The following is a 67,633-nucleotide window of genomic DNA, read 5'->3' as shown; positions in this document are numbered from 1 at the left end:
GAAGAGAAGAGAAAATAAATGAATTTCTCTTTATTTCTCTTGTTTGGATTGTTAATTGGGGGGAGAGAAAAAAAAAATTGATTTTTTTTTCTCTCAAAAATTACAGAGAAAAAGAGAGAAATCCTTTTAAAATATTTTATAAGACTTGCTAAAGCATACGGCCACCTAGGCAATCACCTAAATCCCCATGATTTGAGTAGGCCCCACACAAAAAATCTTTAATGTTTATCAAATTTAAAAAAATAAAAAAATATTATATATATATATATATATATATATGGAAATGTTCAGCACCCTAAGCTTTACCCTACACTTTAACAAATGTGTTTTGTCCTACATGGGTTAGAAGTTTTGGAATGGGCTGATTTTTGGTGAGGATGATCTCCATGATTAGAAGATCATCCTCATAAAAAATCAGCCAATTTCGAAATTTTTAACCCCATGTTTACACATTGAAAAACCGTGAACCGTCCATTTTTGATGGGGTTAGAAGTTTTGGAATGAGCTGATTTTTGGTGAGGATGATCTCCTCACCATAGAGATCATCCTCACTAAAAATCAGCCCATTCCAAAACTTCTAACACATGTAGGACAAAACATATTTGTTAAAGTGTAGGGTAAAGCTTAGGGTGGGGAATGGGACCCATATATATAGGGAGGCGTTCGGATGCCTCTGTTTTAACAGTCGTTTTAACAAAAGAAATCCGACCGTTGGATATATAACGATTGGATGGTCGAGATTGCACGGTGCGTTTAAGTTATGATTTATGGTTTTTTACAGCGCCATCCCTCTTTTTTATGATTATTAGTGCCACCTCCCTGGCATAATTACAACGACAGAGAGAGTTCTCGTCGCCTCTCTCTCTCTCTCTCTGAAACCCTCGAACTCTCTCTCTCGCTCGCTCCGCTGAAACCCTCTCTCTCTCCGCTGAAACCCTCGAGCACGAACGACTGCTCTATCGTTCACACTCTCTCGCTGCAACTCCATCGACGAAGCACGGACACGAACGGCTCCTACTAAGTTACACTCTCTCTCGTTCTCGCTGCAACTTCATCTCACGAACACGAATGAACTCTCGATAGAACTGTAAGTTTATTTTTATTTATTTATTTTTAATTTTGAAATCTCAAACACTGTGGTAAAATTACTCCTACTAAGGTTTGATTTTGATCTTCACTTTGATGAGCAAGCGAGCGAAAGAGAGAGAGAGAGAGAGTTCGAGGGTTTCAGAGAGAGAGAGAGAGGAGACAAGAACTCTCTTTGTCGTTGTAATTGTGCCAGGGAGGTGGCACTAATAATCATAAAAAAGAGGGATGGCGCTGTAAAAAATCATAAATTATAACTTAAATGCACCGTGCAATCTCGACCATCCAATCGTTATATATCCAACGGTCGGGTTTCTTTTGTTAAAACAACTGTTAAAACAGAGGCATCCGAACGCCTCCCATATATATATATATTATATATATATATATATATATATATATATATATATATATATATATATATATATATATATATTTATACACCCCTTTATACGTTAGAATTGAGATGGTTTTTCAAAAATTAAAAAAACAATTATTACATGCTTACATGTTGGAATTTGGATAGTTTTCCTATATAAAAATCTAACTAAAAGGTAGATAATAACATCTCGATCTCTTGCCATAATGTTAGTTTCCCAAAACACACAAACTCTTTCATCACGATCTCTTTTTCACGTTTTAAACTCTTCCATTTTAAAGTTGGAAAGAAAATAATAAATAAATAAACAAACATACAAACTTAAAAATCCACATATAGTGACAAAAATTTGTGATTAAATCATGATTTTATATGTTTTTGATTAAATCCCGAATTTTTCTAAAAGTCTGAAAGTTTTTTTAAAAAGAAGTTTGATTTTTATAAAAACACATTATTAACTGTAATTTAATCAACGATTTGAAAAAAAAAACAGATTATTTTTATTTTTAGTAATTTTAAGTGTTATTTTATAATCTAGTATATTGGAAATACATATATTTATTTTTACATTTTTTATATTTAAAAATTATTTATATTTTTAATTTATCTTAAGTTTTCCCAACTTTATCGATCTTTTTTCCTACTTTTTCTAAAGCTTTCCATTGCCAAATTATTCCCTTACCGACTTGAGGTTTCCCCTTAAAAAATGTTATTTTTCAATAAAATTTAAGACAACCCTTTCTTGAAATTAAAAAAATAAAAAAATAAATCATGTCAAAATTTTCAAAATATTAATAATAATAACTATTACAAAAGCTTAATTAATAATTTTTCATCACAGAAGGTAAGAAAAGTAAATTTTAAATATTTTTATTAAAATATTAAATATTAAAAATGCCTCATTTTGAAATTTCGCCTTAGGCCTCATCTTGTATAAAGTTGGCCGTTTCCGGTTCTTAAGATAGGGATACCAATGGATCGAAGTCAGATCTGGGACCAAACCAATAAGAATAGGATCGGATTATCCATTAGATATTGGGTTGGTTCTTTATCCAATTCTTATTAGGTTATAGTATTTGGATCTGATTGGATCGGAAGAAACTGGCATCTATATATAAATATAGGTTTAAGTTGTATATAATTAAATAAAATTAATAATATAATTTATGTAGATTGGAAAATGATTGATCCCAAATCTATCTATAGATTATCAAAATCGGATTAGGTCATTGTCAAAATGCTTCCATCCGGATCTAAATTTATCAGATTAGATAGAATCAGATTTTGGATCCATTGACAGCCCTAATATTCTCGTATGAAATTCCAATAATGTCCTTCACTTACTGCTAATTAAAAGAAGAGTTGCAATAAACTAATGTGCCAAAACTGACGCAGTTGACATGGCAGTCCACAGAATCATAGATCGTTTTCTTCGGGATACACAAGGAAAAAGATGTGGTTCTATGCAGCACATAGACGTCAACTACATCATCACCACGTCAGTTTTAGCGAGACAGTTTAAGTAATGATTTTTAATCATCTTTTTAAAACAACAATCCAAATATAAAATAATAAAAATATCGAAAATAATAATATTATCATGAGATGATGGCACATGGACTATTTTTTACGAAATGGCATGAGGCCTCGTAGTCAAGTGAATCGGGTGATATATTGCTTTTATGAATGATCATCCGGCCTAAAACACATCCATCATCCTATGGAAAAGTCGATGAGACGAAAAACAAAATGGTCTCACAGGCACAGATTGTGATAAAGAGACTTTGATCTACACAATAAAGATGATTAAAATGATTTGTACATCGTGGAAAAAGATGAAATATTCAAATTAAGAGGTTATAACAAAGTGAAAGGAAGCCCAAAAGAATGTGGATGAAGATAGTGGAAGTAGACATGAACACAGTTTTGATAACAGAAGAGACGGCTCCGAATATAGTTGTATGAAGGAACAAGATTGGTTTAACAGACCCCAAATCTTTGAGATAAGGCTTGATCATAATGATGAATGAGACTGAGAGATATGTTTCATAACAAAAACGTTGAAAATTCATTCAATCAGGGTACACATAAGATTATACTCTAATCATAATATTCTATCCTAATGTACCGGGTGTGTGCACACGTGCCAATTCATGTCAACCTGGAATTTACACGTGCACAGTTATGACACAAAAATTATAATACAACATATGATAATACGTGAGCACTTAAGTGACTCGGGAAGTCTGACATAAGGCATACAGACAATTGATAGATGAACCCTACTTGTGAAGACATCCTCAAATCCATGGAAAGAATGTAACTGTCTCCCAGTGAGGAGAGGGAACAAATGAGAACTCTTACTTGGAAGCTTTCTTATTCTGACAATTGAGCCTTGAACACCTTTGGGTAGATGAAGCCTTTATATTCTGTCTGATCGAGGTTCTTATTATCCTAGCCCAAAAGGTGAGGATATAAGTCTTTCATACGCTCCCTCAAGCTGAAGCATAGTATCTGAAGACCATTTTTGAGGGACAAATCTTTCAAACTAGTCGTCATTACAGGCCCACATATAAAGAGGACCACATTCACCAGTCTCCAAGAAAAGAGTCTTTCCCCACTTCAATTCAGTACAATTCGAAGAGTCTCCTTTCAATACTAGAGGTCCCAGGAAAGCAGCCATGATGGGTGACAACACATGTCAAACAGCTCTAGTAGGTATCCTAGAAATTTCATGCCACTAGACAATGAAGAAAATGACGATTAATAAGTTTTTCCTTGTTGCAACATATACCACAGCTAACATCTTGAGATGGGTACTACTATGAAAATTAGGATGATGCAGAGATAAGGAAAATTACTTATATATATAGATCAATCATACCATTTTAAGCTAAACACACTAAACTTAGAAAAATGATCTTTGTTTTCACGAAGAAACTCGTTATCCTACCATTTGGAGTGGTATGCTGTACAACCATGAGTGCATGCTAGATGTGGCATTTTTAATGGGTTTTTTTTCTTTCTTTCTTGGGATGCACATAGTGAAGACAGGTTTCCAAACAAAGGTCTCTGGTATCAACAATATAATGCCTTATCTCAAAGATTTGGAGTCTCCGACACCCACAAGTTCATGTTGTTATGTATGATCTATGAGACTAACTCCTAGATATTTCCATTTGTGTCAGCATATAAATACCGAGGATCAACATGATATGGTGTACCCATACTACTAAAGGACACTTCATGAATGCTCCTAGGATAAATAATGCTGTTTGCTATTATTCACGAATACCCGTATACATATCTTGTATCTTAGAAGAGGGAATGGATTCTATCCATAGATAGTGGAGAGAAAAGTTTCAACGGGCAGAGTTTTCCTTCACCTGGCAGCCCAGACGCTATCCATGTATTTGTGCCTTTCATTGGTTTAATAAAAGCTTCAACAATGCATCGATAACACATAAACATGCATGATATTAAAGTCAACTAGCATACACAGCTCAACAAGGTCTATTGGGCTAGTTACATGATGGGCATATAATGACAGTCAGATGCATTTCCATTGAAATCATTAAGGAGGCCACAGAGGAGAAAGATTTAATCAGAAAACAACTATAATTACAAGAAAAAAGTATAACATATCAAATATTTGTAATTAACTTACATCGGGACCAAAGCTCGTGTAGATTCCAATCACATTTCAACTCTAACCCAAAATCCCAAGAAGCAAATCAAGTTATCTTTCCCAACCAATACTAAGCAAATCTGGAGGAAGTGAAGCTGGATCAAGCTCCCAACAATCTTTTGGAAGATTTGAGGTCTCCAAGTCCGACACCTTCTTTGCTGGAATCTGATGAGAAAACAACCGAACATCATCTTTCTCAAGCCATCTAATTGCATGACACCCAATCTCTCGTCTCTTAAAGATCGTCTTGAACCCTTCAACCTTCTCAAGGTACGCCATGCTTAACCCATGCATCTCACTGTAACTTGTAAGAAATACAACTATATCATAACATCTCTTATTCCTAAATGACGGGTTCCCCTCTTCTCCACCCAATTCTCCCCTTTCGCTATAAAGCGCCCAAATCGAACCCTTTTTGGGATAAATCATATAAACCTCTCGAGCCACTCTTTCACAATCTGCGAGATGAGAAAAGATATTCACCGAATCAATGGAAGTCCTCCTAGTGACCTTAAATCGGCCACATGAAATGTGAAACCCTGATTTCTCCCAACATATTAACGTCTCGTCCCCATTGTTCTGTAGATCCAACCAGCTCATCTTCACCTCAAACGGATTCACTGAGACAACTTCATCAATCAAACCATAATGCCGAGGCATACCATCATCGTCATCGTAAACAGCCCAAATTTGACATCTTTTAAAACTACGCTCTGTCCTATCCTTATCAAAATCATAGAAATCCGAATCCACAACTGCCATAATTTCCTGATCACTAATCTTCTTCGAAGCCACTGCCACATGTTTCTCCTTCTCCTTCTCCTTCACTTTCTTATTTTTCTCCTCCATATGTTTCTCCTTCACCTTCTCCACCTTTTCTTTCATCTTCATCTTTTCTTGTTGGGCTTTTCGCTTTGCTTCCAATTGAATCTCCGCCAATGTCAATTCATTCCTACTTTTTGTTTCGACTTTCCTCGATTGAGATCTCAATCTCAAACTCGATCTCGACCTCTCCCTCTCCCTCTCAGGCGAATCCCTAACACTAATTTTCCGCTTTATACTTCCAATTACTGATTCTTTCTCCTTTATCTCATCCGACGAATCACTAAAGCTAACCCTAACCCTAGTCCTACCTCGAGTTCTCATCTTACCTCCATCATCCGATTCTTCGTTAGCTGGTACTTCTACAGCTAAAAAACTCTTCTTACAACTAGGGCACCTAAGATTATGCCCTAAATACTGCTTTTCGAATTGGTGAAACAATCGACAAGTTGAGCACGCAGTCCAGAACGTCTCGATCGCGATCGCTGAAGCCGTAGCTTGCGATTGCAATGCGATTCGGAGCTTAAGATCATACTCTTTTCTCCGAATCTTATCAGATAGAACTCGAAATGCTTCTCCAACACGTTTGAATGCTTCTTCAGAACCTAAACAACTGTTCTTGTCTGGATGTAAAATTAGGGCAAGTTTCTTGTACTGTTTTTTAATGGAGTTTATGTGAGAGAAAGGTTCAACTTGGAGGATTTCGTACCAGTCGGGAGGACCACCGTTGGATGAAGATTTGGAGGATACGTGGAGGATTTTGAATGCGGTGATCATGTCTGAGATTCCCTCGAGATCTGGACAAAGGCGTTGTGCTCTCTTGGCGTATTTTAGCGCGGATTTCAGTTTGGAGAGTTTGAATTTCTCCTCTGCTATGGTTTTCAGACTTAGGGCTTCTTCTTCTCCTCCTCTTCTTCCTTCCTTTTCCGCCATTTTTACCAGAGAGAGAGAAGCTGAAGCTGTGAATAGCTGAAAAGGGGAAGAAGATGGAAAGAGTGGTTTTAAGAAGCGGTGATTGGAATCGGATCGTGCTGCCCGAGTCACGTTTATCTCGGTCGAAATTTCTGACTCGGGTGAGTTGTCGGACCAACTCGTTCGATAGATTTTAGTTATTAGGGTAAATTACACTTTGACCCCCCTTTAATTTAGCATAATTCCATTTTGACCCCTAATATTTTAATAATTGCACTTACCTTCCTTTTCACTAATGGAGTTACCATTCAAATGTTATTTTACTATTATACCCTTTTATTTTATATTATTTTTATTAAAAAAATAAATTTAAAAATAATAATTAAAATGCCTCATCCAAGCATTCATTTAACTCATTATACCCTTTTATAAAAAAGAATAACATTTTTAAAAGGGTAAAATGGTATTTATAAAAAGAATTTAATTGTTAGGTTGACAACAATTTGATGAAGGAGGTAAGTGATCCCCTTATGCTCTGTTTAGAAAAGTTATATGTAAGGTTACTGATACTGAATTAAGTTGCTGAAACTGAGAGAAAATTGTTATTGTTGTTACTGAAGTAACTTGCTTAATTGAATATATTATTTGATAACATGCTGTCTAATTGTGTTGTTAAGCTGTTAAATTGTTTGGTAACCTACTGCTTAGAAATTATTGGATGAAATTAAAGATAATATTAAAAAAAAGATATTATTTATCTGATATAAGTACTAATATGTTAACAATAAGTATAAACATAGGATTTAATATTTAAAAAAAAAATGTTCATATAAAATTTTAAACCTAAAATAAATGAATCTAAGGAAAAAAAAAATGAAAATTTCTATTGACACCCCAACTTTTACTTATTTTCAACCATTAATCTATTTTCTTTATTTATTACCAAAGTTTGCCTCTAACTACAATCTCAACAGAATAAAATATTATAGTATTCATTCAAACAATTTCAATAGTTTTTTACAATTGAAAAAAAAAGGTTCATATAAAATCTTAAGCCTAAATAAATGAATCTAAGGAAAAAAATGAGAGTTTCGATTGGCACCCCAACTTTTACTTATTCTCAACCATTCACCTATTTTCCTTATTTATTACTAAAGTTTGTCTCTAATTACAATTTCAATAAAATAAAAATATTATAGCAATCATTCAAACAATTTCAATAGTTTTTTACAATTAAAAAAAAAAGTTCATATAAAATCTTAAACCTAAACAAATGAATTTAAGAAAAAAAAAATGAGAGTTTCGATTGGCACCCCAAATTTTACTTATTCTCAGCCATTCACATATTTTCTTTATTTATTACTAAGGTTTGCCTCTAATTACAATTTCAACTAAATAAAATATTATAGCAATCATTCAAACAATTTCAATAGTTTTTTACAATTAAAAAAAAAGATTCATATAAAATCTTAAACCTAGAATAAAAGAATCTAAAAATAAATAAATTAATTAAGATAATAAAAACACGAGTCTTGTTAACGTGTGATGTTAGTAAAAGTTGTCGAGGCTGTAGAGTCTCTTTAAAAATAAAATTATTATTAGTCTTAAATGTGCTTTGATAATGTTCATTAAACAAATGGTTGAGATGGATGAATAGTCCCAAGGATTTTCAAAAAATTGTAGATCTAAACTAATTCATAAAAAATAAGAATTCATCTTTGGAAAATTTTAATCTCTGCACTTATCTCAACCACCCTTTAATGGAGATCTTAGGCCTGACAATGAATCAAATTTTTTTTTAATACCCAATTTGATCCGATAAATATCAAAATCATCGTGTTAGATCCTTCTCAATCCAACGGTTTTGATGTCAAGTGAAAAAAATCCATCAATCAAACATTTACTAATTGCACACCAATTCATATATAAATCACTAAAGAATTGCTACAGTTGGTGTAGCGTTAACAAAAGTTGGTGTCTTAATAGTAACTCTCTTTTTTACTTTGTTTCTAACCACATGGTTTTGTGGCTATTGTTGTGGTGTACAATGGAGTCCAGTCTCCTCTTCCAACTTCAAATTCTCTAAAACAAAAAGCCCCCAAAACCTGTCCTCCACCATGTTTGATCTCCATCACCGCCACCACCAATATCGACCAAATCGTCTTTAACCATGTAGCTGTGGCTGTGGCTGTGGCGTACAAATACAATTGAGTCCAGTCTCCTCTTCCAACTTCAAATTCTCTAAAACAAAAAGCCCCCAAAACCAGTCCTCCACCATGTTTGATCTCCTTCACCATCACCACCAACATCGATCAAACCGTCTCTAACCATATGGTTGTGGCTGTGGCTATGGCTGTGGCGTACAATGGAGTCCAGTCTCCTCTTCCAACTTCAAATTCTCTAAAACAAAAAAGCCCCCAAAACCAGTCCTCCACCATGTTTGATCTCTTTCACCATCACCACCAACATCGATCAAACCGTCTCTAACCATATGGTTGTGGCTGTGGCTGTGGCGTACAATGGAGTCCAGTCTCCTCTTCCAACTTCAAATTCTCTAAAACAAAAAAGCTCCCAAAACCAGTCCTCCACCATGTTTGATCTCCATCACCGTCACCACTAACATGGATCAAACCGTCTCTAACCATATGACTGTGGCTGTGGTGTACAATGGAGTCCAGTCTCCTCTTCCAACTTCAAATTTTCTAAAACAAAAAGCCCCCAAAACCAGTCCTCCACCATGTTTGATCTCCATCACCGCCACCACCAACATTGGCCAAACCGTCTCTAAGAGAGAGAGAGAGAGAAAGATAGATGGTTTTTTTTTTTTTTACAAAACCGTGTGATTTGCGGAGCCTCGTTGAAGTATTAATAGTCGAGACAATCGATTGCTTTTTCTAATTGAATCGGCAACTAAAAAGAGTTTTATTCGACCTCAAACACTAAAGTTTGAAAAACGGACTGAGTTCGACATGATTTTAGCCGTGGGAAAGCTTTTCCAAACAGACTGTTAGATAATTATAAGGTAGATAAGTGTAATTATCAAAACATTAAGAGGTCAAAATGAAATTATAACAAATTATAATTTACCCTTAAAATTAATATTTGATCGATGCTATTGGATCTTGGAATACTCATTAATAATGACAATTATAATGGATATGTCACTTACATGCCTTTGAATCGAAATGCGAGAGAAAGCAAGATACAACGCACATGCATTAAAAGGGTTTATTTGTAATTTGAAATGTTGATTGAAGGGTAAAAAAGATAAATTTATAATTTTGAGAACTAAACAAGCTGATGTTGTAATTTTTCTTGGATTTTTATATCTTAAAAAACATCTATAGTTTTGACACACATCCACGTTAGAAATGTCTCTCCCAATGTACATTTTAATGTTACTTCAACATTATCCTATATTAAATTTAAGAATACTGCTGAAGTGACTTCAAGATTGTACCTTATATCAAACATCATGATGTAAAAGTGTGTAGAAATCATAAATGCTTTCAGCGAGATACAAGTCAAAAAGTATTCATGGTTCATACACACTTCTACGTTAGGGTGTGTGATATGAAGTACAACATTGAGTCACTCCTGTACGACTCCAAATTTAAATATAAAAGTGAAGGCATTTATGACTATTCAAATTTTGGTGTTGAATGACTTATAGTTCGCCTTCTCTCATTATAATATCAAATATATGGATCACCAAACCACTAAAGACCTCAGTCCTTTACATGGTTCATCAATCCATGCAACATTTTTCTCATGTATATATTATTTAAATACAAGATAATAAGAGCTTTTCAGGAGATTGTTTTTTTTAATATTAAGAAAATGAGGTTGTAGAGGTTGCCAATGTCTTTATGATCGAGTGTGCACACGACTTTAAAAACTTGATACATATATATATTTCCATCATCGGTCTTCCCATTTAAACTTTAATAGTTTGTCGGCCATCCATCTTCGCAAGCTGGCTTTTGGCTAGGCAAATAATATATATTTTTTCTTTTCTTAGATTTTTGAAATTCTTTAAAACCCATGGATGGTCCATAGGGGGTTCACATTTAAGAGGGGTACACATCATCCCCTTGGATGCCATGTCAATGTTTGGTACCACATTAGGTCTTTGATTACATGGCATCCAAAGGGCGGGTCCACCCGAGAAAGAGGGGGGGGGGGTGTTCAAGTATGTGATATGGAACAAATGATTCCTAATTGTGAAGGACACTTAAAAGGATCCACCTAAAGAGGATTGGGAGAAGAGGAGTCAAGTATGTGGTGTGGGAGCCAATAATTGAGGGGAAACCAAATCAATCAATAACTCCTTGTCCGTATGAGACAAAGACACTTTTTCTCTCATAAGAAAATTGAAACCAAACTTAGAGGAACAACTCAAAGATACCATGTTAGGACCTTGTCTAGTTTTTGCCAAGTAGACCTCTCAACAAGAGTATGAAACATAAGATACGAGGATGTTGAGTCCTAATTGGAAAGGTCAACTTTTATAGTATCTCAATGTATATATAGTCGCATTGGACACATAATAGGGGATCAAGCCTTGAGAGAAGTAAGGTAAAGAAGAATAAGACCAAAGTAACTCTAATCTATTTTAGTGCCACAATTGCTTAACAAATGAGGATCTCAATCTAGGTTCTATATGTTTATATTTTTATTTTTTGGGAATCATGGTTTTAAAACTCGTTTTGATGCCTCATCTCATTCGTGAACGAGATCGAGTCGTCTCAGACAAGATATTCGATACATTTGAGATGTTTCGTTCAACAATATAAAAATGAATGTGGGTTTTAAATTTCTACTGATACATTGTCTTGTTTATCCGTCTCGTTGCTGGGCGATACCAAGATGCCTTGGGTGATACGTCTTGGTCTCGAATGAGTTTTGAAACCATGTTGAGAACTGAGGTGTCCAACTTTTTAAAGCATTGACTAATCCTTAGGGCACATGTAATCCCTTCCCTCACACATACCAAGTAATTTATAGAATAAATCCTTGGGGGTGGCTCCTAAGGAGAGATTTGACCTCAAGACCTCCACTTCTTGAGGTGTGGTCTTACTCTTGCTTAAGCACCCCCAAATATTATAGTACAATCATGAAAATACACCCCCCTAAAAAAAAAGAAAGAAAAAAAAGAAGAAGAAGAAGAAGAGAGAGAGATCTGTTGTTAGCACCCTAACTTCTACTTATTACACTCAAATTTCTAAAATTATTTATCACACTCCAATTAAAGATTACAACACACTATTCAAACTTTACAAAGGTTTGGCTCAAATTATTGTCTTGACAGTACAACACTTGTTCAAACAATTTCGGTAATTGTTTACAATTATTATTAGGCTCATGTAAATTCCTAAACTCAAAAAATAGAAATCTAGTGAATTTTTGTGTGTGGAGAAAACTTCTATTGGCACCCAACTTTTACTCACTATCAACCAATTATTTATTTTAATTGGGATGTAATAACTAATAGTTAGGGTGCCAATAGCAGCTCTAAAAAATATATATATACCCAAAGTGGAAACAAGGGAGGACGAACTCCTCACCGAAAAGCTGTAATAATACAGTATATTATCCGTATAAATTTATATATGTATACTTATACGAGTATAAGTAGGTCTGACTGCAGGTAGAGGGGATAGAGAGTATGGGGGACGAAGAAGTTAAAACAGGACAGAAACAAAGAAAGAGAAATAAGGGTTTTTTTTAGTTTCTCTCTTCTCGCTCTCTGTCCGCAACTGAAATAATCCTCGCGAAGATGACTGAATCCGCTCTTTGAAACCCTAATCCTTTGTGTTATTCGCTTTCTTCGATTTTGTGGGGGCGGATCAATTGTTTTCTCGAATTTGCCCTAATTTAGTAGCTGCTTTGACTCTGATTTTGTTTCTTCTTATCTTTTCGGTTATAGGGCAACAAAACCTAATTTCTTGAATGTAAGTTTCATCCTCCTCATTCGATTTGTAATGATTACGGATTATAAACGAAGTAATGTGAAATTTTATCCTAAAAATTTCCATTTTTGTGGTTATTTTTGTTCTTATCTTAGGGTTTTGGATTGTTTGGATTTGAATTGTGATCGTGTATCTGACTTTCGAAGAAAATTCATGATTTTCAGGTTGGATTGAGAGGATTTATAGGAGGAGGTGGTCTTGAATCATGGGCAGTGGAGAGACGGATACACCTGCGAAAGTTTCAAAGGCACCTGCGACGCCTGTAAGCTTTTATGTTATTGTAATATTAGTAGTTTTTGCTGGTTTTGACTTCAATTGAATTTCTTCAACTTATTGTTATTTGCATGCTTTGTTATTCAGGAGCAGCCTCCAAGCACAACCACTGGTGCAGTATATCCGGATTGGTCCGGATTTCAGGTGCTTCAAGCTATAATCCTTTGTTATTTATTTATTTGTCTAGATTTCAAGTTGAAGATCATGTTTGCATAGCCAATTTTACCCTAATTTTATACTTACTATGATCCAAGAAGCCCTTATTTTTTTTGTGTAGTTTTATTATTCACTCTTCAGTATTTTTTAATCCGGGTTTTGTCTTTGTAACAGGCATATTCGCCAATTCCTCCGCATGGCTTCTTTCATTCTCCGGTGGCGTCGAGTCCCCAAGCTCATCCTTACATGTGGGGAGCTCAGGTATCCATTTATCATAACTTATGTTCTATTCTACGAGTGAGATTGGGTGGTTTGATTTCTCTTACCTGATCTTTCCCGAATTCCTGGATAGCTACGAGTTGGAGATAAATACCTATCAAACCGGTTAAACTCGTTCATGTGTTAATTATTCAGATTTCCATCAATGCTTGATGTTTTATAGAAAGGTTAATGTGTTTTTTGGGGGGTTACACGGGAGTGACACGGTTTTCTTTACATCCAGTAGCTTGGGTGGACAGTCTTGAGGGGTCCTTTCATTTTTTTTCCTTCCCATATGGCAAATTTCAGCGCAAGAGATTGCCCACGGTGTTAAAAATAGGGTTTTTAACATATATATGTTAAAAAACAGTTTATGATGACTACAATTCATAGGAGAAATGTGCAATCCATGATAGGCTGTATGATGGCACTATTCATGTGGCTAATCCCAAGGGTTATCTGTGGATGATTGGTCTGAATTGGCCATACCATTCCCTCCACAAGACAATAACAATTCTGCCACTCTAGTGAAGAGGTCTCTAGAGTATCATATAGGAAGTATTCTGTATAAAATGTTGATTAGTTTCAAGATTATGTGATTTGGACTTCAAAAGGGCTTATTTGCAATTTAAAATATTGGTTAAGGATTATTGAAGATTACATACAAAAAATTATGTTTTTCTAATTTTGAAAACTAAACATCATGATTATAGTGTAGTGGGTTGCAATTTTGGGGTTTCGACCAAAATGACCATCATTATAGTAAGTTTAAATGCAAGGGTGGGAGCATTTGAAAGATCCAGATTTTGGTGTCGTATCACTTCTACTCCACCTTCTCTCATTACAATGGTAAAGAAAAAGAGAAAGTGGAATAAACCTTAGTAGAAGATTTGTGGAATTGTTCAGTTGACTGTTAATTTGTTATCCATATTTTTATTTGTGCATCCATGTGGTTTATGCTCGTGAAAGTTGTTGTTCGTGTTAGTATTTAGTAATATGTGCAATGCAAATTGAATTTACTTCAGTCTTTTTCACTATTTGTATGATGGTGGTGGTTCTGATATTGTTTTTCGTTGCAGCACATTATGCCTCCATATGGGACCCCGCCACCTCCATATGTTGCAATGTATCCCCATGGAGGGATATATGCTCACCCATCTATGCCTCCAGTATTTTCCTTATCCATCATGTTTTCTAGTTATCTTTGTCAGCTTTTTCACGCTGTGAACATGCACTTCAGTCTCCTTACTGTTTTACTTCTTTGTCACTTAATCTTTAACAGGGATCGCATCCATTCAGTCCGTATGCCATGCCTTCTCCAAATGGCCATGCTGAAGCTTCTGTGAGTAAAACTGAACCACAGAGTTGTTTGGTATACCACAGAACACACACATCTGTGTCCATATAGATGAGTTTGGAGTGTAAAATTTAATTTTGTTTTTAGGGAACTGTGCATGGTGGCGTGGAAGCAGATGGTAAGTCATCAGATGGTAAGGAGAGGAGTCCCCTTAAGAGATCAAAGGGAAGTTTAGGCAGTTTGAATATGGTTACGGGCAAGAACAATAATGAGCTGGTTAAAACATCTGGAGCATCTGCCAATGGAGTCTTTTCCCAAAGGTACAATTGATATAGTTGATTAATTTCCTACCCCAATGAACCTTTAGCTACGACTTCATGCTCACTCTGACTAGTCTACATTGTACTTGAAATTCTAACTGATCTGCAGTGCTGAGAGTGCAAGCGAAGGTTCAAGTGAAGGGAGTGATGCCAATTCTCAGAATGTAAGTACCATTGAAGCTCACTACTTCCATTCTATTGAACTGCTTCAGATGTGTGAAGAGGGTGGAGAGAGAGAGAGAGAGAGAGAGAGAGAGAGAGAGAGAGAGAGAGGGGGGGGGGGGAGTAGTGAGTTGGAGCAAAGCTTGCTCAGGAAGGTAGCAGAAATCTATATTCAGTACACACGGGCCACCGAGATATTTTTTAACCACTTTGTAAAGTTCCAGACGCATGCATCGATTACTCATGTGAAATTATTAGGCACACATACCAACTAAACCCCACTTATTTGCTTGCCTACTGGGACTCGTTAATTTGAGTGATGTTTTTATTTATCTTTTTATATTGTTGGTCTTGGACACGTGTATGTGATGTCCATGTGTATCTACGGTGCTTGAGTACTGCTGCTGTATCGGTATTAGGTGCCTGCTATAACATGTGAAGGATCTAGAACTGGGTATCCTCATAACCCCAAATAATTAGGATAGGAATACAAAGAGGATACTGGGTATAGTGGTGCCCATCAATCCTATCTTTCTTCCATACCAGAAAACCTTTTTATAATTTGGATTTCTCCTTCTGACCAAAGAAACTTTTAATAGGGAGTTCGGATGCAGTAAGATCCTATATCTCTGAGGCACAAGTAGTTCATGTCAGCTTGGATGATTTAGTTTTTAGGAACATTCGTGTAGGATTATATTTTAGACATGCTTTTGGAGGAGCCTCATATATCTGCTTACTAATATCTTAGCCATGTTGAAATTACATATTAAACTCTTAGTTGGCATGTCATGCATGGTTGCTGCTCTCAAAGGCCATTTTTTCTCTGTAAAAGATTATATTTCATTGAGAAGAAAAGAGTGAAACAGACAGCATGAGTATACAAGCTCTCAAAGTTCAAATTGGTGGTCTATCACAACCGTGTGGTCGAGCAAAAGTGAGCAAAAGGATGTCTAAAAGGGATGGCCTGACATGCTAAAGAATACAACTAAAATGGACATTTGAGAATCATAATATATTTTTCCTATTTTGTTGACTTTCGAGTTATCACTTAATTGGTGGCCCACTACTGGATGGTCAAAATCGAGTCACTCATCCCTATATATAGATTTCTTTCTTTTGTTCCCAGACATACCATATCCATAATATTACTCATTTTGTTGCAGGATTCCCAGCAGAAGGCATCCCAAAGACAAGATACTTTACATGGTACACGCTATTACAGTATGTTTTATCCATTATTACCCATTATGTTGACAATCATAACCGATACTAATGAGTTAGTTATTTAATGTATTAATTACAGCTGAAGCATCTCAAAATGGCAATGCTGCTTGTGGTCCTCAGAATGGAGTGCCTCGTACTGCACAACATGCCATGGTGAATCAAACAATGGCTATCATGCCAATGCCAGTAGGTGGTGCTCCTGGAGGTGTGGCTGGTCCGACTACAAATTTGAACATTGGGATGGACTATTGGGGTACTCCAACCTCAGCGGCTATACCTGCAACACGTGGCAAGGTAGCTTCTACACCAGCTACCGGAGCAGTGGTCCCTACTGCTCTTGTTGGATCCCGTGAGGGTGTTCAATCGGAGCTTTGGGTACAGGTTCTTTAAATCTTTATTTCCTAATTTTTGAAATTCAAATCAGTGTTCTTTACAAATCAGTTATTTTATTTTTGAAATGGCCATGTTCCCTTTGTTGCCAATTCCACTTGGCAAGATTATTAACTTTTGATTGTTTTGAGTTTTCTTTTCGTTATTATTTTCTGCTCAGGAACTGGGATAAACTTAATTTGTATCTATACCACTTTTTTTATCATTTTTTGTACATTTGATCATTATTATTAGATATGCCACTTTAACTTGCATAATAGTTGCCCGTAAGCATCAGGGAAAAAGATATGCATAATAAGGTTATTGTAAATTTTAGAATAGTATGCCGCTGATCCCATGGATGTGGATTACTTACACATTGTACAAGGAGTTTGCCTCATCCTGAGCAAGCGGGGCTGCTCTAGTGAGTGAAGGTAGTCCAAGCATGCTACTTATGCTTTATGTGATAGACGTAAACTACCATTCATTCCGATTTCAGGAAAACGTTGTCCAAGCATGCTACTTATGCTTTATGTGATAGACCTAAACTACCATTCATTCAGACTTCAGGAAAACATAGTCCATTACCAAGAGGCCATGGAATGACTGCCTGCTTTAATGCCATGGTTTGAATACCATCACTTTACTAATATATATTTTTAGCTTATCCAAGGAAAAATCATTATTTAGTTTAGTGCGTTTTAGTGTATTGGTGCATGTTGGTGAATATATACTCAGGATCCCTCGACCCCTAAGAATGACTCATGAAAAAAACACATGATCCCAACCCTTTAAATGCAAAATCCAATGGTTGAGATATATCCTCGGGATAAGTATCTCTGAGATTTGTGTTATCAAGATGCACATAAATCTCAACCATTGGATTTTGCATTTAAAGGGTTGGAATCATGTGTTTTTTTCATAAGTCATTCTTAGGAGTCAACGGATACCTATATACATATATAATAAATATATTACTTTAGTGGTATATTAATTGCCTTTAAGTTTAAAAACTGTGTTTTAGATTATTTATGATTCTAGCACTGTCTAATGTATTGTTTCGTGTCAATGCATATTGTTTCCATATATTATAAGCAAATTTAAATTGTTCTCACTACTGGATCTTCTGACATTGCGATATATTTCTAGATATATTGGTTAATCTGTCAAGCTCGAGACTACGACCATTACTGATTTCTGAACATTACCTCTAGTGTATACTTCTAGCTCACCCTATGACGAACTATTTGCAGTTTATACAGCCTGAGGCATTTATCTAAATACTGTACTGTTTGGGTGTTTGATGGTATTTGCTTCTTTTGAGGCATATATCACGGGTACAATCTTACTGATATATGGAATGTGTAAATCAATTAAAAGTTTTTTAATTAATGTTTATACCTTCTATGTCGGGGCACTTTATGTGTTCTGCAAGAGTGGGCTTGTATTCAAGGATGCCATAATGGCGCTCTTTATTATCAACTTTTTCTTATGCACATCAAGTCCATTTGGATGCACTTAAAAAGTAACTTTTTTTTACTTTTGAAAGTTAAAAAGCTTGTTTGGGTAACGTTCTAGAAAACTACTTTAGCAAAATCCCAACTTTTTAACAAAGCAAAAGAAAATTACTTTCTCTCAAAGCTACTTTCTATCCAAACGGGTTAATCATCTTTCGAATTCAGGATGAAAGAGAGCTTAAAAGGCAGAGAAGAAAGCAGTCAAACAGGGAATCAGCCCGTCGATCCAGGTTGCGTAAGCAGGTATGTGTTGTACCCTGCAATGTCCTCTGTTCATATTACATGGCATTGTGTTTTGTTGAGTAACTGTTTGTGGTTATGAGATTCAGGCGGAATGTGAAGAGTTGGCTCAGCGTGTAGAAGTTTTAAAAGAAGAAAACTCCTCCCTCAAATCAGAAGTGACTCGTATCAGAAGCGAGTACGAGCATCTTCTCTCCCAGAATAATTCTCTCAAGGTGATGCCCGTATAACACTAGCGTCTGCAAGAAGAGTTAATCTATAGTCTCAATTGTTGTTGACTGTAATACAGTCTGTAAATTGATTCCCTCATACTCATTTAGATCTCATTAATTGAAAATAAATCTGAATGGATGATCATAACATATGATTGTCTCACTTATTTGGTCTATCAAAAGAAAGACTATTGAATGGTTATGAAATTATGATTCTGTTATCAGAGATATTCTTATTGGGGCCTGTTTCTAATGATTCCCATCCATCTGATCATAATTTTCATGATATCCCTTTTTTTAGAGAGGTTCTATTGCCACACCAACTTTTCTAATACTTCCCTAAGATGTGTGCCAATTCTTTGGTGATATACATATGAATTGAGGTGGTGCTAGCAAAAGTTGGTGTGGAAATATAATCTCTCTTTTGTAATACGCTAGCTAATAATATTCACAACTGGGATTTTGCAGGAGAGACTTGGGGAAATCCCCAGAGGACATGAAGGCAGGAATGATGAGCATTCTGGTGATGACGATCAACAAGCAGGGCAAACAGAACTGGGGCAGAGTGGTCATTAAGACCCGGTCTTCCTGCTTCACCTACCCATTCCTGAGCATAACCTAACCCATTAGCAGCAGCGAGTACTTATAGTATGTTTTTCAAAATTCATCACATCTGATGTTTCGAGTCACGGGTTCTGTTTAAACCTGTCATCCCTTGTCATTTCAGCCAATATTTTAAGACTTGATGACGTAGGACATAGGGTGGGAACCCTGTTTTATATCTCTTCTCTGTTACCTAGCAGTTACGTTTATTATCTACCTTTGTATTACTTATGGTGGATGCGATGTATAATGTAGGGAGAAGAAATAAACTATAAATTTGATGTACCCTTATGAAGCTTTTTATGTAGTTGTGAAGGACTTTTCTGTACGATCTATATATTCTATATATATTGACAACGAACGGTGAAACTTTATTGAAGCTCTGTGTTGGAGCTTTCATGGATCTTATCTTTAGTTTCATAGCTATACTTAAATGGACTGTGTATTTGATGCTTTGCTTGAATGCAATATAATCAAATGCTTCAAATTGAAAAAAAAATGAAAAAAACAATTGTTTGGACATTTAGAATTCCTCAGGTATATTCACTTTCACCATAGAAAGGAAAATAGGATCTGCAAAATGTCTAAATTTTATGCTAAAGCTCTTCTTATCTAAATTTAGGTTTCTATAGCCAGACAACAGCATGGAAACTTCAGAGAAACATATTGTTCAACTTAACCGTGCGGGTTAGATCATCAGTTACACAGGTAAATGAGCTGATCTGATGTTTTGGATCCCTAAAAATTGTCCAATTTTCCTATTCTGTCTTAAATGCTATTAGTGACAGTATCATACATGGTGTTTATGGAATAATCCTCTGATCTTGACTGAATCAAAGGTTGGTCGGGTGAGAGTGGGGATTTGATTCAGGAGATCGACTGGAGATGGAGGCAATGATGGCCATGATGGACTATCAGGTTCAATTTATTTATTTCTTTGTTTAAGTATAATTTTTTTTTTTTTGAAGAGAAAAGAGTTGCAGCTTCTGTTACAAACCTGAATAATAAAACCCTAATAAAATATATAAAAACTAATAAATTTTAGTGATAGCCGACCTCCATACATCTTACTTCTTCGTGGGGGTAGAATTCTTCTGATGGACTTCTCCCTAATATTTCTTTTCCTAGATCCAAATCCCTGAACCCTTGTTTATAACCAGCCCTCCATAGATAAAGTAGGACAGTCTACATATCTCAATAAATTTTGATAACTAAGAATCCTAATCTAATCAAATAAATCTTGCTGGTAAATATTCAAAATCTATTCATCCTTACTGCCAAATTGGATGCCTAACATTCCACCACCCTTTTGTGAAAGCTTTGTCAAAGCCATATGCCAAAGATTTGAGGTCGGCTAACCTTCGGATCTTTTGCAATCTTCAGATCCTCACCTGAGCACAATGTGATACTAAAACATTCACAAAGCAAAGGGGCTTCAAAGGGGGTCTTTCTGCAACCTTTAGCTTTCACGACAATCTGATTCTCCTTTGAGCCCACGAGACCTTCAATCCAAAAAAGTGCTCTGATACTAATTATGAACCAAAAAGATAAAATAGAAGACATGCAACCTGATATATTTTAGTGATATGACCACTTTTGGGGGTGGCCTCCATACATCTTGCCTCTATCGAATGGACAATGAACTTCTCCTGAATATTTCTTCTTCCTCGGTTTGAATCTGTGAAACCTTGGTATCCTAATCAATTCAAAACACTAGGAATCCTAATCTGATCAGACAATTCTTATTGGTAAATATTCAAAATATAATCTAGATCCTAACTACCAAATTGGGTTACTAATGGCTACTATGGATTTGCAGGCGAGCTGGGAGGTGCAGCAAATGTTGCATTGTGCCTGGCTTTTGTAATCCTCAGCACCCCCTTTATGCCATGGCACGCGATTGAAGATCCTGTAGTGCAGACGTCTGGACTGATGATCTGGACGTTGTTGAGGTGTAAGTTTCTTCCACTATTATTGGAGATTGTGAGCTTGAAGTCTGCTTCAGAAGTTGGGATCATGGACCCAGTCGGTAAATGTTTTAGATGATCGTAAATCAGTGGAGAAGGGATCGAATGCCTCAACAGGAACTCGTGAACTGAATTTTCAGGCAGTGAGATCTGTGACAGCATCTGGTCACTGGGCATCAAGAAGGTGATATTCCTTGGTATCCTCTCCGGTGGGAGCATATTAATCAGCATCACAAAGCTGAAGTAGTTGGCAATTTGCATGTCTTTGATTGCTGTAATGAGGTCCCCACTTCTTGAAGGCGTGTTGGCTGCACTGGACGACAAGATGAAACCCATTAGCAGGATTGACGTTGTCAGGTAAGTCGCCATGTGTATTTTTTTGCTTCTGTTTATGCTTCTTATTTATAGTTGTTTGGTTCTTGGTGTTTTTGTAGATTAGTTTGGGCATGCTTCTCTGCTCCTGCAACAACTAGGTTCACTCATCCTCCATGATTGGAACTTTTACTGTCAGGATTTACATGTGACTTCTCAGTTTACCTAGTTCAGTAAGTTATAGTTAACATTTTCTTCAACATTGTTAGTGTAGTAAACCCATTTTGATGACCCATTGTTCCATTTTAATTTTTTTTTTTTTTCCTTAAGTGATCAATGGGATTGTGTGGTTAGTGATTTATAAGTTCATGCCCCCCTTTCCTATGTCGAGAGATGATAACAGGAATATTCTCTTTGCCATGCGTTTAATGTTTCTATCTGATTGCAAGTACTGGCAATATAACTTGTATTTGCTGGCACCACAATGAAATTCTTCAATTTTGGTGGGACATTGTTGGCATTTGGAGTAATTAGATGGGGCTCAGTATCAAATACATGAGAATTGATCTCAAAGGAGGGTTGTCCAACATCAGAACTTTTGGATGGAAAGGTTGGATTATTTGGGTACTTGGATCATGGAGAGACCCTACTAGTGAATCTCTTGTTATTTGATAACCTTATTTTGTCAATAGGTCCAAAATGCCCTGGAAGCACTATTTATAAACAATGCGAAGGTCTGAATATTGTTGGGTTCCCATCCAAATTTTGAGGATCAGTTTTATGCACGACCAATACATCCCACATGTTGCCTTGAGATCATGGTTTTAAATCTCATCCACGACTGAGATGACTCGCCAAGACATGATCTTCTCATTCGGCAACGATACAGATATACACTATGTCTCAACATTTACATCATCTCGTGAGATAAACGAGATGTCCCAGACGATATTTTGAAATCTTGGCCGAATCAATGGGGATTTTGTAGATTTTTCTTAAAATAATTAAAATTGAGTTTTGAAACCATGCTTGAAATTGGTGTCAACATGGACAAAAGATTGCTTCAGCCTGCCTGACAATCAATGGTGTGAATCTACAACACCTTGGCCAAGGTTGCCTGGCTAACCAGGCTGAGATGCCTTCCTCACCAGTTGAGGTGTTCTCACAGGGCTTTATAACCCCGGCTGCTTTGTAGCCCAGCTGGTACACATGCTGAATTTTTTGGGTTGCCACTGTAAGGGTCTTCGAAAGCATTCCTTCGTCTCGAACCAAGCTATATGTTTTTGAATGTTAAGGATATAAAGAGCTGGACAACCTCTAAAACTTAACTTGATTGGTAAATTCTGTTTCATTTGACGCGAAACGTTTTATTTGCCTTCCATGAAGCCAATGTCCCAAGTATTAGAAAATTTAGGATATAGCGTGCCCTTAAAACTAATAGGGTAATAAATTACACTTTGACCACCTATAGTTTGATATAATTCTATTTTGATCCTGTAACATTTTCATAATTGCACTTATCTCCCTTTTCACAGGTGGGGTTAAAATTTAGATGTTATTTTACTACTTGACCCTCTTATTTTATGTTACTTTTATTAGAAAAAACAATAATTAAAATGGGAGGCCTAGGCATTCATTGAACTCATTTTTTCATTGACATATTTTTGTTTATAAAAAAGAATTAAACATTTTGAGAAGGGCAAAATGGTCTTTAAAAAAAGAAAAAAAAAAAAAAAAGGAAGGTGATGGTAATTTGAGGGAAGGGTGGTAAGTGCAATTATCAAAACATTATGGGGTCAGTGTAATTTACCCAAACCGATAAGGATGAAATGTGAGAAGGGAAATACTTCTGATCTGAAGTCTATATTTTGAAATGAGACTTCCTAAATTAAAAATTCAAGGGTCCATATTAGTACAGAAAATATTTTCGAAGAAAAATACTTTCGTCACAAAAATGAATTTCAATGGTTGATTGCATCTAGTCGACTGATAAATGTCAGAAAGAGAGAGAGTTGGTGTTTAGTTTTGGGGTGGGGCCCTCGTTGATTTTAAGAGAATAATTTCTGGAAGAGTTGGTGGAAAAATATTTTGTCAATAACTTGGCCAAGCTTATTATGATTGTTTAATATTAATCTTCACCTTCGCCATTATTTAACTTTTTTTTTTTTAAGTAAAAAATTCTAAACTTTCAAAATGATAAAGAAAATTAACTATTTTTCTCCACAGTAATTACTTTAAACGTTCTACTTTGTATCTAAACGGAGACTATCTATGAAGCAAGCATAGAGTAAAACCGAGCATGGTTTTAATCTAATTATACTTTTGAATGGTTTCAAAACTCGTCTCACTCTGAGACGTATCTACTGAGTCATCTCGGTATCGGACAAGTCAATTTATTGGACGAGATTTAAAATCCCACTTTCATTTTTCTCATTGTTGAACGAAACATCTCAAACTTATCAGAAAACTCGTTCGAGATGATATGCTGAAAAGTAGGGGTGCAACTTGATTCAATTCGGTTTGAGGTCAAATTGGAACTAACCGACGTAGGTCGATTCCACTAAATAAGAACCAAAACCGAACCAAATTCCATTGGAACCAAATCAACCAAAACCAAATTAAAGTCAGTTTGATTCGGTTCGATTCCACGGATTGCAAATATTTTATAAATTATAAGTAATATTTTTTAATAAAAAATTAAACATAAAATTTCATATAATAAATCACAAATCTATCCATAAAAAACTATTAGTTAATCCATAAAAGATCACTAATCTATGCACTAATTCTTAAAATAATTCATAATAATTATTATATACATATATGATATATATTTATTTATTGCATAGGGGTTCGGTTCTATACAAACTTGATTCGAGAATTGAATCAAATTGATCGATTCTCCATTTTCATAACCCAAAATCAAACCGCAACTTGTTCCAAACCAAACCACCCCAAAACTATAGGTTTGGCTCGGTTCTCGGTTTGCACCGGATCAAGTTGCAACCCCTACTGAAAAGAGTTTTAAAACCATGGGCTCAAGATGAGCTGAAAGTCCCAAACCTTGAAATGGGCCCATTGATAACCGCCAATCAAACCTCGTTCACCTCTTACTCCCAACTCCCAAGTCTCACCACATCATCTCTTCCTCCCAAAAAGATTAGAATTGTACACTCTCTCTAGAAAAAAAAAAAAAAAAAAAAAAGATTTTTTTTTCTTCGAAAACCCTAACTACTTTTCTGGTCTCGGAGATTTCAGGGTAGAGGATGATGCAGGTGGTAGCTTCGGGTGTTATTAGCAGTGGAGATGGATTCTCTGTTCTTCCTTCCTGCTCTAATTCTTCTTCTTCCTCGGGAGGTTCGATTTTCAGGTCGTCTGATCTTTTTAAGAAATTTTCCTCGTTCTCTGATTCTAAATTCCTTCTCTCCCCTGGAATTTTCAAGGTTAGAACACTCGCTCCCATTTGATTTGCATTTGTGAATCTTATTATGTTCTCCAATTTCAATTTAAACTGACTATATCGGAAGTTGAATTATGTAAAAGTTTAGTTTTTCTGCCTTAATGACGATGTTGATCTCTTTCAAATGAGAATTAACTTAACAACACTTAGAAATCAAGACCATTTCATCATAATTAGTATGCAATTTCATATTTGACTGTATTTATTTTTTATTTAATTTACGAGTAGAAAACAAAAACCATATAATGGACATTATGATACCCTAATTTGGTTTTGATAAATTTCTTCATGCTGTTGTTTTGATTGCTATTTAGAAAAATTATTCAATTATTTAATATTTAATTTTTTTGAAATACGGGTTGTTATTGCTTTTTGAAGATGTAAATAAGATTGTTATATACCGATATTTTTTTCATTTTTCGAAAATATAGCATGCTTTATCATGGCTGTTAATTTCTTCCCACTTTTAAGACATTATATAATGTTTCCTTTTGATCCTTTTCATTGACACCCATACTTTGGATTTGATTAGTATGAGAGGGGTGCTTTATTTGAATGGAGAACTTGGGCCAATAGATGCATCTAGTAATTGGTGTTGAAATGGATGAATTAATATCATGTACTAGATTTCCTCCAAAACTTTATTTCTTTGTTAGTTTGAAAAGAGACTTAGGGAGGGAAATTGGGAAGATTGTTCTGCATTGTTTTTTCTCTTCTACATTTTTAAGGGTTTTCTTTTTTGGGTTTTTGATAAAATCTTTTCCTTTGTAGAGCTGTACCTCCTTTTGCATTCCGAAACATGGAATCAGGTTGGAGACATGCCGAACTAGAGGCTTAATGGTGAGAGCATCGAGGAATTCAAATGATAGTTCAACACCAATCGCTCCTTTACAATTTGAATCTCCAACTGGTCAGCTTTTGGCGCAAATACTACAATCCCATCCACATCTACTCCCCTCAGCCATTGATCAACAGCTTGAGAACCTTCAAACTGATCGAGATTCCCAAAAAGAAGAAGCTCCACCACCATCTCAAGATCTCCTCCTGTATAGGTACCTTTCTATTATACTCGGCCTATTGTGTGTATTTCGTTTTTGATTTTGGAGTTTTTCAAGTCAATGATAAAACTTACTTTGTACAAATTCTACTTGGAGTTCCTTGTTAAGCAAATTCTACCTGGCCCTTGGATGTATATTGAGACCATTGTTCAAAAATATGCCTTGAGACCCAAGGTGCAGGGTTTTGGCCTCGAGTTTTCCCAAATCTTTATACAAAATGGTCATTATACATTCACTTTCAAATAATACCCTGTCCATTTTGTCTTTTAGTCAAAAGAAAAGGGTATGTTGGTCTTTTACGTAATTTCTTATGAATATGCATAATAAACGTTTGTTTACAAGATAAATATTTGTCTTTTACATAATAAATGCTAAGGGAATTTTAATCTTTAGATTTAAATTTTTTGTTTGCAATAAAAGACTAACATACCCTTGTCTTTTTCACTAAAAGACAAAATGGGGAATGGTATTTTTGAAAAGTGAATATGGTGGAGAATGCTAACGTCAAAAAAAAGCTTTGAAGCAGTTAGCCCACTTCAAATTTTCGGTAGAACCCTCCTCTTTGGATTACGCATGGTCGGGGCGTGAAACAAATATGAAAATCCACTTGCCATGTTGTGAAGAGGATTCTACCAGAATTTTGAAGCAGGTTGCATATTTCAAAGTCTGACTTGCTAACGTCCCCATTAGGTCTTTGACGTTAGCGTTCCCCATATAGGTATATATGATTCTAGGTTTGTTGTATTACTACCACTCACAAAATTTAGCAACTTACCAAGTTGGTACCTTCAAATGCAGTATATCCAATTTCCCATGACTAATTGCAACTTATCCCGACACATTTATAATAATTTCCTTTAATGTTCTTTATCTTTACTAATAAACTTGTTTAGTCTTGCGTGTTTTAAACATTCCTTCTCTTTCTCTTGATTTTGCCTAACCTCAGTCTTTTAGTTTCTTTAGCTTTATGTCAAGGTCCAATTCTGGCTAGGATATCTAATCCGTCAAGTCTCTGATGACAGCTACCTTCCTTTAAATCTTTTAATGCTCATTCAATGTTGCAAGCAACTAGTTTCCACTTGGCACATAATACACACTTAACCATCATTACCCATTCTTTTCTTTGTTCAACTAAATTTTATTGTGGGTTTGGAAACAACAAATGCTAGATTTCAGTATGTCTATATCTCTCATTTGATGGGGATTCAGTGAAAATACCATTAGTCGCTTTTTGTAGTTTACCTTGCCGTGCTTGGTCAATAGTGTTTGTCGAATTTTAGAATACACACGGTTCTATCATTCATAATGTGAGTTGCCGTGGATTATATATTCTGAGTTAAAATGTATATCTACGTTCTTAAAACTTTTGTTATAAGATTTTACCTTCATGACATTACAAACCTTTAGGGTATGCTTCTTCCCCCCCCCCAATGCAAAAAAAAAAAAAAAAGAAAACAAAAAAGTTTCTGTCTTCTTATTGCGTTTATGCACCATAAATATGATTACAAAGAAAGGGAAGGTTGTCAATGTCCAAGAGGAAAATTCAGGCCTTCCAAGCGTCAATCATTTTCATGACACATACCTTGTGTACATATATATTATCATGTAACTAATGTAGATAGGCTTGCCGACACTTATCTCAATACCTATGATTGAGTTAAGAGGCGTCGAAGAAAGAAATCAGCAACATTAATTAAGTCAAATCAATCAAAATCGAGTCAACTCGATTCAATCTTTGATCGGTCCTCAAGACCTAGTCCAACTTCTCTTAGAACTATTTCTTTTATTGAGTTTCTATTTTTTAAGTTTCTTAAGTGGTTCTAGTTAGTTTTTATTTTAATTTTAGACAAATTTTTTTCCTAGCTTGTTTCTAATTTATTTTATGATTAAAATTCATTTTTATTCTTTAGGTTATAATTATAAGTTCTTTTAGATGTTCAAATTCAGTTATGATAGATTAGAAGGTTTTTAAGTTGTTATGAAGGAGTTATCTATATAAGGAGCTCCAATGAACAAATTCAGCAATTGATAAAAAAAAAAAAATTCGGCAAGTTAGTTTTTTTGAAGATTGATTAATAAAAGAAAAAAAAAAGAGACTTTTCTTCCCTTTCTTTGTTTTTTGAGTATAAAAGCCCCATAATGGTTCTTAATTTTAGTGTTTGTGATTGACTTTCATCAATCTCAAACCTAGATTGAAGTTTCTAGTCTATTTTGCTCGATATAGAGATTCTTCATTACCCTTATTTCTTGGGATTTCACCATAGAACCAAATCTTTAATATAAACTATAAGTTTGTGTATTTTACCCTTCATCAGATGGTATCAAAGCCATACACTTTTGTTCTTCATCATGCCAATGGGAACAAAAAGGCACGATCTTTTGAAGGGAGACGCACAAGAACATGTTAAGCGCAGTGCTTGGCTTGATATTGTTCATCAATCAATTGATGAAAGATTGGAAGTGAATTTGAAGCAAATTCAAGCCAAATACGACCGAGAGATGAAGGATCTTCAAAGGCAGAAACAAACTCTTAATGAGAGACTCAAATCACTTTGAAGTGAAATTCAATCCATAGTCAAGGTCAAATTAGAACGACCACTATGAGGGTTCACTAAGTTAAAGAAGATGTTTAACAACTCTCTACGCGTCTGTATTCTCTTCCTCAATTTGTTGATGAAGGTATCTCTTCCCATCCTCAAGTTGTTTCCGCTACCAAAAATCCTCCCCAAACCTTCCATAGCCAAAATCGAAATTCCCCACCTGCCACCCCCAACCTCCCCTCCCCAACAAAATCCCTTTGTTCCACCACCTTCAAACCAAGTTGTTCACGGACTTCCCCAGTCTGACCTCCCTCCTAAACTTATTGGGATACACATGGTGCAGACGAAGGGGTTGCTAAAAGCTACCATTTGATGTGTCACACCTTGGATGTATTCTAAACTGGAAATCAACCTGTCAGGATGACCCAAACCACCCTAGTGCAGATATATCTATTAAGAAGTAACTTGTCAGGTCAACTGCTGGCCCGGGGATCTCTCTTAAATGAGTGTTTCTGCCCATTCTCAGAGTCACGGCACAACAATTCTTATGATTAGAATATGGTATTTGGGCTTTCTATTTTTCTTCAGATGATGAATTTGAATTGTTCATTTTAGCCTAGTATTCTTTAATAGTGTTCCTAAAATAGGGGTGGAACCTTTTCACTTGGTAGACTAGCATCTAATGATGATGTAATCATTGTCCAAAGTTTTGTGCCGTTTGAGGTCGTTTCAGTGGAACATTCTGGTTTTGGCCGAAACTGGAGCGAACATTGAATGTTTCGGAATCTCTTGGAATGTTTCTGTTGAGAATGTTTTTGGCTTTTCTCCTGACTGGATGTAGTATATGTGGTCTCATCAGTTTTACAAATGCACTCTGCTGTCCTTACAGCGACCATCCATCTCATCACTGGGAAATGATACCACACCAGGACTCAACTGGAAACTTATGTTTTACAAAAAATGACTATGTTTTTGGTGGAGTTTTTTTTACCATCCCATAGGAATTCCTCTCGGTGGGGAAAATTAATTTGTGGTTCCAATCCAAATTCGAGCCACATGTTTAGGTGTTAGGAGGGTAGACCATTCACTGGGTATGCCCAACACGTACTTTAGACCTCTTCTTGTACTTAAGATTGATGCATGAAACTCAACTTTTGATCTATTTTTGGTTCTTTTGATTTTTAAGTACTGACTAATTTCCAATAATTATGTTACTGGATGAGATTTTATTTTATTTTAATTTTTTGGTGATCTAGGGGGTTAGTGTTGATAGTTTGTTGGGTGAAGGTGGATTTTGAACACAGATTGTTCCATCAACACCAGCTTAGCAAGCTTGTTCTACAAAACTTAAAATTAATTTCTATGTAAATTTCTACTTTTATATAATCTTGGTCCTGCACGTATCTCATGGTAAGTTTACTGTCAGCAATGCTGTCCGTAGGTGGAAAAATTCTCTTGAGCTGCATTGTTTTAACTAATTGATGATGATGTAGATGGTGAGATACAACTTCACATTGTCTTAGTTGTTGTGCATAATAACATTATTCTTGGTAAAGCTAATAAAACAACCAACATAACTCTAATTCTGCTATTCCAGGAGAATAGCACAAGTCAGGGAGAAAGAGAGAGAGAAGGCATTAGAGGAGATAATCTACTGCTTGATTGTACAGAAATTCATGGACAATGGCATTTCTTTGATCCCCCCCATATCGTCGTCGATCTGACTGGTAGGGTGGATTGGTGGCCAAGCCAGGAACATAAACTAGAATCTGTCCACTCTCCTGAAGCCTTTGAGATGATACAAAGCCACTTATCTCTTGTTCTCGGAGAACGTATGGTGGGTCCTCTTGATACTGTTGTACAGATTAGCAAAATCAAACTCGGGAAGCTCTACGCGGCCTCTATAATGTATGGGTATTTCCTCAGAAGAGTTGATCAAAGGTTCCAACTTGAGAGAACCATGAAAACTCTTCCGAAAGGAAGCAAAGAAGACGACCAGGTAATTTTCAAGGATCCTGCACCTGAATATCAACTCTGGGATCCAGACTCATTGATCCGAATCCCCCCTGATGATTTCAGCGACGGTGAACGAGGTTTCTCGGATTCTGGTGAAACCAAGTCGTATAGATTAAGGTCCTATGTCATGTACCTCGACGCAGAAACACTGCAGAGGTATGCGACAATAAGGTCAAAGGAAGCTATTTCTTTGATTGAGAAACAGACACAAGCCTTGTTCGGGAGGCCGGATATTAGGATTGCTGATGATGGGTCAATCGATATGTCAAACGATGACGTGATTGGGATTACATTCTCTGGATTGACAATGCTGGTATTGGAGGCTGTCGCGTTTGGGTCATTTCTATGGGATGCAGAAGGCTATGTTGAGTCCAAGTACCACTTTGTCAAAAGCTGAACTCAAATGATTAATTTCGAGCTTGGACGGAATGTTCTGTATAGTATATAATGTAATTTTTTAAAAACTGATGCTTAGAGATGGTGATGGAAGCATTGTAAGTGTATGTGAATTATACTTTTTGAGTTCATGTTTTCAGTCTCTAAATGTGAAAGGTAAGAATAATGCTGTCGTGATGTCAAGATAGGACCTCACTTCGCACACCTTGATGTGAAATTGTATGGGAACCATAGATGCTTTCCCTCAAGATATTGGTGAAAAAGCATGTATGGTTCCTATCCACTTTCACGTCAAGGTGTGCGATATGAGGTCCAATCTAATCTTGAGTTCACGCCATCATGACTTGAAAGGTAATGGTCACCCAACATTCAGTTTGGTTGGTAATTTCTAGCCATTGGATTTGATTGTGTATGGACATGCTCATGGGTGGGATCAATCAGCCTAATTTTGAGAGTTTATTCTAACAAACCATTTATTTATTTATTTTACGATAAACCAATAAATGGAATTATACATTACATACCAAAGATGAGGAAGAACAGATAGAAAGTCCTTTTTAGATTCTTCCTAGGTTATGTTTGATTGCATATGGAAAATTAATTTCCATGGAAAATGATATGTTTTAAGTGTTTGATTGCACATGGAAATGAGAATTCATTTTCCATCCCAATCAAAAAGTCTACTAAAATATGGATTTCACTTTCTCACCCATATGGGTGGGATTGTGGGAAAATGAAATCCACCCATATTTTTCATCCTCATTTATATCTTCTTCTTTCCAACTATCGTCACTACCATCACACTAACATCGTCGTCATCATCATTATCTCTAGCCACCTTCTCTCTCTTCATCCCTCACCTCTGTCGCCATCGCCACTACCACGTTCTCCCCTCATCATCTTCTTCCTCACTTACCTCCGCCACCGCCACCACCACCACCACAGTTTCCCTTCTTCTTCCTCACTTACCTCCACCGTTGCCACATCCTCCCCCCTCCCTCTTCCTCAGCATCTTCTTCTTTCTTTCCCCTTCCTCTCATCTTCTTTCTCTTCCTCATCTTCTCTTTCTTCATCTTTTTTTATATTTTATTTTATATAATTTTCTCATGATTTTATCCAAGTAAAATTAAACAATGGAATTTGATTTTTCAACTCTACCTATTTTTCACTACTTTTTTTCCATGAATTTCAAATTCCATAGAAAATCACTTTCCATGCAATCAAACATACCTTTAACTTACTTTTACTAAGCTTTTCTCACCTACGTAGAGAAAACCCAAATCAAAGGACTACGGATGGAAAGACATAGTAATGAGTGTGGCTATTAAAAAAACTGGTTATCGGCACCTCAAACGTCATAATTAATTTTAGGGTGATTTAGATGTAGTCTTTTAGGTTTTGGTGAATATTGAGATACCCTCTTAACCTCAATCTAAACAAAGATATTGACAAAAATTTACCTAATTAAATGTTGACATCTTCAACCAACAACCAAAATGTCACATGATTTTTCTTCTAAAAATTTGTGATCGTCAGCATCTTTAAAATTTTTCAGGGTCATGATTTTCTAATGCTCCATTCTGACATGTGCTCCCTTACGTTGCATGGACTAGAATCATAGATTTTTTTTCCCTCAAAATGCACAATTTTACATCTCCATAAATATGTGCAATTGTGTATGCCAGGAAAAAGTCTATGGATCTAACATGTGCCACGTCAAGGAGCGTCAAAAAATCAATTTTGTTTTTTTATAAACTTATTCGGCCTTGATTTTTTTTTTTTCTTTTTTAACTCAAAATTTCATGGGCTAACTTTTCCAAAATCTTATAATGTTCTTGAGGGGTTCAAGGAGAGAATCTTAAGGTTAAAGATGCTGGGAAATTTTTCCACTATAAGACGACGATCATGAGTTTTAGTTAGAGGTTTAAGATTAGATGATTTTATGTTAGAGAAAAACTATGTGTGCATGTCATCTAACTCAAGGGCATGTCAAATATTCATCAAATTATGGAGGTAATGTCTAGATCAACTTTAATTTTACTTTTGAGTGTAGTAAAAAAGAATTGGTAGAAACTAACCCAAAAATTTCTTATATGTTGCAAATATAGTTACGATAATACATTTTTATAACTCTGAGACGGTTAGCTCATTTGATCGAGTGTTCAAAATTTGGTGACCTTCCAACTTATCCTGTTGCATGTTGAGAAATTGTTGTGGGGTTGTGGTGTCCAAGTGTAAGGACTAGTCCCATCCTAAAAGGATATTTGAAAAGGGGGAGGCTATTTGCACGTATTGAAACAAGCCATTTCACGCACTTAAATGTCTTGACCATTTTTCTTCTTTATCTCTTCTCTTCTCTTCTTATTCCTCTCTTTCTCACTTCTTCTTCACATCTATAAAGATTTTAAACTTTAATCCTACTTATTTTTCTTACTCTAAATATTTTCAATCGAGTTGAAGTTATTTACAAGAGAAAGTTTTGTTTGGTAGGTACTGACTGAATCAAATACTTATCAAATCAGTCTTGTAATCTTCAGTAGATACCTACCGAATTTGTTTAGTAATATTTAGTAAGTACCTACTGAATTTGCTAAAAAGTTGGGCCTAAACCTATTAAACAAAACTGTCAAAAAAATATTCAATTTAAAATCGTCGTTTTAAGATTTTAAAAATAATTTTCCATCTTCTTTGATGATTAAACGTTAAAAAAGTGAAAGAAATTTCAAATAAATAAGATAACTCGAAAAAAAAAATCCAAAATCTAATATTCATTTATTCAACCTCTCACAAAACTCGGAAGGAGATAAATATAAAGAAGAAGAAAATAGATTTTGAATTTTTGCTCGGTAGATTGTGATGGGAATGATTAAAGCCAAAATGAAAAGGTGACATGATAATTTATTTATTTTTAATTTTATATTTTTATAAAAACCACTTAAGTGGGTGCATGGACTCATTTTGATGTGTGCAAATAACCTCTCCCATTTGAAAACCTGAAATATATATATATATATATATATATATATATATGGGAAATGTTCAGCACCCTAAGTTTTACCACACACTTTAACAAACGTTTTTTGTCCTACATGGGTTAGAAGTTTTGGAATGAGCTGATTTTTGGTGAGGATGATCTCTATGATTAGAAGATCATCCTCCCCAAAAATCAGCCCATTCCAAAATGTTTAACCCCATGTTTACACGTTGAAAAATTGTGGACCGTCCATTTTTGTAAATCAATTTTGATGGGGTTAGAAGTTTTGAAATGAGCTGATTTTTGGTGAGGATGATCTCCTCACCATAGAGATCATCCTCACCAAAAATCAGCTCATTCCGAAACTTCTAACCCATGTAAGACAAAACGCGTTTGTTAAAGTGTGTGGTAAAACTTAGGGTGCCGACAGGACCTATATATCTATATATATATATATATATATAGATCTTCTACAATGAGCTACTAAGACAAGCTAGGCCACTTAATAACTAAACGGGTTTAATAACACTATCGCAACCTAGAGACTAAATGTGTTATCCATCATTATTTTCTTCATCTTCCTAAGGTCTTACCCTAAATTTTTGGGGTCAATAAAATGAATATTTTTCCATTATTTTCAACAATTATTGCTTCTAGAGATCCTTGATCGTGTTGTTGGTCAAGTCAAGATTACCATCGTCATTGGTATTAAAAAAAAAATGTAAACTTCGACCACATTATAATAATATCTCAGGAAGGCAACGATCGAGGTGGCTCTTTTCTCACCCACCGATCACGATCATCATAGCCATTGGTACTCAAAAGTCAACCATACATATAACCTCCAACCACATTATAATTATAACCCAACAAAACATCATCAAGATGACTCTTTCCTCACCATCTGATCAACATCATCATAGTTTTTCTAATTTAAAGTCAACCTTTGATGTAAGCATCACAGTTCTAAGTTCTAACCCTTCAAACCAACATCCACGTGGCTCTTTTATCACCATCCGATCTATAATAATTCCAATCTAAACCAAACCACATTTTTTTTTCCTTCTTATCTAGAAGGATCAGAACTAATATCTTACGTATGACGCAGCCGACCAAAACGCGTAAAACATATTAGAAAGCGTGAGCCTTCCCACGAAAGACATTCGGACATCCTTGTCGTATTTTTCATCCATAAGTGACACGTGTTACGATAAGTCAAGTTGGGCCCACCACAACCAACTAGAGTCCGACTTATCAACTAATGAGGGCTAAATGCGGCCGCAACCGATTGATTCTTTCGGCTCGTGGGCCCATCGAAGTGATTGACATTTTGACGTCTTCAAACTAAGCACCAAAACCAAATATATTGTGTCGTGTTTCTATTGTTTTTATTTTATACCCCTCCATTTTTTGATAAATATTTGAGATACCCTTATATTTTAAAGTTGAGGTGATGCGCCTTGACATCACTGAACGTTGAAAGACTAATAAAAAGTGACTCAAACACCTTCATCTTTAATGTCTAGAGAGAAAAAAAATCTAATTTTTCTCTCAAAACAAATCATCTTCAAGTCCTTCAACCTTTGTCACAATTATTTTTATCTAAATAACTTCATCTTCAATCCATTGTTTATAAGTTTTTTTTTGTAATTAACAATTGATTTTTTTTAGTTAGAATTTTATTATCTTCTTCTTCTCTAAAATCCGTAATGTAAACATGAGATTTAATTATTGAAAGATATTAAATCCAAAGGTTGAAGGCAAAGGTAAAATATTTTACTCAAGATTTGAAGATATTTGATTTTGTGAAGAAAAAAAATTGGGTTTGTATGATTGCATATTGAAAATGGGCAAAAAAAAAAAAAAAAAATTCTGAAAAACATGATTTTGAAGTCTTTGATTGCACATTTCTCTTGGAAAATAAGTTTCTTCCCATAACAATTTTCACTCTAGGGGGGAAAATGATTTTCCCACCTCTAATATTGTAATCTCACAACTATTGCCACCCCCAAAGTTAAAATCAACTCTAAAAAATGAAAAATCTCCTTAATGTAATATGAAGGAATTCATTTTCCCAAGGACTTTATTTTCCTTTGAAAACAAATTCCATGTTTTTGTACAAACCTAGAGTTTGCTCGGTCAAAAGTTGCTTTGAAATTTTTTTTTGATGCACATTCAAGTTTTCATAGACTTCAAAAGTGTTTTTAGAAAGAGGTTGAAGATAAAGGCACTTATGTCAATTTTCATTGGTATCCCAAGGAAGACCAAGTCAAGGAGTATGTAAATAATTTAAAAACAAAGGGATGCCTAAAATATTCATCAAAACATTGAGGGGCATATGTCTAAATCAACCTTTTATTTTTATTTTGTTTACTTCGTTTGGTATCATACTCATGATTTCAAAATTCATTTGAGATCGAGACGTATCATCCGAGTCGTTTTGATGTCAGGCATGAACGAGATGGATGCACAAGTCGATTTTTAGAGTAAGTTTAATATTTCATGTTTATTTTTAAAAAATTTGGACCAGACATCTTAAGCATATCGAAAAACTCGATCAAGATGACTCGGTATCTGACTTGGACGAGACCAGTCGTGAAACTGAGTTTTAAGACCATGATCTTATTTGGTGGTTGGTATAACCATTTCAACCTAATAACGAACGACTCACTATATAAATAATAGAGACCATTTGTTTGTCTATTTGATACGTAAACTTATATAATATTAACTATAGATATTATAAGCATCTTTCCGTGGATCCTACGTTTCTGTCTGGCACGAATGAAAGGACAAACGACTTGGTCAACGTTAAAATCTAACGGTAAGGTTAAATCACCATTAATGGTCTAAACTTGATGTGGTCCTGTATAAATATAATAAGTTTTCAATTCACATATAAAAACTATTATTCAATTTAATTTTTATTTTCTTACACATAATTTTCCTATCGTCATTATCCTTATTAATAGTAGGTGACATGCCAACTAATTGTATTAAACATAGTTTTAAAATGAGTTGTGCTACGCTAACTGCCTACCTACAAAACTATCTTCAGCACTGAGTGCAGAGAACCATTGATATTTTTGCGTGGTCAACACTCAACACTCATATATCAAGGAAAAAGGGTCTATATTGTGTGTTCACACCGTGTTGAATTGGCTAATAAGACAACTACTGATCTTAGCGCGTAGGCATTGACTACACTTGATATTAGACTTTGAAGGCCCTTTTTCACAAGTGGAGTAGACTCTTATCGAACGTTACTCTACATAAGTAATTGACGGAATTACACTAAAAAGGAGTAAACCTGACTAAAAAGCCGTAGTGGGCCAGTGTTATTTTCAAAGATAATTAAGACATATTTTTTTTTGCTCAGAGAAAAGTTCATTCGGGATTTCATAGAATCCTGGATGACCGATTGCATCAATCCTAATGAGGGTGATTTTGTAAATTAGGGATGCCCTCACCTTCAATCAACAAGTGAGAAGAAAACAATCATTTCAGAAAGAAAACTTTTACCTGAATTAAAAAAAATCTCATATATCAAATATAAGAGAATTTTTCATTTATTTATCAATCTTAATTTCTTCCTCACAAAATAGGGATAAAAATAATCTCGTGGGTGAAGATCCACTATACACAAGTACATGAGCTCATGTGATTAGTCAATCTGAGATTTTGTAAAATCCTAAATTAACTCTTTTCTAAATATTATTTTTTTTAACTTTAAATTTTTTTTCTTAATATTACTCGTCCAGTCAGATCAAAACTCAAAGGGAAAATATGATTGCCCAGTTCTCCTAGAAAATGAATGCCCATCCGAAGCAATCTCTCCCTTAGAATAAAAAATATTTTTCCAACATGATTTTCCACCACTTAGTGTAATAATGTAACTATTACCCCCACCCCAAAATCAAGAATCCAATTTTTATTTATTTATTTTGCTTTCATTTCTAAATGAATTACCCTTTAAACAAATTCCCAGCATTTATTAAGATCCAAATGGTTTATGGAAAGAGGTTGAAGACGAGGGCATTTATGTCAATTATCATCGGGGTCTATGTTAATAATTTAGAAATGAGGGTATCTCAAATATTCACGAAACTGTCAAGGGTTATGTCTAAATAAGTCTTTTTTTATTATTATTATTTACTTATTAATAATTTAGAAATGAGGGTATCTCAAATATTCACCAAAGTGTGAGGGTTACATCCAAATAAGCCGTTTATTATTATTATTATTATTATTATTTACTTCGTTTAGTATCTTATTTAGCGGTAGATATAACCATTTCAACCAAACAACTAACGACTCACTACAGATATTATTCTCTATTAGATACTTAAATTATATAAAATTATATCATAAGTATCTTTGTGTGGGTCCTATAGTTTTGTCACAATTGAAAGAGAAACGACTCAGTCAACGATATAATCTAACGACGAAGCTAACGGACCATTGATGGCATCAACTTGATGTGTCTCTCCATAAATATAATAAATTTTCAATTTACTTAAAAAATATTATTTAATTTAAAAAATTATATATTATGTATATACTTTTTCATCACCACTAGCATCTTCATCATCATCGTTATCCATCATTATCCTTATTATTAATGGATTGATATGCCAACTGCATGTATTAAACATAGTTTTAAAATGATTAATGATGATCTGAACCGAAAAGCCTTACTCTGTCTGTATACGATTGACGTGGCAAGTGCACAGAACCGTAGATCTTTTTTCTTGTGTATCGCGTAGAAAAAGATATATGATTCTGTGCACTTGCCACATCGACCACGTACAGACAAAGTGAAAATTTTTGATTCAGAATATCACAACTCTTTTAAAATTGCTCGAGTCAACTCAAAACTCGGCCAGTTCAACTCAACAAGATTGGCTTTCAGGTGACTCGATTCTAAGACAAGAAACCAGCACGACAAATGGTCAAGTCAATTAATCGACTGAACCAAGCCAGCTCGAAAACACAGAAAGCTCACAGCAATAAACTTGTGAGTCATCAACCAAGCGTGTCTCAATGGATATTTGACTCAAGTTAGAGTTTTCGAGTTTTAAAACTATGGGTATTAAATAATTGCCTTCTTGTTAGAAAATTGCTAGGGTTAGTAAGAGTTAAGTCCCAAAGCTTTGGCCATTGAAATACTACATTGGAAAATAATTGTAGTTAAAAGAAGAAAATATCAATCTATATAAATTTTATGATTATTGAATGAAATTGATAGTTAACCAATAATGTTGTTGACATCGTCCATTGTCTTGTTAAACATCCATCACTCGCAACCAACCCCACTCTTGGAGGATGATCGATGACTAATTCATAGTCGAGTTGGGATGAAATGAATTCATATCCTAATCGAGATTCATCCCATTCAAGAACTTATATTTAATGAACGCTTATCCAATAGACATCCTGATCAAGAAGTTATAACTAAAGAAAGCTTATCAAGCACAACTAATACAATATGAAAACAACCTACAACCAACCAACCCACTATAGAAATTGGAAAGAAAAGAAGGATCAATTAATCTTATAAATTGTCGATAGAAGAATCTCATGAAATCACGGCTTGGTAACTCATATGCAAAATCAACAACACCACCTTCTCTGCACAAACAAATACAATATTTTATTAGTAGATCATGACCTCTTGTTGATGTATGATTATTTTGTAGGAAAAATATGCATTATCATCAAAATCGGACATATGTCAATATCACTAAAGAGCAAAATGCTACATAATACAACTAAAAAATGAAAATCCTATAAACAAAGGTAGAAAGACACAATTTCATTTGAAAATACCCGATCACGTTTTAAAATTTTAAATTGACTTAATCTTTATATATGATAACAAGAGTTTTATTTTATTTTATTTTTTTATGAGTCATTCTGGAGTTACCTCAAGATTGGACCACAAATAACACATCTTGATGCCAAAGTGGATAGAAACCATATATGTTTCACTGAGGAAAGCATATATGGTTCTCACAAACTTCCGAGTTGTGCGATGGGAAGTCCCATCTCGACGTCACTTCATCATTATTTTTTTTTTTTAAATTAAAAAAAGGTTAAGTACCATCATGAATAAGACGTGGGATGTTGATTCCAAAACATGGCATAAGAACATAGAATTCTCATAGCACACCAGTAATTTTAAGTGGGTGTCTATATTTAGATTTAATAGACAATTTTACCACTAAAATATTTGCTTACTCCTTAATCCCAATTTTTATATGATGGGCAAATCAGTCTTCCAAAATATGTTACATAAGCGGCTTAAGCCTATTTTCTGCTCCAGTGCACCACCTTACGAAATAAGAAAAGAAAATAGGAAAATGCTGGAATGACACAAACGGAGACACAAAGGTGATGTGGTGGCATGGACATAACCATAGATGCTTTTTGCTCATATCTCGTGGAAAAACATCTAATGTGCACAACACCACAAGTTTTTGTCACCCTTGTGTCTCCCTTTGTATCACCCCAGTACGACTCAATAAAATAATAACAAAGTTGACTAGAGCATTTGAGTTCTATCATCTCACGAGGGCAATATATAAAAGTGGTCTCACTAACCTTCATCATGATTTTTAGCATAGTGATCAAGTTGATATATAAAATGGTGGGCCATGTCATTATAAAGAGAATTTCCATGGTTGTAAGAGGGTGGTACCAACTTCTTGGATAGGGATGCCAATGAATTGGATTGAGATTAATCGAGGGTCAATTCGATAGAGATCAAACCCAAAAACAAACCCTATAGAATTGTATCGAAACCTTGTCGAATCATTTTTCTTATTGGATCTTAATATTAGGATTCAAATCTAATATAATTGTTATTGGGTTGGATCTAGATCATATCAAAACCAATCCAATAACAATTTAATACGATCAAATCAAATCCTATTATTCTTGAAGTTTATGGTTGGAATTGGGTTGGGTGTGGGTCGGATGAAGCTAATATCTGTATCCTTATCCAACTCTATATCTGATACCCACTTTTATCAAGAATATCCATATTTGAATATTTATCTTTTTTTTTAAAAGGATATATGTAATGATATCCAAGTTGGATACATGTACCTCATTTTGAAGATGATAGAAGTATGGTTCAAAATATCATAAGCATGAAACGTTTTGATATTTCAACAACTCGAGACAAAACACATTGGAATATGAAATATAGATTGTTTTGATGTTCTTTTCGAAAAACAAAATGAAAAAAGATGAAGAAGAGAGAGAGAGAGAGACTTATCAGTGAGATCTCTAGATTTATATCGACATTTGAGTAGGAGGAGGCAGCAGTGGCTACGTCTTCATCTTCTTCCCCCTACATATTAGGGAGAAGTTCGTGATTTTGACCCAAGTTATATACTTGACCTTGGTCTTCTCTAGAAGATTAGACTATTTAAATAAAACAACCCTCTGAAGTGAGTTACTTAAATTAAAACCCCTAATTTTAATAACTATTTCAAACACCTAAGATTTTTTTTTAAATTGATTACATGCCCTTTGACCATAGTCTTCTGTAAAAAACTTCTTTTAAAATTCAAAATAAATATATCAAAATTTTTGAATGTTTCAGTATTATTTCAATTTTTGAAAAAATCAAAGTACTGCATCGGAACGAGATTTTGAATCATGAATGGAAGAATCTTAATTTTGGATGATATATATGTCTTATCGTGAATTTATCATGTTAAACACAAATAAATAGATATTTGGATTGGATATGAAGCACATCCAATTCTTAAAAAAATGAACAAAATAATTACAAATAAATTTACTCAAAATCTTAATGGGATAAAAAAAAAAAAAAACCTTATGCCTGAACAACTCTAATTAGATGAGTCAGGTAAGCGAGTATTCTCCGACCAATTTCCAACCCTACTAAAGTTATCATATCAAAATTGATCGATTTTCAAGTTCAATCCAACCCAACAATAGCACTAGTGTGGATCAAGTTTGGATCGAGATTGTCGAGGATCAATCTAATAAGGATTGGATCGATCGTAAAAGTGAATCCAATAAGATTTGGACACGATTGTCAGATTAGAGTTTTATCATATCTTAATATTAGGATTCAAATCATATCTAATTTTTGTCAGATCAGATCGATTGATCACATATAAAAACCAATCAATCCAATAACAATTTTATTGGGTCAAATCCAATCTCATAATTTATCGGTACACGAGGCAAACTTATCAGATAAAAAAGAATTGGATTTCAGGTCAAACCCGATCCATTGGAGCGTCTAAGTAGTTGGACCAATAAATCAAATTTTGCAACGAAGATGTGACGTATGCCGACCTGATTTAAAGGCAGAAAAATCTATGTATATATATATATTTGTCCAAATTCCCAATCTTTCCTTTTCGAGAATAATGCCAGCGTGGCATTACTCACGCCGCCGTTAGTCTAGGACGCTGGTTTCATTGGAAAGCAGAGAAACTTTCTGTCTTTTTTTCCGTTACGGAGTGGATACGAAGTTGAATTACAATAAAACCTCTGAAATTTCGATTAAATTACGAAACTACCCCTACGGTCTCACTCTCACTGTTTGTTTATTTTTTTTACATAAATGTCCTCGCACGCCAAAGAAGCAAACTAGTTCTTTCTTTTAATTCCAAATAAGAGTATTCTCGTCAAGAAAATAATCAAACTTTGAAATTAACAGGAGGTTGGCATCACTTTCATGAACACAAGAAACTATTATAATTTGGGAAAATGCAGGAATGACACGAATAAAAACACAAAGGTGACACAAACGACATGGTGACGTGCACATAACCGTAGATGCTTTTTATTCGTATCTCGTGAAAAAGCATTTATGGTAATATATGTGCCACCACGTCGTTATGTCATCCCTGTGTCTCCTTTTATGTTACCTTAGCATGACTCTTATATTTGTAACCTGATCGATATAACCCTAATGAGAAGTACAGATAAAATTAACTAAATAAAATAATGACAAGTCACAAATACCCAATCAATAATTAATGTGTAATTTGGACATACCCTTTAAGTTTTAGTTACCATAGATCTTTTTCATCTTGTATATCCCGATGAAAAAGATCTATGCTTCTATGTCCTTGCATGTCAATCACATATCCAACCATGTACCAAAATCATGTACAATCATCACAACTCTAAAACATAATAGTATTCAGTTTAAATAATTTCATTAATTATTTATAATTATGATTAAATTTATATAAAATCTTTTAAAAAAAGAAATAGAAATCTAAGGAAAAAAAAAGTGAGAACTTTTATTAACACCGGAATTTTTGCTCATTTTCAGTTATTCATTTATTTTCTTTATTTTTGGGTGTGGAGTTATCTCACATATTTATTAAAATATAGGGGTACATGTAGATTACCTAAATTAATATACCTCTATAAATGAGTGGTACTTAGGGTATTTATTAAAAGGTAAAGGGTATTTTGGGAATAATAAAAATGAAACAGTGGAAGACAGGTGGTCACCCGTTATTGTCTCTTGATCTTCTTAAGGTCGTAAGTATATAAATGAAGAGAAAGAGAAGAAAAGAAGGAGAAGAGAGAGAAAACAATGGATCATCGTTTATTCTCTCTCTCTAAAACGTCTTCTTTCTTCTTCCTCTTATCTTCCCTTCTCTCGCTAACCTGCATCGTAGCTGGATCCTTTAACGTTACGACGATTTCGTTCGACGAAGGATACTCTCCTCTCTTTGGTGATGGAAATCTCGTCCGTTCATCCGATGGAAAAAGCGTTCGTCTCCTTCTCGACCGTTTCACAGGTTATTATAAATAAAAAAGAAACGATTTTTCTTCTTTTTTTTGCTCTTTTTCTTTTATTTAATCCGTTATCTTCATCGGTATCGTTACCGTTTTCGTTAACCATTTCAGGGTCTGGTTTCATCTCTTCCGATCTTTACCAATACGGATTCTTTAGCGCTAAGATCAAGTTGCCGTCAGATTACACGGCAGGCGTTGTTGTTGCCTTCTATGTGAGTAACGATGATTGGTTTTTTCGTAATTTTTTTTTGTTTTCTTTAATTCTATATATATATATATATATATATATATATACATCGCTGTTTGAACGAAATTAAAGGATTTTTTTCCTTGAATTTCTAGACCGTCGTTCCAAATTCTCGACCGTTGGATTATTCTGCAGTGTTAAAAACACGTATCTCGATTATCATCCAGTGCCTAGTTTTCATTTCATCCCTGAATTTATATGTGAAAAGACCAAATTACCCTTGTCCTGAGCAGCGCTGTTAAAACGCCTGTTTTTCATTTTAGCTTTTCCCCTCTTTTTCCTCATAGAATGAAACGTTTGTCACAAGGACTCCTCCCTAGATCCTGAACGTTGATGGTCCTCGGGATTCGTCTTGTATGGCCGAGGGCTATCCACGGGTGAGAATATTCTCGTTAGGAGAACAGCTAAGCAGCTCGAGTTTGAAATTCAATCTTACAAAAAGGAATTTTCTTCTTTTTAATTAACCCTTTTGAACGCACAGAGATTAAGTTTAATTAAATTATAGGGTTGTTTTCGTCATTTAAGGTCATTTATTCTTAGAAAGATGGAGATAAAAGTGAAGAACAAAGAAACTATAAATAGATGACTTGAAAAAGGGCGAAAAAACTGGCACAGTGACGTTTTTAAAATATTTATAGGTATAAAAAGGGTGATATACCCATTTTGGTATTTATTTATTTTTATCAAAATGGGTATTTGTCTATTTGTTTTTTTTTTTTTTAATTTATAAAAATAAACTGATTTGGCTGAATTAACCTTTATACTTTTTTTTTGTTATATCATGAAATATTCATAATTTTGTAAAAAGAATGATCTTTATTTGAGGTTCACAAGAAAGCTAAAAAAAAATCTTTAATGTGTCCAAATGGTGGGCACCCATTTTGGTAAAAGTGAAAAAATACCAAAATGGGTATATAAATATTTTAAAAAACATGATTGGGCCAGTAATTTTTGCCTCATACATGATCGTTTTGGTACCTTTTAAAGGAAGACTTGTTAATTTTAGATAATAAATTACAGCTCACTTGTACACAATAGAGTTATAAATGAATCACCCAAATTTTTTTGTAGGTAAGAACGAATCTCATATCTTCTGTTAATTTTAACTTGTTTGTATATGCTTTCACCGCCTCTTCATTTAATATCTAGCAAGAAAATCATAATAATTTGCTTTGTTGTAATTGTTTTCGTTATTTCTTGTAGACATCCAATGGAGATATTTTTGAGAAATCGCACGATGAATTAGATTTTGAATTTTTGGGGAATATTCGAGGGAAAGAATGGCGATTTCAAACTAATGTATATGGCAATGGAAGCACCAGCCGAGGAAGGGAAGAGAGGTATTATCTATGGTTTGACCCGACTCAAGAGTTCCATCGATATAGTATCTTATGGACGGCTAAGAATATTATGTAAGCTTTTCTTCTACCATTCATCGACATTTACTTTGCCTTGTTCAAATTATGTATGATCAACATCATGAATTTTATTTTTGTTTTGTTCGATTTTATCTGAAGTCGTGTCTTATGTATTGTGGGTTCCGCGAGAAGATGATTCAAAGATTGACTTTTCGTGTCCACGTGATTTTTCTCGTGAAAATTAATCAATTTTTTAAACAAATTTAATCCTTATTCAAAGTCATAATTATGATGGAGGAATTGGTCTTTGAATAGTTTTCCACATAGTTGAGTGGAAGATTAGTTGTTTGTGATTATGATTAATGTCCAATCCTACCAAATAAGTAGTTCAAGTTAAAATGGGTTGATTTGATGGCAATCCTTGTCCCAAACTCAACTATTGGAGATTATCTCCTTGTGGACCTCAAAATATTGTGTCAATTGATGTGTCTAAAAATGTGTCAACCTATCCCTACCATATGTTTACACCCCAAAAAGGGATTTAATCCATTGAAATACTATAGGGGTTTCTAATTCTATTTTTGTTAATAATTTCAGTTTCTATGTCGATGAGGTGCCAATTAGAGAGGTAGTTCGAAGCGAGGCCATGGGAGGAGACTACCCATCGAAGCCTATGTCCCTATATGCCACAATATGGGACGCTTCGAATTGGGCTACTTCGGGAGGCAAATATAAGGTTGATTATAAGCTCGCACCATTCGTTTCCCAATTTTCTGATCTTGTCCTTCAAGGTTGCACAGTGGACCCTATCGAGCAGGTCCCCACCGCCGATTGCTCAGTAAAGGATGCTGAATTGCAGAGTGCCGACTTTGCTATTGTGACACCTGAGCGACGAATGGCCATGAGGAAGTTTCGACAGAAGTACATGTATTACTCATATTGTTACGATACATTGCGATATTCTATTCCACCACCCGAATGTGTTATAATTCCATCGGAGAAAAGACGGTTTAAGGATACTGGGAGGTTGAATTTCGGTGGGCATCACCACCGTCGATCTAAGCATCGGAGTCGGATTCCAGTTCGCACCAACTCTGACCACCATGTGGATGTCTGAAATATATTCGAGATGTAAATGGAGATGTGGATGTTTCTTCTTTATTTATTTTTTATCTTTTTCTTTTGTTTATTTCTTTTTATTGTCATTTTAAAGTGGAAATATATTAATAATATTGATTTGGGTGGATAGTTTTACTGAAATTGCTTTGTATGGGTTGTTTCTCATTTTTCTTAGATTAAAATAATAACAACCATAGTAACAAAGTTCAGATTCTGAAATTATTTTGCGGAGTCTTAAATCAGTTCATTCTCATGATTTCTGAAAATTTTCGTTAAAAAATGAGGAAAATTTTGAGAAACATATTGATGATATTTTGGGGTTTCTTACCAAAACATTTTATCTTCATCTCCCTTAAAAAACCATATTGTTCTTGAGATTTGAATTTTGAAGAAAATCAAATTTTGAGGGTGAAATGTAAATTTTTTACTATATTTTGCAATCAATCGATAAGTGATTGATTAATTCATCAATTAATCGGCTAGTCCTTATTTGGAGAATTTTACATTTTTTGAAAAATTTGGGAGAATTTTATGAGTACGATAATAACATAGAAATTATAGAATGATCGTAACTTTTACAACTTAAAAGCTCCCCCTCCCAAAAAATTAAATAAATTTGTGAATTAATATTTAAATTTTTAATTTTTAAATTGGTAATCTTCTACTTACAAAATTATTGCCCATAAATTTGTTGCTCCCACCAATACAAAAAAATTGTTGTCCTCCCATTTTAAACATGTTTTTGTTTCATATTCTTTTTAGCCTACTAACTACATGAATAAATAGTCTCACTATATATATGGGTAATGTTAACGTCCAAGATCTCATGGAGCCATTAGCATTTTCTAATATTTTTTTTCCAATAAAACTCTTATTCATTTTGTCATTTAATGAAAAAGACAAAAGTATATTAGTTTTTTTCATAATAAATACTAATGTCTAAGACCTTATAGGAACGTTAGCATTGTCCAACATTCTTTTTTCAAAAATACCCATCCTAATTTTATCTTTTAGTAAAAAAGACAAAGACATGTTAGTCTTTTACCCAATAAATACATTTATTATATTATTAATAAATGTATTTATTATATTGGCATTGATTGCCAAAATATTTACTACAAAAAAAAAAAAAAAGATATTTAATTTAAAATACTTAAATGCGCATAGCATTTATTATGTAAAAAATCATTTATTGGGTAAAAGACTAACATGACTGAAAGACAAAACGAAAAGATATATTTAAAAAAAAAATGTTGGACAATGCTAAAATTCCCATGAGGTCTTGGATGTTATATATGGGGAATATTAATGTCCAAGACCTCGTGGGGAGTTAGCATTGTCTAACATTTTATTTTTTTTTCAAAAATACCCCTCCCAATTTACCTTTAGTGAAAAAATCATGTTAGTCTTTTACACAATAAATACATTTATTATAAAATTAAAAAATATATTAATTATGTTGACATTGATTGTCAAAGTATTTACTATAAAAAAATATATTTAATTCAAAATACTTAAATGGTCATAACTTTATTATGTAAACAAGCATTTATTGTGTAAAAGACCAATACATTCATGTTTTTTCATTAAAATACAAAATAAAGGATATTATTGGAAAAAAAATGTTATATATATAGGGGAATGCTAACGTCTAATACTTCATAGGGATGTTAGCATTCTCCAACACTTTATTTTTTCAATAATAATCCTATTCATTTCGTCTCTTACTGAAAAAAAAAGAGTATGTTGGTCTTTTACAAAATAAATACTTATTTGCATTGATTGTCAAATCTTTTATTGTAGCAAAACATTTAATTTTAAAGATTAAATGCATTCAACATTTATTATGTTAAAAGATTAATATATCCTTGTCTTTTTCACTAAATGACAAAATGTATAGAGATATTATTGGAAGAAAAAAAAAAGTGTTGAACAATGTTAACATCCCTATAATAGCCCATAACTCCTTTTTTTAATAATACACCTTGTTTTGCCTTTTAGTAAAAAAAATAAGAGTGTATTAGTCTTTTATACAATAAATGTTTGTTTACATAATAAATGTTATAAACATTTAAAGTATTTTGAATTAAATATCTTTTTTATATTAAATATTTTGACAATCAATGTCAAAATAATAAATATATTTATTAATGGCATAATAAAATACTATTGTTTAAAAGACTAACATGTCCTTGTCTTTTTCATTAAAAGACAAAACGATGAGTATTGTTGAAAAAAAAAATTGTTAAACAATTCTAATGTTCCCATGAGGTCTTGGACGTTAACATTCCCCATATGTATATGATATCAATTTTTAAAAACATGAAATCCAACGATCAAGTTTTATCAATACGTGATGTAATGAGGTGTGTATAACTCTTTATTGTTAGATTTCTTGTTTTAATTTTTGGGATCATATGTTCTTGTTTGAGTCATTTTTTCACGAGTTATATCATCCCATCCCTAGAAAAAAAAAATAGCTTAAGTTGTGTTCTATATAGATATTAGATTTGAGTACCCAAAAATGTTAAACAAAAACTAAAAATCAATCACGAAAAATGCCCAAATATAATTACAAAAACAATAACGATGAATGCACACGGTCTTGATACGCGATTGGGTACGTGGTTGACATGGCAAAGGCACATAATCACACATCTTTTATTCTGTATCCCGATGAAAATGATCTATGATTTTGTGCCCTTGCCACATCAGCCGTGTACCAACAACATGCATTCATCACGACTCTTACGAGAAGTATCCAACCAAGTTGGTTATTTGTCCTTATTGAAAGATCGGCCCATTGGATTAGTGGGCCTAAAAGTATTTCACTTGACATTAGAGTTTGTGTAGCACAAGCATCCCGTATTAAGGATTAAGAAAACAAATTCCATACCATCTTTAATGAAAATTGAAAATTTCCCAATTGAAGCTCTAGACAAAATTGAACTTAAATTTAAGAATAATGAAAATAAAGACAAGTCATAGATATTATCTATGTAAATAACAACTTAGACATTTAGCATAAAAATTCCATAGGTTTATGGCAGTGGAAAAAAGGGTTACGTATTTTTTTTAATAGTTAAAGCAAGGCTATTTGCTACAGTAACTAAAAAAAAATACTCACTTACAATTTCTCTAATAAATCCTTTAAAAATCTTCTAAATTGTAACTTTCTCCCTCTCAACATTTTATACCATCAAAATAAAGAGATATGTTCTCCCTACCAAAACCTACCAAAAAGCAATTGAAATTCACAAAATAGGCTATAGATTTGATAAGCAATAGTGAAACTTGTAACTCTCCTTTATTTCTTTCAGTTTTTAAATCATTTATATATTCTTATGATCTTGATATTTTTCTCGTCCATAGTAATAAAAATTAAAAATGGTAGTAAAAAAAAATTAATTTTACAAAAATTTTATGATTTTATTAATAAATAAAATTTACTCAGTGTTGAACCTCAAAGCCGGAATGTATTATAGCGTTAAGGCTCAATGAAATTGTCCAACAAAATTTTTTGTAAGTGAAAAATATCCATAGCATCGTACCTTGACGATATGTATTGTTGAGTCTCGACTCTATAATACATGCCAAAATCGAGGTTTGACATAGTAAAATTTATGACCGAAACCTTAAAATTTCAGTGAAATAAAAAAAAAAAATTGTTACTATTTTCCATTTACATAACTATGGACGAAAAATGTATCAAGATATAAGAATATATAAATGATTTAAAAAAAGAAAATGATAGAAATAAAAGAGAAATTGATTGCATTTGGTGAAAATATTCGATCTATCAAGAATGGAACATGAGAGTACGTAAATCTACAAGGTTCACTATAATTTCTCAAATCTATAGCCAATATGGTAGAGAATGGATCTCTCTCTCTCTCCATGGTACACAATGTTGAAAGGGAGGAAATTACAATTTAGAAGATTATTTTTCAATGATTTATTAGAGAAATTATAGATAAGGGTATTTCTTTCCAAAAATATGAGTTATTGTAGCAAATGACCTTATTTTGAGTATTAAAAAAAAAGTGACCCTTTTTTGCCATTGCCATAAACCTATGAAAATTTTATACTAAATGTCATAAAATTTTTACAAGTAATAAAATAACATTATTTTTATTATATATATAATAAATAAATGCGGTGTTGGTTAGTATTTAGTAGGTGAAGGCGGATTTCAAAATCAAGTTGTATTATCAACACGCAGGGACTTTAACCAATTTGTGGGATTAGACCCTTGGCTCAGTTGGTTTGAATTTTGATTCATTGCGAAACAACTTTGAGGTCGTTGGTTCAAGTCCAACTTACCCATAGAAAACAAAAACAAAAACAAAACAAAATCAAATTTGCTTATAACAGTTGTTATAAAATTTACTGTTATAAACTTTTATTGAAAATAATCCTTAGAAATAATAAATGAGGGTTAGTTGGAATGACCAAATCATTTATTCCATTAATGCTACTTTTAGATTTCAAATCTAAATTTTGAAAGGTTAGGAGTTGGTGGGTTTCTTGGTTGGTGCTGAGCTGTTCCCAACCCTATTGGTGGGAAAGGTTAGAGGGGTCTAGGGTTTTGAATTTTAAATCAAGTTTGTGTTTAAATAGGTAGGCCAAACCACAATAATAAGATTTCAAAAGCATAAGTTCTTTTAGGGTCTTGGATTTGATAATACTTAGAGGTTTGGGGAACAAATTGTGGGGTCATCTTTTCATTTTTTATAAGTGGGGGCTGTTTAGCTTAGTGGACAAGCTATGAATTTTGTAAAAAGAAACAATCAATGCTAACTGGTGGGTCAAGACCTAATAAGGAAGTTATATTGACAAGCCATGAAACTCTAAGGATGGGTCAAAGTTTAAAATAAAAATAACTAAATTCTGAGGGCACTCCTCCTTCGATCTCTCTCCCTCTATTCCTCGCCTGAGTTGTCTAAATCGTTCAAGCGTGAGAGGAGTGTCGTTTGACATTTGAGGTCCCACAAAAAAAAAAGATTTTTAGAGGTGCCCCTAAAAATTGGAGGGCCCTTAGAGTTTCATGGCTTGTCAATAAAATTCCCAACTTAATATATGTTAGGGTGAGAGAATCCTTACGACTTAAAACTCTCTTTGCTCGATCAAAGAAACCATTGTTGTGGCGGTTGGCTTGGTCAGGGGGATGAGAGGAATGTAACTCATAAGTCAAAAATTGATTAATTATATCTAAAAATATGAATAAAATAAAAAAGAAGATGAAATCTAAATAATAGGATCCAAATCCAATCCAATAACAATTGGATGAATCAAATTGATTATAAATACTAAATATAATATGTAATTTACATAATTTCTCACAATTTAATGGATTGGGGATTATTAGATTGAGAAATGGTTGATCCAGAATTGATATGATAGGTTATATCAAATTGAATACTTATCAGAACCCAAATCCTCAATCTGAATAAAAAATTATTGGATCACTACCGATCAAATTTCAAGTTTGAGTTGATCCGTTGACAACCCTAATATACCCTAACCTACAATATTATTACCGATTAAATCATGAAACCCAATGATACAAAATTCTTGCCCCACCCCAAGGATAAATCCCAACTGTTGAATTCATATTTTTATGGTTTGGATTTTATACTTTTTTCCCACCCTAGTTGTTATTATTACTCTCCTAGTTGCTAATTTGTATCTAATATACGAGCTTGAAATGGTTTTGAAATCATACGAAAGGATCATCACCATCATCGTCAAATACCTACATTTAAAAGTTGAGATTGATTGAAGGAATCTTCTTCATCGATTCAATTATGTTTAAAGTAGCCTTTTCTATTAATTCAAATGTAATAATATCTGTTCTCAATGCCTCAAAATGATCAAATCTGTCTAAAACTTTGATTTTTAACTCTTGCACTGAAGTTCACAAGTCACAACTTTTGCTCTCTTATTAGCAGAAATAAAGGTTGGATGATAAGATAAGTGTGAGGTGGACAAGGCATAGTACACATGACAAATCAAGAGAGTGATTATAAGATGGACGACCTAGATTAATCATGACAGCCTCCAAGATGGTCTGAAGTTTTTAAGTTTTAAAATGTAAAATAAATGGGTGCACAAATGCACAATAGATGGTCTGAATCAGTCTATAGGAATAAAGATAATCCAACAGCTTTAGTTTAAATTGTAACCTTTAACCAAAATTACAAACAAATGCACATAAATGTATCATGTATGTAATTCACTAACCCTTCTGTATATGAAAAAACAAAAAAATATTCTTGTCGAAACAAGAAATTGAAAACATGGGAGAGGCGACAAAATCATAGATATGTTACCCTTTGATAGAACACTCTCCACCACCCTCGGCTTGATGAAATATGATTCCGAAGGGCACAAGAGAAGGAAATGATAAAAAACAGACCCAATGCAGTATGTCCAACTCATCGGCACATGAGGGGGAAAGAATTGAATGTGATAACAAAACTAGATTTATGTTTAAATTAGGTGAGGCTCGGCTCCAATGAATCAAGGGAACTGAAATGTACCTCCAATCTCTGCGTTACCAGAAGGGGGGTTGATGGCCACCCACAAGAGAGAGATCGTGATCGAGATGAGCCCTGCCCAAACAAACACGATTGTCGGTGTTCTTCCTCTCCTCCCCATGAGTCCTTTTGCAAAGGGGTAGAGATGTACCAAGACCCAAAAACTGAAGAATACCCCACCTATTAGACGGCTCCATTGTGGTATGACGCTATATATGGTCCGACTGAATCCGACCGCTATGGCAATCAAGTTGGTCATCATGATCACAATTGGTGGTATCATAAGAAATGACCACTTCACAATGTAGAGGTCAGCGAACTCATCGTCAACATCGTCTCCAGCCGATTTTGATGTTAAGGTGAATGAGATCTCGATCCCTGCAATCACCTTTAGTAGACCTTGAATCACAGCGGCAAAGTGGGCACTTGTGCCTCCAATCAGCCAGAACTGTTCGTTCCTCCACCATTCCTCAAGCTCGATACCCGACCACTTAATCTCAAGCACAGCGAGCATGCAAAGCGTCAAAGTGATTACGAGTAGGTACGTGAGGAAGGCAACATTGAGGGTCTGGACAATAAATTGACCAGAGAAGAGGGATAGTGCCGGGAGGAAGCAATAGACGATGAGAAAGATTGACGTAAAGGGGTAGATTCCCACATTGAGATACGCAATCCTCTGTAGAATCTTCATCCTTGGGCTAGCGAGTAGGGCATTGTTGCGAGAGAAGAAGATCTCGACTGATCCGGTGGCCCACCGCAGAACCTGATGGAGCCTATCAGTGAGGTTGATTGGGGCAGTCCCACGGAAGGCATCACGTTTGGTCACACAGTAAATCGACCTCCATCCTCTGTTGTGCATCCGATAACCTGTGACAACATCTTCTGTCACAGACCCGTAAATCCACCCAACACGCTGGCCCCACTCAGTCTTATCTTCATACCAGCAGGATATGACACTGATGGCCTCTGCAACAGTTGATGCATCAAGAAGATCCCGGGGAATGGTTAGGGCACCCGGGGGACGTCCATTCTTTACTGCTGGATGATCGGCAAGGGGCCGACCTTGGAACTCTGCCACCGGGATCGAATCAACAAGAAAAGACGAATTGCCAAACTTTTTGGGAAACAACGAGATGTTCATGTCATCATCGTCATCTCCCATTCTAAGGGCCCGGTTCTCTTCAGGAGTGGAAACTGTTTTGGGTTGCTTTCGACGAGCAAAGCAACAGCTGCAGAAACCAGGGTTGTGTTCTTTTGATCGAGGTGGGTCAAAGCCATAAAGAGCAATTCTACGAAATAGACATCCAGTTCCAACATAGACAGGGCCTTGGAGACCATCAAGTGCCCGCATGTTCACGTCAAAGAAGACAGTGTTGTGGTTGGCATATCGATCAGACGGGTCAATACCCTCGAACCTTTGAGGGAACTGAACATAACAAATGCGGTCTCCACCTCGGTCCATCATGAAGCACATTCCTTCCCTCATTGCTTGGGAGTTGTAGATATAGTGATCACAGTCAAGGTTCAGAATGAATGGGCCATTGGACATGATGGCAGAGGCTCGGACTAGTGCGTTCATGGCTCCAGCCTTCTTGTTGTGATCATAACCGGGACGCTTCTCACGGGATACATAGACCAGCAAGGGGAGACGGATGTCAACTTCTGTTAGGTCAATGAGTTTGGTATCGTCAGAGATACCTTCTAGTGGTTCTTCGCTGGGAGGCTTTAACATCACCTGCAGTTGATAGATGCATGTTCAGCTTTTCTATTCTTAAATTTCTTCTCAAAAGTGGGCAAGAGTAGTTAGCAATTCGGTGTACAGCAAAAAAAATCATTACGGTACTAATTCGAGTACGATTTGGATATACATTTAGCCATTCGTTTAAAAATTCGGTCAAAAAGTTGGAGAGGCAAAAATGCGATATGAGAATAGTTCTGGTATAGTTTGAATTCAACATTCTAGATAACTTTCAAACATCCAGGAGTATACATTTTAAAATTTTCACAGTACTCATATCCACTTATTTAGAGAACTTCCCAATCTTTTTAAAATTTATTATTTTTATATCTCATTGTTCAAAATCACCCCTGTTAGCCTTCATCTTTGAACCTATCCTTTTGTAAATTTAGAAATTTTCATACTTTAATGCATGTTTATCAAACATTTATAATTCTTATTCTAAAATAGCATAGAACAAATATAAAAGTAATAATATAATAATAATAAAAAATGATTAATTGTACAATTATCACAAATTTTTACAATGTTTGACACATTCTCTCTTACTTAATTGATTTCCGTCGAAGACTCCTGTGCAAAAAATCTAGCGAGAGGAAAGTAGATATAAAAGGATGAAAAATTAACTTTTTGATCGATAATCTTGAGATTTGATAATAAACAATGGTCTAATGGTGAAATAGGGATTAATTTGTATTTTTATCCCTCTTTGCAAAAAGTATTTTTGATTTGTGTAATTTGGGAAAAGAATAAATTGGGAATAATTCGAAAAAGGTTAAAAAGTCACAAAGTTTTACAAGGAGTTAAATTAGATGGAAGTTTTATCGTTTCTTGTATCATTCGGATATTTCAGGTGCAATTCATGAATTATTCGGAGAACTACTAACCATGCGGTCAAACCAAAGAGTTTCTATTCCAAAACTCACTATGTTCAAACAATTCTATCAATCTGAATGATTCCAGATGGTAAAAAATAAACGGTGTTGGCCAAAACAATACCTGTATGATTCCAGCATGATCACCCTTAGAGTGCTCAGGTCCAGGAGTCATCCAAGTGCCAGGCCAATGGGTTCCATCAGCCATCCAAGTAGCTTTTGATATCTTCACGCTTTCAACAGCTTCATCACTCACATTCTGTCTCTGGAGCTTCATGGCCTTAATCTCCTCCCGAGCATGATAAGCATCTGATCTACGCCTGATAGAATCAGGTAACCCATTGATCCTGACCTTGAACTCATCATATTCACGCTTTATCCGTCTACGATCCTTGACAAAATCCGGACGCACCTTATTCTTGTAAGGATCTCTCTTCAAATTGAAATACGACTCAGGGTTCCTTGGCTCGATTTCATGTTTACGGCAAAATGGAACCCAAATATTGGCGAAACTTGCAGCTTCAGCCATGGCTTCAAATGTTAGAAGTGCACCTCCATCATCGGAAACATAGCAAGCGAGCTTTTCAACGGGGTATTCAGCGGCAAGGATAGATAGGATGGTGTTTGCAGTGACAAGAGGTGGTTCTTTCTCTGGATCAGCGGTCGAAACAAAGATGTCTATTCCCGGAAGGTCAGATTTTCCAGTGGGGTTGTGTGGGCCGGGCATTTCGAACTTCTCTTTCAAGACTTCGAGGTCAGTCGCACGGTTTACAGGGCAGAGCTTGGGAAGCTGATCCAGTAGCCAAGAAAAGGCAAACCAAATCTCACAGACAACAGACATCCCCCAAAGCCAAATTGCCTCCTCGTTTTTATGTGTGATCCTCCACATGAGGAATAATGAAAGAACAACCATCCGAACAAATATCAGGAGCCTGTGAGCAAAGACGCAACAAATGGCATTTTAGAACAAAGATTGTACCGTTGAGACATAAATTGAGGTAAGCAGAGTAACCGAAGACAACACGATGCAACAAGATCCCCACACAATAACAAGGATTCGAAATTTTATGCTGGTTGCCATTCCATGCAATGTGGCTATGATTTAACAAAAGGGTGCTATAAAGGGATGTTAATGAAGTATTATGGTATCATGTTATTAATATCTCTACCATAAACAAGGTTCCCAGGTTCATCAATCCAAACTGGCTGATAAATTGTCAGACTTAATACATCTCCCAACCCAAATGTATGTTCTTAGTTACAGTTTTTTTTTTTTATCGAGTTTGTTCAAATTAAAAAAAAAAAAAAAAAAGTTCAAGGATTTATTCAACAGACATCCTTGTTAATAATTTTCAAAAACTATCATCCCAGAAATATTTCAAAAATGGGGTGTCCTTGTTTCATAAGAATAACCTAGAAATATACCAGGAATAACAGAGAAAATATCAAAATGGTAGCACGAAGGATCAACAATGAATATATCAATTAAAGCCCAGATAAATTCGCCTGCCCATAGAATTAGGGATCAAGTATAACTATGATTTGAATAAAGAAGTTGAAAAAATATGTAAAAATTTTCTTATCCACGGCATGTACCAGTTATGAAACTTGTATTCTTAGTTACCTAGATAAGGGTACAAGTGTTGGGTATGTCCATGATGAACACCTTGAGCTGCAGCAAGGTGGAAACAAACATACAACTGAATATTTTTAAAATCATGATTATAATCAATTAAATGTGCCCATGATTGCTTTGGAAAGTTTTGTCCCTACAATGATCCTTCAAATTTAGGGTCATCAATGGGTACAAGATCGCTTAACTGATTCGAACATGACTATCTAGGTTTGAGACCATACTTCTAGCTTGGATAAATAGTCAACCTAAGTCCAATTGCAGTGATGTACAAGTTTTCTCTTCATCATCTAGACCCAAAATAAAATAAACTACAACCATCTTATGCGTCCGATTACCGATCAATTAGAATTTGGATATTTTAGTGCTTGAATCGAACGCAACTCATTGACAGGCATAAACCTAATTCTAGTGACAACCCTAAAAGAATGCAAGTGACCAAATGGAACACCACTATTGTTGTTTATTGAGATTCATTTTTCTTCATGTACATGAGTGTTTGTGTGTGTGTGTGTGTGTGTGAGAGAGAGAGAGATGTCCTACTCCCATGAAATTTAATCATGTAAAACAATCAAATAGAAGGGAGGGAAAAAGTAATAATTCCAAAATTTGAAGGCCATCAATTCAAAATAAAGAGAGAATTATTTGTTCTAGACAACATTGAAGCTTTTTTTTTTTTTTTGCAACTCATCATCAAAACAAACAAATGGAAGAATTATTTGTTCCGGGCATCATTGAAGCTTTATTTTAATTTACAACTCATCATCAAAACAAACAGATGGAAGAATTATTTAAGTTATTTGTTTGCAACTCATCATCAAAAACAAACAAATTGAATGTCACCAATAATACAACAATAACACAAAGTTGATGAAAAAAACAAAAATATTCAAAAGTAAATTTATACCTATATGGGCTGAGAATAGCTGCAGGGATCTTTAATTTCCGAGTAAGCGGTCTCCATGGTTTGTTCATGAGCTCCGAGGGCTCGCTGCTGACCCCATCACCACCATCATCCTTAGGCCATATAGCATTCCCATAACCATAAGTTCCCTTAGTTTCGAACAACCATCTATTCTGATCAAAATCCCCGGTCTGACTCCTCATTAAAACCGACTTATTAGTCGATTTCATCATCGATAATCTCCTCTCCATCTTCGACATCCCACCACCTGGCGGCGGCGGCAACGACAGCCGCTGTTCAGTTCCAGCTTCATCAAACTCAGAAACCTTATAAGCTTCCTTACATCCAGGACAAATCCCACCACCAGTCCTAATTGCATCCAAATAACAATCTCTACAGATTTTAAAATCACATTCACATGGAAGAATATCAATCCCTCTTTCATCGCTCATAACCTTATCATCACAGCCATGAATCGAACAAGACGATCCCTTTGACCCAGCCATTTGTGGATGACTCGCTTCCGATTCGGTCACCTTGTCCATGAGATGAGCTCGAGTAACACTGTTGAATCCTCCTGTAAAGAGAGAATTCGAAACATACTGTTCTTCAACTTTTTGAGAAATCGATGGATCCATCATTGGTTGGTTATCTGGAGTGACAGGAATTTGAACTGTGTAGTTGAAGTACTCTCCACTTTCAATTTCGCTATCGAGATCATCTCGAGAGTAACTAATGTATCTTCCTGATGATGTTCTTCGAGCGAAACTTACAGTCGAAGGTTGAGCAATCGATGGATTGTTGTTATTGGCTTCTGATGTCTCTGATAACGAAGATCGGCTTAATTTGAACAATTTCGAAGTCATTTTAAACGGATCTAAAACTCAGAGAGAGAAAAATGAGAGAAATTTCATGAAATCGATATTGTTGTATAGCTCTTTTAAACAGATCTGAGAGAGAAAAACAGAACGAGATTTTGAAAATTGTTGCAGAGATGTCATGCGATTGACATTGTTATAGTTCTTGAAGAACTACAAGGATCAAAGATTATGCAAACTTTGATTACGAAAGAAATCGAAGAATGAGTCTTAATCAGCTAAAAAGTCCAATATCTTCTCGACGAATTCTTCTTCGCTCTTCTGTATTTTTTTATTTCTATTTATTTATTTTCAGAACTTCTTTTTTTATATTTTTTTTCTCTTTTATCCTTTCGGACAAAACGAGTTTTTTTTAATTGTTAGAATTTTATTTAAAAATTAAAAAGACGAGTTTTTTTGGGGGAAGAGAGAAGAGCGCGTGACACGGCTGTAGTAATGAAGACTATTTACCAGGTTCTTTGAATATTTGTCTCGGTTTCCGATAATACCCATGGATTTTTGGAATAATTACTGCAACGGCTATGTGTTCTGAATTCTGATACGCATCCGCCCGTTGGAATCTTCTATCCAGAAAAAGCAACTTTTATGTTTGAGTGTTTTACTTTTACCAAAAAAAGCCCCAGTACCCTGCAATAATTACTTTATCAGTCCCATGTTCTTACTTCTTAATGTTTAGGAAAATAATTTCGAAATTATGGATTGGGTCTTGTTAAACCCTATCTGCATTAATTACAATTTTTCTTTTTCTTTTTGCTCGTGGGTATCCCCATCCTCCCCATATTCCCATATTCACACTTGCTCGTGGGTATCCCCATCTCTTAAAAAGTCCTACATGCAACTGGTCTGGAGAGTGACCGTAAGGAATTCATTGCTTCATGGGATTTTCAACTTGACCTACCCTTCTTGAAGAGTTTATCAAGGTTCGGTTTGTCATTAGGACAACAACTTGGGAATAAGCATTAAATACTCCCTAAAAATAAGCATTTGAGAATATTTTTGATATATATAAAAAATAAAAAATAGAAAAAAACTTTTGAGTGCATTTTTGGTAGGAAATTCAATTTTCAGTGTGTAGTTAATGCACCTAAACGTGTGCCCTTTGGGCACATGTTAACAAAATCCTTATAGATTTTACCAAAATGGTCATCTATATTTGTTTGTTAGAAAAATGCTTAACTGTCTTCCTACAACGTTAATCCTGCATTGCATTGACATTAAGGGTGCACACAGTTTGGTTTGGTTTGGATTGGATTGGATTGAGGGTAAAATTTGAATTGAATCGAACTTGATCGGTTTTACAAATTTGGAATCGAAATCGAACCAACCCAAATCAATCGTAATTCGGTTTGGTTCTCAGGTCTCCTAGACATAAATATCAAGGCACAAATTATCAAATCTTACGATTAAAAAACCCACTACCATCAATAATTTCAATCAAAAGGCTTAACAAAGAGAAATGTCATTGGTAATATAATATTAAAATATCTCTACAATCTCAAGTATCTTCTTAATAACATGAATGATTTTTCCAAAATTGAAACTCAATAAATGGTTAGGGTCATGTCATTTGGACCACTCAGATTAGTGACTAAATTTGGTATAATACAAAAAGTAAACAGTAAGAGCTCTTTTTTGTTATATTTCATTTTCTTTGTTATATATAATGAATTTGGTTCGGTTCTCAATTTGATTAGGCTCTAGGATTCCCTAAATTGATAACCGAACCAAATCAATCGATTTTTCAAAATTATAAATCAGAACGAAATTGATGAGTTAAAAAATCAAATCAAACCAATTTGAAATGTCTTGTTTGGATTCAGTTATCACTTTGGCTTGATCCAATGTACATCGTTTATTGACATACTGGTGTGCATAGATCTATAAATGGTTTCTTCGAGTTACGAGTATTGTACACTTGAAAAAATCGATGGTTATCTACATGCACACAATGTCGAAGATAGTGTTATAGGAAGTCAGTGAAGCACGATTCTTGTTCGTTGCTAACCCTTCTCATAAACCTACCTTCTTGATTTTAATAATCATTCAAGATCAAGATGACTTGATGATCGATTGGGATTGTCATTGTGGAACGTCATTAACACTTATTCATCCAACATTTTGAAAATATCAGTTGAGTCAATAAAATTAGACCAGGTCAAGTAGGTTTTGTATATATATATATTTATAGAAATAAATACTTTTTAGTTCATTTAAATATTTATTATCCAAATATGTTCTTGTTATTAAGTATCTTATATTCCAATTTATTTTTATAAATAATTATGATTATTTGAAGAAAAATACATACATACATACAAAAAATCAGCCCATGCTAAAAGATTTAGCCCATATAAGACAAAATGTTTTTCTCTAGAATGTTGTTTAGGATTTTGTCAAAAGCACGCCACCCATATATATATATATGTGTGTGTGTGTGTGTGTGTGTGGAATGCTAACATCTAAAATCTCATGGGAACGTTAGTATTGTCCAACATTTTATTTTTTCTCAATAATAGCTATTTTCATTTTGTCTTTTTATGAAAAAGACAAGGGCATGTTAGTCTTTTACACAATAAATATATTTTTATGTTATTAATAAATACATTTATTATGTTGGCACTAATTGTTAAAGCATTTATAAAAAAAAGAAAGATATTTAATTTAAAATACTTAAATGCTTATAGTATTTATTATGTAAAAGATAAATACACCATTGTCTTTTTCACGAAAAGACAAAGCGAGAAGGATTCTTATTAAAAAAAAAGAAAAAAAAAGATGGTGAACAATACTAATGTTCCTATGGGGGCATTTAAGGACCATAAGAAACCAAATATTATGCCAAACATTTTTTTAATATATGGGTTAGAAGTTTTGGATTAGGATGATCTCTATGGTGAAATCATCCCCACAAAATATCAACTCATTCTAAAATTTCTAACTTGTGTATTGAAAATTATTTGGCACAATGTTTGATTTCTTATATAACCTTTAAATACATATTTGTGTGTGTGTGTGTAAATAAATAATTATAATTCAGGTTAAATTGATATCAAAAGGGATCAGACGAGACGAAATACCAAACTCACAAAACCATGCAACTTAATAATAGAAATCTCGACTATGTGTATACAAAATTTGACAAACAAGAATACAGACATGGTATAAATATCATCAACACCGGATACATATAAATCCCAACCATTAGATTATGTGTTTACTGGGTCAGGCTCATATGTTTTTTTAGATGAATCATCCCAAACCTAACCTTTCTATTAATATTAAAAAAAAAATTTGATTAATTTTATCGTAAAACATGCATGTTATATTTCACATTTAGGTAAGGGCTACTCTCTAAAGAAGTGGTCAACTTATTGATGCCAATGATTGATATGAATTGACCAAATAATAAAGTTGACTTTTAGGTAACAATTTATCCATTTGGATGGTTTGAATTTTTCAATTTTTGGTGAACTTCCAAAGACGTTGAAATTTCCAAAATACAATGAATTTTAAGAGGATACACAACACAAATGACTACTAAAGATAGCGTCTGGTCACATATTTTGGGTTGGGCCTGGTCCCCCTAAAATAGTTTTAGCCAGTATAAAATTATCATTATCGAATTTGAACTCTTTTTTTTTTTTTTCTATTCTTTTGAATGAGAAGTTGTGCAAAGTAGTTTTTGGTTTTCAACATTTGTGAGAAGAGTCGTGATTTTCTAACGCCCCCTCCAACACACAATCCCTGACGTGGCATGGGCTAGAACCATAGATTTCCTCGAGATACACAATTGTGCATCCTCATAAATACATGTGATTGAGTATCTCGAGGAAATCTATGATTCTATCGCATGCCATGTTAGAAAATTAGTATTCTTGGGAGAATTTGATGAAATTCTAGAGTACTTATATTTTTATTTTTTTAAGGGAAATTGCTTAAAGGACACTCGAGGAAGGGTTTCTTTCTAAATGGTCACTAACTTTTGCGTGTTAGCTTGACAGGACATTTAGTAAGCTTTTTCTTCCTTAATGGTCCCTCGTACTTAGGGGTGCAACTTAGTTCGGTTTGAAGTCAAATTGAAATTGAACTGACATAGGTCGGTTCTACCAAATAAGAACCATAACCAAACCAAATTCCATTGAAACCAAATCAACCCAAACTGAATTAAAGTTGATTTGGTTCAGTTTGGTTCTATGGATTGCCAATATTCTATAAGTTATAAGTAATATTTTTTAACGAAAAAATAAACATAAAATTTCATACAACAAATCACAAATATATCCATAAAAAATCATTAGTTTATCCCTAAAAGATAACTAATCTATGTCCTAACTCTTAAAATAATTTATAATAACTATTATATATATATATATATATATATATTGCATAAGGGTTCGATTCTCAGTTTGATTCGGTTCTATACAAGCTTGATCCAAGAATCGAACCAAATTGATCGATTATCCATTTTCGCAACCCGAAATCGAACCACAACTTGTTCCAAACCGAACCAAACCACCCCAAAGTTATCGGTTTGGTTCGGGTCTTGATTTGAACCGGGCCAAGTTGCACTCCTACTAGTATTGTTGAGTTCATAATTTTTACTATTGAACTCAACGCTTTTTTATTTAGTGTTGAGTTCACATTTTTTAACTATTGAACTCATCACTGTTTATTGTCAAGTTCGCCACATTTTATTTACTGTTAAACTCGACTTTTTTTTTAATTATTGTCGAGTTCACCACTTTTTATTTTGAAAAAGTGGTAAACTCGACATTGGTAAAACCCACCCATTTTTAATTTTTGAGTTTTTCTGACTAAAATACATGGAAAGATTGACTAAAAACTTAAGATAACGACTTGTTTAAATGATTTCAACCCAAAAAAATCATTACTGATCGATTTTCATCTAATAACTAAGAAAAAAAAAAGTGAAAAAACCCATTGAAAATGACTTTTTCTTCTTTCTTAAATCCTTTTTTTTTTTACGGAATGAAGTCTTTATAACTTGATTGAGATATCAAAAATCCAATTGTTGGATGAAAACGACGAGTTCGAACAATTAGGACATTCAATCATGAGAAATGTGGGAGATGAGGTCTATGGACCATTTAGAAAGAAAAAATTTACTAAATATCTTGCCAAGCAATCAGCAAAAGCTTAGGGACTATTTAGAAAGAAATCCCTCCGTGAGGGTCCTTTAAGTAATTTTCTTTTTTTTCAATGAAAATGTACTTATTTCTTTACTTATTGATTGAAATTCTCCAAAAATATTTCAACAATATTAGATTAATAATCAAAAGACTCAATTTTTTAATATAATAACCCTATTTTCTATTGAAACCCAAAAATTACCTACTAAGCACTATCACCAAACAATCAATGTTACAGTTATGATTTTTATAAAATTGATTTATATATAGATAATCCCACCACACCTAACTAATTTAGGGGAAATCAAGATAGGACCTAACATCAACCTTTTTTTTTGTCAATATTAATTTAGTAAGGAATCTTTTATATATAAAAAAGGGTGATTTAGGCTTATTTCTTCGGGGTTTGGCAAATAATATTTTAGACAGAAAAATGTTGAATTGACTTTGTTCAACATTGTGCTCAACACCGAACTGATGTGGCAATTGCTAGAGAACTATAGATTTTTTTTCGGTGTCTCGGGGAAAAAGTTCTATGGTTCTCCGTCCATTGCCATGTCAGCCTAGTGTCGAACGAAATCAGTTTAGAATGACTCTTTGAGACATCCCTAAGTTTATTTGCTGATGAAATACTCATTGATTGCCATCTTCTCTAGAGACTAACATTAATGTGCAATAAATACATATTGAAAATTGATTTTTGTAGAGAAAATGCCTTTTAAAAAATTAACTTTTTATTTAAATACCCTCGGATTCCAATTTCCAAAGTGTATTTATTGCGCTTTAACGTGTGCGCTTAGGGCACACGTTAACAAAACCCAACATAAAATGACCTAAATTTAAATACTCTTGTTTTCAACCTTTTGTAAAAAACCTTGATTATTTTAAGGAAACAAAAAATGTCATCTTCAAATAATAGGATGAATAAATCTTCGGCACATGTCCTTGACGTTGTAGCTCCTTCAACCATCAAACCTTAAGAAGATAAAATTTAAGAGGATTTTTAGGAAGAAATACCCCGATGGCCGCAGATATATGAAAACCATGAGATGTAGAGCTTGTATGATTGCCCGTGAAAATTCACAATAATCATCATAGAGTATTTATTTTCCACGACCTTATTTTGATGAATTAAACATACTCCTTTTTTTTTTTTTTTTTTGAAAAATTAAAGGGGGTTTAGACAGACCTTCAACTAGAAAAAAGAAGATCCTTACATTCTTTCATGGACGTTCCCGCAGGCATCCTTGCATTCTATCATAAATACCTAATTTAAAGGTCTCATTCTATGGGTTTTGTTAACACATGCCTTAAGGCAAGTGTTGAGCTGCATTAAATGTACTTTGGAAGTTGAATTTCCTATCAAAAATGCCCTCAATTTTTTTGAAAAAACCAAAAATACCCTCAAATGCTTATTCTCCGAAGTGTATTTAACGCAGCATAATGTGTGCCCGTATTCTAGGGATTGAAAATGAGGACTCTGAAACATTCCAACTAATATTTGAGAAATATCATCCTAAAATCACAAGGGTACCATAACCCTTGTAAGCAATCTCTCGCTCAATTCTTGAAAATTTTGTGATTTTTTTTCAATGAAAGTATTATTCTCCGGGATTATTGAATTATTTTGAAGTTTGAAAAGAATAAAACGCATTTGTTATGACTTTTAATAATTTTTATAAAATTTAGTGGAAAAAAATGCTAGAATAACTGATTGTATGTCGCAAAGTGTAAATTTGTAAGTTGTGACATGTAACACAAGTCGACTTTGAAGCGGTCATGCTTCAAATTTTTTTAGGAATCTAATTTTTTATGTGACAAATGGCCATTTTATCTTTTAAACAAATAATAACATATCCCTCTATATTTATATGAAATAACTCTTAATTTTTCAAATTAATGATTTATCCTTTGACTTTAATCTTTTTTTTTTTAAATCAATGGAATAACAATCTCAATGCCCTTATTATCACCACCATCATTATTGATCCTTCACCATCATTATTAACATCACCAATTTCATCAGCACCATTACTATCAGATGACCGAATTTTTTATTTTCAAAATTTTGAAATGAAATGGATAATACATGTATGAAACATATGCCGCATATTTTTCAATTATCAAATTTTTAGTTGAATTTCAAATTGAAATTTTGCAATCCAAAATCGAATATAACTCAAAATTTTCACAAATTGAATTTTTATTATACTCCAAATTGCTAGCAAGGACCACAACTACTCACCACAAGTTTGTGGGATATCTCAAATATTTCCTCAAATACTTGAAAAAAATGAAAAACTAATGTGAAAATAATTTTCTAGAAAATGACGTCCTTGGGAAAATAACAAAAGTAGAAAATGACGGCCACACAGACTAGACTAAACTAAACTACCACGCAAGCGTGTAATTTGACTTCTCGACTTCTGTGGTTTTTCTGTAAATATTTGGAACTATCGTGGGTGGTTCTCATATCCTCTCTCCTGTTTATGCTAAAAACCAGCGGAGAGATGTCGCGTAGGGATATCTGCTTGGCATGCCACGTGGCCTAATCCAGTTAAGGAATTATTTTGTCGTTCACGTATGTCTTCAAAGACTTGTAATAGACCGTGTGGGCCCCACAGGTTTGTTGGAGATATTTTTAGCACGTGCGTTCCACTGCTTTCACGTGTAGTTGACGACGTCACGCAGTAAAACTTGAAAAACTTGAGTTACGGGCCCGAATTTGATGCGTACCCCTCTTAATAGCCCACCATTTGTAAAATAATGTAACGAGAAAAAAGTATTTACTGTGATTCTCACAAGTCTGATGCGTAGATAATCATAAATATATTTTTTCATGATACGATACGAGTGAAAATCATTTACGATTATGTATGTATGTCCACGTCAGAATAGTAAGAACACAGTAAATCCTATATCACCCCAGCACGACTTAGTCCATTTAACAATACTTTTCTTTATAATTAGTCATGAACCTCACTCCTCACATTTTTCACGATTGAAACACCAAATATGCTTAAATCATTCAAATTTAACATTTTCATTAAAAGAAAATGATTTTAAGCATTTCAATTGAGTGGAGGAGATTCTATTTTGATGTTAAGGATCTTAGAAGGAAGAAGAATTCATTTTCAAGCATTTTTAAGATATATAAAATTTGGATATTTTC

At 34.3% G+C, this 67,633-nt stretch overlaps 6 protein-coding genes across 12 annotated transcripts; 3 read left to right on the top strand and 3 right to left on the bottom strand.

Moving 5' to 3' along the window:
- Positions 1–2,748: 2,748 nt before the first annotated feature.
- On the bottom strand, positions 2,749–6,945 carry LOC147391631 (DNAJ heat shock N-terminal domain-containing protein). 2 transcript variants are annotated; one of them, XM_086457806.1, is made up of 2 exons: positions 5,133–6,945; positions 2,749–4,188 (listed from the first exon to the last, which is right to left on the bottom strand). In XM_086457806.1, the coding sequence occupies exon 1, from the start codon at positions 6,906–6,908 to the stop codon at positions 5,205–5,207; it is 1,704 nt and encodes a 567-aa protein (XP_086313932.1). In that variant the 5' UTR covers positions 6,909–6,945; the 3' UTR covers positions 2,749–4,188; positions 5,133–5,204. The 2 variants fall into 2 exon arrangements, with proteins under 2 accessions (XP_086313932.1, XP_086313931.1); XM_086457805.1 differs by having other exon boundaries at positions 2,750–4,205.
- A 5,564-nt stretch (positions 6,946–12,509) lies between these two features.
- BZIP68 (basic region/leucine zipper transcription factor 68) lies at positions 12,510–22,299 on the top strand. 6 transcript variants are annotated; one of them, XM_086457884.1, is made up of 18 exons: positions 12,510–12,841; positions 13,024–13,121; positions 13,220–13,276; positions 13,463–13,549; positions 14,626–14,715; positions 14,829–14,918; positions 14,991–15,163; positions 15,273–15,327; positions 16,489–16,531; positions 16,629–16,930; positions 18,601–18,678; positions 18,765–18,890; positions 19,356–19,535; positions 20,113–20,198; positions 20,330–20,408; positions 21,310–21,442; positions 21,533–21,814; positions 21,892–22,299. In XM_086457884.1, the coding sequence occupies exons 2-13, from the start codon at positions 13,065–13,067 to the stop codon at positions 19,461–19,463; spliced, it is 1,266 nt and encodes a 421-aa protein (XP_086314010.1). In that variant the 5' UTR covers positions 12,510–12,841; positions 13,024–13,064; the 3' UTR covers positions 19,464–19,535; positions 20,113–20,198; positions 20,330–20,408; positions 21,310–21,442; positions 21,533–21,814; positions 21,892–22,299. The 6 variants fall into 6 exon arrangements, with proteins under 6 accessions (XP_086314010.1, XP_086314008.1, XP_086314009.1 ...); XM_086457882.1 differs by having other exon boundaries at positions 21,310–21,814; XM_086457887.1 differs by having other exon boundaries at positions 12,511–12,841; positions 16,629–16,843; positions 21,310–21,814.
- On the bottom strand, positions 21,296–21,826 carry LOC147391630 (FAS1 domain-containing protein SELMODRAFT_448915-like). Its single transcript, XM_086459096.1, has one exon. It carries the CDS (start codon positions 21,824–21,826, stop codon positions 21,296–21,298), a length of 531 nt encoding a protein of 176 aa, XP_086315222.1.
- Positions 22,300–24,936: 2,637 nt separating the features above from the next.
- Positions 24,937–31,370, top strand: LOC147391628 (beta-casein (DUF760)). Its single transcript, XM_086459095.1, is given in 5 exon segments — positions 24,937–25,212; positions 26,001–26,281; positions 28,603–28,803; positions 30,425–30,546; positions 30,549–31,370. Coding segments are annotated over 5 exon segments (1,473 nt in total). The 5' UTR covers positions 24,937–25,035; the 3' UTR covers positions 31,241–31,370.
- Positions 31,371–43,783: 12,413 nt separating this feature from the next.
- XTH30 (xyloglucan endotransglucosylase/hydrolase 30) lies at positions 43,784–46,885 on the top strand. The gene is made up of 4 exons (XM_086458820.1): positions 43,784–44,022; positions 44,132–44,232; positions 45,471–45,679; positions 46,223–46,885. The coding sequence occupies exons 1-4, from the start codon at positions 43,815–43,817 to the stop codon at positions 46,740–46,742; spliced, it is 1,038 nt and encodes a 345-aa protein (XP_086314946.1). The 5' UTR covers positions 43,784–43,814; the 3' UTR covers positions 46,743–46,885.
- Positions 46,886–52,899: 6,014 nt separating this feature from the next.
- LOC147391626 (cellulose synthase-like protein D3) lies at positions 52,900–59,626 on the bottom strand. Its single transcript, XM_086457532.1, has 3 exons — positions 58,437–59,626; positions 56,021–56,828; positions 52,900–55,018 (listed from the first exon to the last, which is right to left on the bottom strand). The coding sequence occupies exons 1-3, from the start codon at positions 59,297–59,299 to the stop codon at positions 53,267–53,269; spliced, it is 3,423 nt and encodes a 1,140-aa protein (XP_086313658.1). The 5' UTR covers positions 59,300–59,626; the 3' UTR covers positions 52,900–53,266.
- Between the last annotated feature and the right edge of the window lie 8,007 nt (positions 59,627–67,633).

This window comes from Akebia trifoliata, chromosome 11 (assembly GCF_017979445.1).
Source record: "Akebia trifoliata isolate Shusen 1 chromosome 11, ASM1797944v1, whole genome shotgun sequence".
Lineage (NCBI taxonomy): Eukaryota > Viridiplantae > Streptophyta > Magnoliopsida > Ranunculales > Lardizabalaceae > Akebia > Akebia trifoliata.
This window is presented reverse-complemented; position numbering and strand designations above follow the sequence as displayed.

Coding starts and splice junctions, on each gene's coding strand:
- LOC147391631 (XM_086457806.1), bottom strand. CDS start 6,908: ATGGCGGAAAAGGAAGGAAGAAGAGGAGGAGAAGAAGAAGCCCTAAGT.
- LOC147391626 (XM_086457532.1), bottom strand. CDS start 59,299: ATGACTTCGAAATTGTTCAAATTAAGCCGATCTTCGTTATCAGAGACA. Junction 56,829..58,436: donor GCTATTCTCAGCCCATATAG/GTATAAATTTAC, acceptor CTTTGCTCACAG/GCTCCTGATATTTGTTCGGA. Junction 55,019..56,020: donor ATCATGCTGGAATCATACAG/GTATTGTTTTGG, acceptor TATCAACTGCAG/GTGATGTTAAAGCCTCCCAG.
- XTH30 (XM_086458820.1), top strand. CDS start 43,815: ATGGATCATCGTTTATTCTCTCTCTCTAAAACGTCTTCTTTCTTCTTC. Junction 44,023..44,131: donor CCTTCTCGACCGTTTCACAG/GTTATTATAAAT, acceptor TAACCATTTCAG/GGTCTGGTTTCATCTCTTCC. Junction 44,233..45,470: donor GCGTTGTTGTTGCCTTCTAT/GTGAGTAACGAT, acceptor TATTTCTTGTAG/ACATCCAATGGAGATATTTT.
- BZIP68 (XM_086457884.1), top strand. CDS start 13,065: ATGGGCAGTGGAGAGACGGATACACCTGCGAAAGTTTCAAAGGCACCT. Junction 15,328..16,488: donor GTGATGCCAATTCTCAGAAT/GTAAGTACCATT, acceptor ATTTTGTTGCAG/GATTCCCAGCAGAAGGCATC. Junction 18,679..18,764: donor GATCCAGGTTGCGTAAGCAG/GTATGTGTTGTA, acceptor TATGAGATTCAG/GCGGAATGTGAAGAGTTGGC.
- LOC147391630 (XM_086459096.1), bottom strand. CDS start 21,826: ATGGCGACTTACCTGACAACGTCAATCCTGCTAATGGGTTTCATCTTG.